Raw genomic sequence first — 60,948 nt, 5'->3', positions numbered from 1 at the left:
GGGTGGAGTCCTTATGATGGGATTAGTGACCTTATAAGAAGAGATATCAGAGAGATCGTGCTCTCTCTCTCTCCCTCTCTCTCCCCCTCTCCCCCCTCCCCCCTCCCCTCTCCCTCTCCCTCTGCCTCTCCCTCTCCCTTTTGCTCTCTCTCTGCCATGTGAAAACACACAGTGAGAAAGTGGCTGTCTGCAAGCCAGAAGAGAGCCTTTAACAGAATCCAATCATGCCGGCACCCTGATCTTGGATTTGCAGCCTCTAGAACTGTCAGAAAATAAATTGCTTTTGTTGAAGCCACCAAGTTTATGGCATTTTGTTATGGCAGCTCAAACTAACTAATGCACATGTTTGATGGATTAAATGAATAACTAAGTAAAAAAATCAATGACTGAATGATTATTTAACAGTGATAATTATCTTATGATCCTAGGCCACTTTGGTGTCTCAGTTGGCCTGGTATTTTTGAGCCTGTAGATGCTATATTTTCTTGCTTTTTTTTTTTTTATGGACATTTTCTTGGTCAACATGATATAATGGTCCTAAACTCCAGATCTTCTAGTACATAACAAGACTTTGGGTTTTATGTTAGAAAGGTATATTCCAAGCTCAATTTAAGAAGAACCATATATCTGGCTGTAGAAATATTGACACTATGAAATCCAAAATTGTTGACTATTTAATAACTACTGCTATGATCATATTAATTATATTGAAATAAATCTCCCAGCTAGAAAACAACTGATATGGAGAAATAAGAGGTATTTCATATATATGAAACAAAGACATGGAGAAAGTAAAGCATTTATACTACATACCACAAGAGGTAAATATATTTGCAGAATAGTAAATGGAGAAATATTTTTCTCTTTTTTTTTTTTTTGAGACGGAGTCTTGCTCTGTCGCCCAGGCTGGAGTGCAGTGACGGGATCTCGGCTCACTGCAAGCTCCGCCTCCCGGGTTCACGCCATTCTCCTGCCTCAGCCTCCCGAGTAGCTGGGACTACAGGCACCCGCCACCACGCACGGCTAATTTTTTTTGTATTTTTAGTAGAGACGGAGTTTCATCGTGTTAGCCAGGATGGTCTCGATCTCCTGACCTCGTGATCCGCCCGTCTCGGCCTCCCAAAGTGCTGAGATTACAGGCGTGAGCCACTGCGCCCTGCCGAGAAAGATTTTCTATTCCTGGTGGATCCGAGGAGACAGAAAGCTTTTCAAGGGCAAATGCCTGCCTTGTATAAATATGAATAACTTCTTAAAGAAGTTACCCTTCTTTAGTTAAGAACTCACTGTGATGTTATGTAAAAAGAATTTGTCTAACATTCAGAAGGTCTGAGTTTGGTTTACACAGTTAGTAAATGGTGGTCCACTAATTCTTTTTTTTCTTTCTTTCTGAGACGGAGTTTCGCTCTGTCTCCCAGGCTGCAGTGCGGTGGCGCGACCTCGGCTCACTGGAAACTCCGCCTCCCGGGTTCACGCCATTTTCCTGCCTCAGCCTCCTGAGTAGCTGGGACTACAGGCGCCCGCCACCACGCCCGGCTAATTTTTTGTATTTTTAGTAGAGACAGGGTTTTACCGTGTTCGCCAAGATGGTCTCGATCTCCTGACCTCTTCGTCCGCCCGCCTTGGCCTCCCAAAGCGCTGGGATTAGAGGCGTGAGCCACCGCGCCCGGCCGGTCCACTAATTCTTTTAAACTCTGTAAGGCATTTTTTTTTTTCCTGTTTAAATATATATCGACATTAGATAGCTTTGGCTGTGGCAAAGAGGACCTGCTATTGTAGGTCTGTGGGCTGGCAGTGACTGGGCTGGGCTCATCTGAGATTGGCGGGGCTCGGCTCTGTGCCTTGTACTGTCTCATTCCGGAACATGGACGGAAGGCGGGGTCGCTGTTGGGCATGCTGTTCTCAGGAGGGCAAGCAAAGCTCTGGGGCACTGCTTCTGAAAGCCTCTGCTCACAATCGGCAGCTGACACCTGCAGACAATCTCCACTGTTGCAAGTAAGTCATATCGTCAAACAGCAAGTCTGAGGTTGGTGATACACTGTGCTTTGCCTATTGGAAGGAAAGAAATTAATGGAAGCAATAGTTCAGTATACCACACTCCCTCATTGAGTTGTTGAGTGAATTAAATGTGTTTATTGTATTTTTTTCCTTAACACTAAAGATTTAAGCATAGGTATCAGCATGAGAAATAAAAGGGAGCTACTTTAGCCAGTGGGGCATTATTGTAGACATTAGTAATCAGTTACAGAAGGCTAAGAAGCAAGGGAATACTAGAAAGATATGATAATTAAACTCACTACATTTAAAATAAAAGATGGAAGAAATAACATAGCTTGCAGCAGTCTGGTGAAGAATTTCAGATACGAGGGAGAGATTTTATTATGAACATTTTCTAGTATGGCTTAGGCTTATTTTGCTAAAGTAATGCTTACTTGTAAATTATTTCTGTCCATTAAATATTTTGCAATATATTCTAACAGACAAAGTTTGTTCTACATATTCTAACAGCAAAAATTTTTTTGTTGTCAAAACTTTAGATGTGTTCTTATGTGTAATAATGTTTCTTTTTTAATAAGCAGGGAACAAGCATGTGTAAAATTGTGTGCTTAGTTGGTATTACAGTATAATCTTAGGTATTTATCTGATGCCAGCCTCTAGGAAAGTAGTAACTTTTACTAAACATATATGCTCTAGTGCAGGAGGCTCTGGAGCCTTGTACCATCAATTATCCACTTTCTCTTTATTCTAGTGGCTTCTTTATCAGGGAACATAGAAAGGGCCCTATTTCTAGTTTCTATTAATACTACTGATAAGGGAGGGGAAAACCCTCCTTCCAATCAGTGTTTCTTTCTACGTAGCACCATATTATTCTTCAATGATCTATTTGGGTCTTTGTCAGCTCAATTTTTTTACAATTTCCTCCATTCCTTCCTCAATCCATTGTAGTCTTTTTTTCCCCTCTGTCATTGATTTAAATTATTAGAATGTTGTTGATGATGTCCTAATATTAAACGCAATGGAAAATTTCCAATTCCTATATTACTTTGACTCCTCTGATACTTGACACACTATGAGACATTCTCCCGTGAATTCTCACTTTCTTTGGCCGATGTGACATCCAACCTTTGGTGCCCCATCCACCTGAAAGATCACTCCATCTTTTTCTTTACTGACAGTTCTCTGTCATCCTTCTATGATGTGGCGTTCTTCAAAGATTCATCTTCAGGTCTTTGGAAATGTTATGCACTGTCATCCCTATCCTGGGTCTAACCATTATCTTTCAGCTTATATATCCAGTCTAAATCAGTTTCTGAGCTCCAGACTCATTTCACTGTACTTCTCATTTTTACTTAGCCAACATGAACTTCAAGCTTGATGAGTCCAAATTGAAAACGATATTCTCAACACTCTTCTCTCTTCCTTTTTTCCTTCTATGTTTTATATCTCAGTTAATACTGATGTTTAGAAGGAGCTCAGACCTCTACATTAAATAAAAATAGTGTGTAATTTTGCTCTTAACATATAGTATGACTAAGATTAGTTTTATTCATCATATTTTAAAGCCAATGGAAGTAGAGTCAAATCAATATAGTTTTTGCTGAAAAAATGTGGCAAATTCTAGAGTATTAGTTTTTTATTTGGGACAATATATTTAAAACTTAAGAATTATTGGCTGGGCATGGTGGCTCACACCTGTAATCCCAGCACTTTGGGAGGGCCAAGGTGGGCGGATCATGGGTCAGGAGTTCGAGACCAGCCTGTCCAACATGGTGAAACCCAGTCTCTACTAAAATAAAAAAAATTAGTCTCTACCAAAAATGTAAAAATTAGCCAGGTGTGGCACCCATAATCCCAGCTTCTCTGGAAGCTGAGGTGGGAGAATCACTAGAAGCTGGGAGGCAGATGTTGCAGTGAGCCGAGATCGGGCCATTGGACTCCAGCCTGGGCAACAGAGTGAGACTCCATCCTAAAAAAAAAAAATGTCAGTGATGTCAACATGAGAATGGAAACTTTTTAAAAAATTTTGTGTTTTAGCACCTAATGCATTGCCAATTACAATGCCAGTAAAGAAATTGAAAATATCATTAAGATGTATTTATAGTAGTTTACATGGTATAAAATAACTTCAATCATGTGTGTTTTCTTAGACTTTAAACTATTTAACATATTTATACCTAAGAAATAAAAAGGACCACATAACATGATAAAAAAAGAAGAGAAAAGTTCAGCTTTCACGGTATTAGTGTGGCAAAGCAGACTTTCATGAATTCAATCAGAAAGGTATGTTAGTCTTGGCTATAGCTTATGACACTGAAATTCATGGTTTATGGAGGTGATGGATGAGGCTATTTGTCAATAAAATAATTTCATAAAATTAATGAGAATAAGAAGATAATTTTGATTAGAAATGGGCAAAGACAAGGAAAAGGAGGTTCACTAAAGTCTTTGAAAGACAGAAAAATATTATTTTAAAACTTCCTGGAGGCCAGGCTCCGTGGCTCACGCCTGTAATCCCAGCACTTTGAGAGGCTGAGGCAGGCAGATCACCTGAGGTCAGCAGTTCGAGACCAGCCTGGCCAACATGGTGAAACCCCATCTCCACAAAAATACGGAAAAAATTAGTCGAGCATGGTCATATTTGCGTGTAATCCAAGCTACTCAGGAGGCTGAGGCAGGAGAATTGCTTGAACCCAGGAGGTGGAGGTTGAAGTGAGCTGAGATTGTGCCACACATTTCTAAATGATGTTTATGCTGGGCTTTTCCCAATACCCATAGTTCTATTGGTCTCCATGAAATATTTCATATGAGTAGCAAAGTGTTATAGAAAATAAAGGCATATATTTTTAATTCTGATTTTTTATTAAGATGAATTTTTGATAATTAATATTACTTTATTCATATGCTTTTGCTGTTGTGTTATGAACTTTTTTCTTCCTTTAAAAAATAATTCACGATTCACTTTTAAACTACTTTAAAAGTAATTCATGCTTCATAAAGATATTTTGGAAAAATAAAAAAAAATGGTAACTCACCCAAATTATTGGGTGTTTCGGTAAATTTCATTTTAGTCTTTCTCTCTGCACACACACACACACACACACACTAACACACACATGACACATATTTACATCTACATCTATATAGATCAATAATGATTGACATATTATTAAAAAAATTTTTTTCTAAACATATATCATGTCCTGTATTTTTCACTTGATATTATAATACATTCTCTACATTTCATAAAGACATTCTGTACATTATATATAGAGAGAATGAAATGTCTAATATTCCTCTGAATGTAGATTCCTAACATTCCACTAAAGATTGAAAATCTAAATTATTTTCAGTTTTTCATAATCAGAGACTGTTCTCACAAATGAAAAATTCTATATCATAGTCTATAGATATTAAGACAACTAATAATATGTGATATTAAATTTTTACTCCTATCATCAATGTATGAGAGTAGCATTTTTGTTTTGCTGTTAGTACCATTTTAGTGTCTCCCCAAAAGTATTTGCTAATGAAAATGTTCAAAATAATATATTAATATTTCAAATTTATAATGCTGATATTACCAAAGAGAACACATACTTTCTACATTTTCAAATTTATTTATGAAGGTATTCCTGTTGTTCATTTACATATTGGAATCTTTGCATTTCTCTTAGTAGCTTGTACACTCTCTCTCTTCCTTCTTTTATAAAATATTAATCCTTTGAGCCAATGAATTGAACCCTTAAAAATTCTTTATGTGGTAATACTTTTTGATTTTCTCCAGTTACTGCAAATATATTCTTAATTGTCTTTACTCGTTTTAGCATAATTTGTATAATAAATAGCAAATAATTTTAGTTGTTTAAAACAGTGAAATATGTTAATCTAGTTATTTTTTAAAAATATTTTCCATTGCTTGGAAACTTAGACTTTACCTTCTTCACTAATTTGATCATTTTTTATATATATATAAAAAATTACATCTGTTACATTCATCATTCATTACATCTGTTTATGGTTTTATTTTCATGTTTATATATATGTATATTTTTGGTCTTATTTTCATATATTTTTATATATGAGAAATATAGACTAGTAAATATATATAAATTGATGAACTATATATATAAATATATAAATACATATGTAAATACATATACATTTATGAATTGATTTTCATGTATTTAACTTTTTAATTCATCTGAGATTCCTTTTTGCCTTTAGAGTAAGAAATACTTTGAATTCTTTTTCATTTTTTGTCTAAGTAATTGTCTCAACCTTTTGGTGCTGCATTTTAAATTTTATTTTATATATACTAGAATGAATTTTGTAAATTGTTCTTGAGATGAGCTATGATGAAAAATTGCCTGGGTTAAAATCTCTCCTTAATTTTCTGTTTGGAGACTAGTTTTTTAATAAGCTCTTTGTCTCAGCTTCCTCATCTGTAAAAAGGGGAGAACAGTAATAATAATGATAGCACCTATGGCAAATAGTTCTCTGAAGGATGGAGTTAATTTATATTTAACAATTATCCTATGACCAGGCCATTTTTATTATTTTACTTTGTTTTGATGAAATGTTTTTCTTGTTTTTTTTTTTGCTCAATAAAATATTGTAAGAATTTTTATGGTTGTGTAATATCTTCTACAGGATCTATATTTGGTTATAGATAATTCTTTCAGTAAAATTAAAATGTTTAAATTTAATGTTTTTTTGTTAAATATTTTAGTTACATAGTGCTAATCATGTAACAAATGATCAGCAAATATTTAGTTAAACAGAATTAACTAAAAATGCAAAAGTTTTAAAGATTTATTGCACACAGTTCACAGTCAGTACAAAGTAGAAAATCAGTCCTGAAAGAGAATACTAGGGAACAGAATCATAGGTAATTACTTGCTTCAACATCATCGCCTATCTACTCTAGTGACACAACTACTCTTTTTCCTAAGAAATACTATCGCCAACAAGAAAGAGACCCTTACAGACTCATTCTTCCATCTATCTATTCTTCCCTGGGTCTATCCATCTGGCCATCCTTCCCATCCTTCTGTCCATCCATCCATCCATCCATTCGTCCATCCACCTCTTTATCTATACTTCTTTGTAAACCTGCAACCCTGACCCCATCTGATTTAATAGGATTGTGTATTTTGCTCAAGCTGGGTCAAACATGCTTTCTGTTCTGGGACTTAGAATTTGGGCAGAACATTAGCCCTGGCTCTGAAGTGAGGGAAAGACAGAAAGGATTAATCAGTCCTGAAAGCTAATATGTATCAGTCGAGCACAGTAATGACAAAGAAAATAGCTCCCTGGTAATGACCCAACACAATTCTCTGAGCTGTCAAATTAAAGTACTGAAATGCTATCCTAGTTATGGACAGGGGAAAAGCACTCTAAACTTCAGGTAATTTCAATGCATGAAGAAAAGAGTGAGTTGTTTACATTTAATAATAAATTGTTTCATAACAAAACAATTTGGTTTTGTTGTAAAATAAATTTGGTTTATGTAAAATAAATAAAACTGAATGTAATTGTGTTTCGATAAAACTAAAACTTCCAAGTTGTCACTTCTTTGCTCTCTTAACCCTCAAATAAATGGTCCAATTATTAATTAACACATAAGAAAGGCTTATAAATAAAAATTGCAACCCTCAATGCAATGCTTAGGAAGATAACTGCCGGTAATCATTGTGGTGTGTATATCTATGGGGAAATTATTCAAATATATTTTTAAAACAATTTAAGGACAACTAATTGTAACAAGGAAGCTTGTAGAACATGTTTAAGACATTTCCTGGATTGTCCTCCTGAAGGTAGACTGCATGACCACTGTACTCAACAAGCTTACAGAGGGGCCAAATGGTGGCCCTTAAGGAAAACTGATGAAACTGATGTGTTTTAGAATATCTATACATGTGGATTCGAAGTCCCTTGTGATGAAGGATAGAGCCAGGGTAGGAAAAGAAGGGTGGGGATATGCAGATCCAGGGCCCAGGGGCTGGTGTGGCTGATTCTCCCTGTCCCAACATGTGGCAGATCATTAAACAGTTATGCTTATCAGGGGAGGAGGTTAGAACATAGTTTGTTTAATGAGTTTTTCAGACGTTTCAGCAATTTGAAGAATTGATTTATAAATTTTATGTATTTTGACATATGGTATGAGGGCTTTATTTGTATTGTCACAATCTCTGCAAATATTAGGGGTGGGTCTGATGGAATGCAATCAATTTTGTGGGCATATGTATGAATGCAATTTAGTGTAATTTTTTCTGATACAGGATTTCCAACAATGATCTCATAGAATGAAATGAATTTCACACCCAGGACTTGACTTTACTTACATGACTCTAACTATAGACCCCCTTACAAACGTATACTATGCCTTAAAATTAACAGTATTCTGGGGCTGTTATTTTTACAGGTTTAGAATATCAGATAGATTTGCACATTTAGCCTTAGTTTCTTGTTTTAGTATCTATCATAGATTTTAAAAAATCATCTCAAAATCACTTTTCCTTAATTAATAGAAAAATAAAATGTTCCCTCTCAAGAGGAAGAACTACCCTTTTGAAATACATTTTTCTGGAGCTTATAGGGTCAGAACTGTGGCTCTTTATTATATATCTCAAATAATATCTCAGCTATGTCAGCCTGGGTGCTTTAGAAAAAGAAGTAATTGCTTATCCTTTCAGATAACAATGGCCAACACTGAAACATAATCTTGCAGTTATTCATGCTTTAGTTAGACTTACTAAAGAACATTCCATCAAAAAAGTTTTAATATATGCATAATTATTTGTTTCTAAAACATATCATCTTTCCCCATGCACAAACTGGCAAGACTTCACCTAGCATCCCTATAGAACCAATTCTTCAAATACCATATCCCATGATTTAGATATAAAGAAAATGTAAAAACAAAAACAAAATTTTATTGAAACATATACTTTTGGGTTAAACATATACTTCTCATCTTCATGAAAAGCCATCTCTTTTAAACTAACCTAGCTGATAAAATTCTTAAGGGGAAGAGATATCCTGAAATGATACAAATCCATTTGCAGAGCCCAGATGTACATGGAACAAGGTATTTTGGTGCTCACTTTATTTTTAGATTTTTCATACTTTTTTTTTTAACCCAGTCCAAGCCCTAAGAGGTACACTTCTGCTCCCTTCTCACCTCCTTGCAAGAAAATAATTAAGGTTACTATATTCCTTAATAGATATAGGAGTTTGAATAATTTCTAGTAGCTTGGAAATAAAGTAATGGTTTCCTTTTAGGCATCCCAGTACCTACATTTATAATTGTTCATGCAATCTCATTACTTTGGGATCAAAACTTATTAAGCAGCACTCTGTTAACTGAAACAACAATAGACAACCCTCTTTGGTTTCCTTTTTGATGTCAGACTAATGATTGACTGCCAAGATGATTTATGGCTTCCTTTTTAAAATAAAAGATAAGATAAATGACAGAAATACTTTCTGGCAATAAACCAAAGTCCTCCTGACTGAAGAAATAGTTATTATTTTTCTTTCTCAGAAAAAATAAAAATGTCAAATATTTAAATGTGGTATTTTATGTTGGGGATATTCAGAATAATGTATATTTCTAGGTAAATTCAAAAATCAATGAATATTGAGTGTCTTACCTCAGACTTTACTAAAATTTTGGTTGGATTAAAAGTTCATGACTGGGTGCAGTGGCTTACACCTATAATCCCAGTACTTTGGGAGGCCAAGTTGAGAAGATCACCTGAGGTCAGGAGTTCGAGACCAGTTTGACCAACATGGTGAAATCCCGTCTCCACAAAAATACAAAAAAATAGCCAGGCGTGGTGGTGCATGCCTGTAATCCCAGCTACACAGGAGGCTGAGGCAGGAGAATTGCTTGAATCCTGGAGGTGGAAGTTTCAGTGAGCCAAGATTGTGGCACTGCACTCCATCCAGGGCAACAAAGCGAGACTCCACAGCAAAAAAAAAAAAAAAAAAAAGTTCAATACAGAAAAAAACAATTGAAAAATAAAGAAAATATAAATTAATATTTATTAAACCCTTTGATACAGGAAGGTTTTCTAGTTTAAAATTAGTCAAAGTGATCAGCAACATATCAATAAAGTAACTACGTAAAACACAATTTTACATAACAGAAAAAAAAATTGAACCGAAATTTTGAGTTAGTAAAATACATTTGGGAAAACAGCATTATTTATGCATCAGAAATGCAAATAACCTAAATTTCTGGATTATTCAATAAATAGAAGGTCCTTTAAGCACCACCTCAATGTTGCACCTGGAAACTTTGTTGTGGTATTTACAAAGCTAGTAGAGTAATATTAAATGGTAAAAGCAAAATGAAATTTCTAAAGGATAATTATAGCTATAAAGTACAGTTGGCCCCTTGTATTTGTGGGTTGCACAACAATGGATTCCACATCCATGGATTCAACCAACAGTGAATTGAAAATATTTGGGAAAAAATAAATGGATGGTTGTTCGTACTGAACATATGCAGACTATTTTTCCCCCATCATTTTCCCCTAAACAGTACAGTATAACAACTATTTACATATCACATTGTGTTAGGTATTATAAGTAACCTGAAGATGATTTAACTTATACGGGAGAATGTGTGTAGTTTATATACAAATACAATACCATTTTATAGAAGGGATCTAAGTATCCACGGATTTTGGTATCTGCAGGGGATTCTGCAACCAAAACCTGCCTCCACCCCCTTGGATACTGAAAGACAACTGTTTTATGATTTTTTTTTAAAAGAAAACAATTTACACCTACTTTTGTGCACCCAAGGTTATAAGAATCAGTGATTTTCTTTTCCATATTTTTCTATATGTTCTCAAATCTGAGTATTTATTATTTTTGTAATTGAAAATGAACTATTTTAAGAGAAGAGAGAAAACCAGTAAGAGCTCTAGTTAATATGATGGAGTGAAGGTATTTGTATTTTCACTCCAAAAAAACCTATTAAAATTATTGTGGAGGTTTTATAAATGTGTACGAATTATTTATTACTCCTCCCAATTGAGACATGGAGATCGATGTCTCCTCTCCTGAATCTGGGCTGATGTTAGTGATTCTCTTGTAACTAATGGAATGCACCAGGAGTCACGCTTAGTAATTCCTAGGCTAGGTCATAAAATCACAATGCAGATGCCTTTCTATGATCCACCTCACCTTCACATAACCCAGGTTTTCAATCGTTGAGTTGCTTCCAGTCACTGAGTCTTCCAGCTTAGCTCCCAGATATTTTAGAGCAGAGAAAAGCTAACCTTGCTGTCTTGTATGAATTTCAATCAAGGGACACAGAAAAAAGTTACTTCTCTAAGATAATAAATTTTGAGTTTTTTTTCATGCAACAATAGCAAAATGAAATAGAAAATCATTGGTATCTATGAGTCAGGTACTGCTACGGCAAAACTTCAGAAGTATGGCATTGGCTTTGGAACAAGGCGTGAGTGGAATTTGGAAGTGCCTTGAGGAAGGGCCTTGAGAATGCCCATGCAAATTCCCTGTGTTTTGGTTTCCCCTCAACAAATGCTAATTAATATCTGAAAGCAAAGGCATCCAATCAGTCCTACTATGAGCATTTTTTCTAAGAATGCATCTAATAGAACTAAGACATTCGTTGTCTAGACATCAACCCCTGAATAACAAGAGCAAGGAGAATTACATTTGCAGTAAATTATGTCATTGTTTCTTTCTCAGATTTTAAACATTTTTGCTAAATTGTGAATTATGAAGACATTTTATAGATGAAAGTTTCAGAAAGATGAGCAAAAACATATCCATAATATATCAACTATTATTATGAAAATTGGTAAATGAACAGAAAGACACTGTCGCTTTCTTCTACTTTCTTCTAGAAAGAGTTGACATCACACAGGTCTTATATCAGTAAGTTGGTTATTTGTCACCTCCCATTTATATTTTGACATTCATAGTATGAGATGCCTTCTCACCTGGTTTTGTTTTAAACTTCGAGGGATTCTGCTTTTGTTTTCTATTTTCTCTATCTGTATGTGAGGATTCACAGAAATTAAAAACCCACACTCAACTATGGATCCACTGCCATCTTCTCTGTAAGTAAATATTTATTTTATTGAACCATGTATCAGGCAGAAAAGTGTAAAATAATAACTGAGCATACTCAGATAACCACGAACTGACCAAAAGAAATCATATTGCAAATCATTCAGAAACATCCACCATCCCTCCCAGTCATTTTGCCGCCTTATGTGATCAGTGTTCTGACTTCTTTCACTACGGTGTATTTTTCACTTGTTTTTGTTCTATAGATAAGTGAAGTAATTTGGTATGTACTCTTTTGTGTTTTGTTTCTTAGTTTTTTAAATATGTATCTATGATTTTGTAAAGAGCAGTAATTTTTCAGTTTTCTTTGTTGTATGCTACTTCATTGTATGAGTATAGCAAAATATAATTTGTCTATTCTACATTGAATACATTAAATAACATTTTGGTTGTTTCCAATTTTTAACTATTACAAATAGTGCTTATATAAATATTCTTGTGCATGTCTTAAACATATATATGTATATATATATTTATTTTAGCTGCAGCTTTAAATTAGAATTATTGAGTCACAGGCTATGTGTACAATTACCTTTAGTTACAACCTCCATAACTTTATAAATTTATTCTGCAAATATTATTGTCTGCTTCATTGCTTGCCTTTGTACTCTTTTAATGACATTTTTTAATGAACAGAAATTCTGAATTTAAATGAAGTCTTTTATTTAACTGTTATTCTGTTAGTGGCTTTTATATTCATTTAAGACATTTTTACATTATAAGTCAAGAAGATGTTTTCTTACGTCATCTTCTGGAAACATTTTTAGATATACTATCATGTGGATTTGGTTTTTGAGTGTACTGTGAGGTAGAGATCAAGATTCATTTATTTTTGTCAGGTTTGAGATATTCAAATAACTCATTATACTATTCTCTCTTCTATTGTTAGTCTTTGAATAATTTATGATCGAATGTTTAAGATATGTGATTAACAATGCTATGTAGAGAGAGGAAAGAAAAAATTGAATGTGAAAAAAATAAACACATTAATTCAGTGTTATCTATGATATCTCCCCACTTCTGAAACATTGAATCAGTTCATCAAATTCTGTTAGGTAATATTTCCAGGTCTATCGGGCCCACTTTTTGTTACTTCAGTTGCCCATGTTTGCTTATTTAATCTTTTATCTGTATGATTCACTGCTTTTCAATCTTCTAAATATAATGATTGATTCATAAAATAATAAAACAATATTTCTTTCTAGCTACTGAATTATAACAGCTAGACACTAATATGCATTCAGGATTCTTGTTATGGTTCCAATCTATCTAACAAGAACTATTTGCCAAGGCTTTGTTGCTGGAATAAACATATACTTATTGCTACTTTCGTTAAATAACTTCTTGTAAGTGTTAAAAGCCTATCTTAGGTACAAGCTACAGTCCACTTGGTTTAGTTAGAGTCACTAACTAGTTATGAATAACAGTGGAACCCACAGTTTGATGAGGAAAGTGCAGGGCAATTTGATTTACAATTATACAAATTTTGCAAATAATATCTACTATTAAACAATTTAATACCAAGAAAACATCAATACTCTTAACAAAACACAACAATAAATGGTGAGCAGCCTAAATAAAATAAATATTTCATATATATCCACATTATTCAAGATTAACTGATCTACTATTTTCATCCCTTAAACACAGTTGTCACTTCCCTGACTAAATATTAATCCATCATCTGAATCCAATGGAGTGAGGCTGCCCCAGAGACCCCAGAATCTTGTGCTGCAAGCACAAGACTTCAACGTATGAGAGCTGCTGTGGGTGAGAGCTCACAGGTGTGATTGATGCCATTATAAAAGGTCAAGGCCAGTCCCCTCTTGCTCTCTCCTGCTCTTTCACCTTCTGTCATGAGGTAATGTAGCAAAAAGGCCCTAACCAGACACTGGACCCTTGATGTTGTACTTCCCAGTCTCCAGAACTGTCAGCTAATACATTGTTATTCTTTATAAGTTACCCAGTCTCAGCTATTTCATAGTAGCACAGAAGGGACTAAGGCACTAGGGAGCCTTTCTTTTTAGAATATTGGTAAAATTAAGGCATGCTTAATGATAATTAGAATAAGTAGAAGAACAGTGAGGAAAAGATAGCTTTTGGAGAGTCTTAAGGTTATCAATGCAAAAGTAAAACTGGGAGAGAAAAAGATGCTTGATATAGGGAGAAAATGTGCTTTCTAAGAAATTGGATGCAAGGATGCTAGGTGGGGAGGAATATAATGCTGTTCTAACTTGTTTATAGGTGATTTTGTTTATAATTAGAACTACTTGAAACTGATAGAATTTCAGCAAACTTCTTTCCATAGATGAAATACATTAGTACTTGTTGAAGGGTCAGGATGATCTGATTTTATATCCAAGTTCTACCATTTACAGGCAGCAATTTTTTATTCAACAAATATTTGCTAAACACTTGCTATAGGGTACTAGAGATACATATTGTACAAGACAGACAATGCTCCTGCCTTCTCAGGGTTTATTATTATAAGCCCTGAAATGCACAACATATAGCATCAAAGTATTAACATATGTGATACTTCAGGTAGTGAAAGCACTATGAAAAATTGAAAAATGCAATCAAAGTCAGTACCAGTGTTTGTGTATAATATAATCATGGGAAACCTTCCTGAAGAATGACATTTTAGCACACACCTATACGAAGTACAAGGACAAGCCGTACCAAAAATTTTGGAGAAGAGTAGTCCACACAAAGAAGCCAGTACATGTAAATACTCAAAATCAGAATAGTCTGTCATGTGTGTAGAAGAACTGAAGAAGTATGCAGGCGACAGTAGGTCATGCCACAATGTTGATTTCTAAGTTGATGTGAAACCAATGGGTTGTTTTAAATGATGTGTTCTGATTCATACTTGAGGTAGGTCACTCTATTTGGTGTGCAGAGAATAGACTTTAGTAAGCAAATTTGAAATCTGAGAGAAAAGGTAATATTCTTTCACAGTAGTCAAGGCAAGAGGTGATTACAGCTTGTTCTAAAAAAAGCTATTGAGATAATGAGAAATGATCACACTTGGGACATATTCTGAAGGCAGAGGTGGACATACTTTCAGATGGATTGGGTGTAGAACACAAGCAAAGGATAAAAATTAAGGAAAGTCCTTTGATTCTGTGCAAATTTCTGAACAATAGTACCACCTTTTAAAAAGACTGGGAAAAGAGCGAAACTGGATGAATAACAAAGAAGGGCATCTGAAGTTCCCTTTTGCACTTGTTCAGTTCATGGTACTTTGGGGGCTGTCAAGTAGAAATGTTGAGTGTGATTATTGACGTTACATATGAGACTGAATCTGAGAGAACAGACTGAAGTTACAAATACAAATTTGGGAGTCATTAGCCATATTAAGCCATGGGGTATGATGAACTAGAACATGAAATGAATATAGATGTAGAAAATGTAAAAGGGGAAAAAGAATTTATTTAACTTCTGTGGGTCTCATATTTTATCAATAAAATGGGAAATACAGATATGTTGGAAATATTAAATGTAGTATAAACTACATTGAACAGTTTGGCACATAATAAGAGGTCAACAGATGTGAAATATCATCAAAGCCAATCTAATTTGATTTTGAAATGACATAAGCCTTATAGTAGAAAAATATGACTTAAAATTATTGCTCTCTCTCTATATATATGGATTTAAAAAGCATTTCACAAAAGCCAACACTCAACGCATAATAAAAACTTTAGCAAACTTGAAACAGATGGAAACTTCTGCAATTTGATAAAGAACATTGACAAAATCCTACAAATAGCATCATACTTTATGATGAGATAATGGACACTTTCTCAATAAAATTATCAATAAGACAAGGATGTCCCCTCTCATGCCATTATGTTTAACATCATATCAAAAGTCCTAGATAGTCAATAATACAAAAAGGAAAATAAGAGGTACACAATTTAAAGTATACACATTGTAAGGAAGAAATACAGCTCTTTAGTTGTAGATGATATGACTGTCTATGTAAATGTCTATGTAAATGTCTATGTCTATGTAAAAAAAAAAAAAAATCCCAAAGAATTGACAGAAAAAAATCTAGAAACTGGTGACTATAGCAAAGTAGCAGGCCACAAAGTTAACAACACATCAAAGTCAACTGATTTCCTATATATCAGCACCAAACAATTGAAATTTGAAATTAAAAAAATTAAATAGCACCAAAGATGATATACTAATGTATAAATTGAGCAAAATATGAACAGATTATTTACAAAAAAGTATAGAACTCTGATGAAAGAAATTAAAGAAGATTGAAATAAATGGAGAGAGATTCTGTGTTCATGGATTGGAAGAATCCCTATCATTAAAATCGCAATTCGTCTTAACTTGATCTATAGTTTCAGTGCAACTTTTATGAAAACCCCAGCAAACCATTTTATAGGTATCAAAATACTGATTCTAAATTTATATAGGAAGGCAAAGTCCTAGAATAGCCAATAAAATACTGAAGATAAAGTAGAATGTGTCGCTTATCTGTTTTCAAGAATCACTGTCAAGTTACAATAATAAAGACAGTATGATAGTGGAACAGAATGAAGAGCCCCAAAATAGATACATACAAAATAGGTAACTGATTCTTGCCAAAGAAGAAACTACAATTCATGGATAAAGGACCGTCTTTGTATTTTGTTGGTATTGTATCAATAAAAGGGGAAATACAGATATGTTGGAAATATTAAATGTAGTATAAACAATTAATGAAACAATTATTTGTCCATATTTAAAAAATGAACTTACACTCAGACCTTACACATCTCACAAAACTTAACTCAAAATGGAACATGGACCTAACGATAGACCTAAATATAAGATGTTAAACAATAAAACTTCTAGAAGAAAACATAGTGGAAAACCCATTTGGCCTTGTGTTTGGTGACAAGTTTGTACAAAGCCAAAAGCACAATCCATGAGAAAAACTGATAAGGTGGACTTTATTGAAATGAAAAACTTCTGTGAGGAAAACTGTTAAAAGAATAAAAATATAAGCTACACACTGGGAGAAAATATTTGCAAAGCACATATCTGATATAGATTTTATATTGAAAAGATAGAAAAAATTGTTTAAAACTCATCCATAAGAAAACAAAGAACATAAGTAAAAAATGGGGAAAATATTTGAACAGACATCTCACCAAAGAAGACAGAGCAGTGTCAAAAACAAAACCTTACAAAAATATACTCAGTATTAATTTGTTATTGGGTAATTGCAAGTTAAAACAACAATGACATACCACTATATGCCCATTAATGTAGATAAAACCCCAAAAATGAACAATACAAATTGGTGGCAAGGATATGGAGCCACAGGAATTCTCATTCATTGCTGGTGGGAATGCAAAATGGTACAGTCACTTTGAAAACAGATTTCCAGTTTCTTACAAAGCTAAGTATAGTCTTATCATAGACCCCGGCAATCATGTTCCTTGGTATTTGCCCAACTAATTTGAAAATATGTATGTTCACACAAAAACCTGCACATGAATATTTATAGCAGTTTTATTCATAATTGCCAATAGCTGGAAGCAACCAATTTGTCCTCCATAGGTGAAGGGACAAACTGTACAGTGGAATACCCATAAAATATTAGGCTATTAAATGTAATATAAACTGGATAGAACATTTTGGCACATAATAAGAGGTCAATAAATGTAAAATATCATCAAAACCAATATAATTTAATTTTGAAATAATATAAACTTTATGGTGCAAAAACAGAAAACTTAAAATTATTGCTCAAAATATGTATGGATTGAAAAAGCATTTCACAAAATACAACACTCATGCATGATAAAAACTTCAGCAAACTTGATTTACTCATATCAAAACATGAAAGTCATGAAGGAAAACTTAAAGGCATATTGGTAAGTGAAAAAAGCCAGTCTAAAGACTATATAATGTGTTTTTCCTATTTTATCACCTTCTTAAAAAGGCAAAACTATAGAGATAGTGGAAAGATCTGTGGCTGCCAGGAACTTGGGAAGTAATTGAGATAATTAAATAGTTAAAATACAAGAGAATTTTTTTTACAGTGATCAAACTTCTGTATCGTACTATAATGACAGATGTGACATTATGCATTTGAAAAACCCACTGTGATGATTAATATTGAATGTCCACTTGATTGGATTGAAGGATGCAAAGTATTGTTCCTGGGTGTGTCTGTGAGGGTGTTGCCAAAGGAGATTAACATTTGAGTCACTGGAATGGGAGAGAGAAACAGACCCTCAATCTGGGTGAGCACCATCTAATCAGCTGTCAGTGCCGCTAGAATAAAGCAGTCAGGAGAAGATGGAAGAGCAGACTTGCTGAGTCTTCCAGCCTTCATCTTTCTCCTGTGCTGGATGCTTCCTTCCCTTGAACATTGGGCTCCCAAGTTCTTCAGCTTTTGGACTCTTAGACTTACACCAGTGGTTTGCCAGGGGCTCTCGGGACTTTGGCCCCTGACTGAAGCTGCACTGCCGGCTTCCCTACTTTTGAGGTTTTGGAACTCGGACTGGTCCACCACTAGCTTCTTTGTTCCTCAACTCGAAGATTGCCTATCATGGGACTTTATCTTGTGATCATGTGGCTCCATTCTCATTAAACATCCTTTCATATATACATATACCCTATTAGTTCTGTCCCTCTAAGGACCCTAATACAGATTTTAGTACCAAGACAAGTTACTCTATTAGTTCATTGTTATGCTGCTATAAAGAACTGCCCAACACTGGGTAGTTATAAAGGAAAGAGGTTTAATTGACTCACATCTCCACATGGTTAGGGAGGCCCCCAAAAACTTACAATCATGGCAGAAGGGGAAGCAAATATGTCCTTCATATGGCAGCAGGAAGGAAAAGAATGAGAGCCGAGCAAAAGGGAAAGCCCCTATAAAACCATCAGGTCTTGAGAACTTACTATCACAAGAATAGCATGGGGGAAACTGCCCCTAGGATTCAATTACCTCCCCCACAGTCCCTCCCACCACACATGGGGTTTATGGGAACTACAGTTCAAGATCCAATTTTGGTGGGGGCACAGCCAAAACATATACCCACAGAACTTTATAAAAAAAAGAGTAATCCTAAACATATATAAATTTATAAAATTCATTTGAAGGTTAGGGATGCCAGGATGGAATACAGAGTCTACAAAAGAATCTAACTATACTACAAATGTATGAAACAACATTTGTAGTATGTTGGGATGAAAAATTGCTGACCTCAATAACTTTGGAAATATCAGGACTTTTTAAGACTAAAGGCAGAGAAATTATACATAAATATTATACTCTAGTTGATAAACCTATTTTCTATAGGGGTACAGGTTAAAAATTCTGAGATTGCTATATATGTATACTAGAATTAAACAACTAAGTAAATGGTTGGAAGATGGTGGGAGCTCAATTTTACACTGTTGGGTTGGAAGGTTACACAAAAGCATTACGAAGAGGTTAAATGATCCATATGATACTAGATTGGAGTGGAAGATGTCAGTATGAACCCACGTTTGGTTTAATTTTGATACAAAAGATAAGGAAATTTACATATAGAAATTTATGTGTGTGCGTGTGTGTATTAATGGGTTATTGTGCCCACATACCATCCCGTTTTTTGTTAGCTGAGAGGGCCTAGAAGCAACAACACTCCAATAGCAGTGAGCATACCTAGTGCCAAACCTTTGTTTCCAGTATCATTCCCCAGTGAAAGAAACCCAGCTTCTTGGAAAAATGGCTCATTCTATAACTAGGGCTGGAAATATTCAAGATTATTCTGGAGCATGCCAGAGAGTAAGGAAGTGATAATAAAAACAGAAAAAAAAACAAAAACAGAATAATATCCCATATAGAGGAGGGTATGTCAAAGGGACTCAGGAGCCAATGTAAGTCCTCAGCGGCCTAAGCTGGAACATCTTGAACTGTAATGCAACATAATGAATAAGGTATCATTAGATTATAGTTTGAACTACAAATTAAATATCCATGAATTTGTACTTATAAAAATAAATAAACAGAGAAGGAAAGTTAAATCTCGCATGCAAAAATTTTCCAAATTACTGTGTAGATACTCTGTCCTCAAAAAGATGGAGAATAACTCCTGCTTTTTAAGCGCAGCCTGTGCATAGCATCTTTCTTCCAAAGAGCATGGGGCAGCATTGGTGCGGAAGTAACTTTATAGTGGAGAAACCTGGAAAACACTGTCTCAGTTAGTTGACTTCAGCAAGGTCAACATCAACAGTGGTAAGTCATGTTGGTAGTATGTACTCCTGATATGATGTAATGAAAACAACACTTTACCTCTATTATCTTCCTTTCTGAAACCCATAACCCAGTCTAATTATAAGAGAAATAGCAGATTGAGAGACACAATGGAAGAATATTATACAAAATACTTGTTCAGTACTCCTTAAAACTGTCTAGGTCCTTAAAGGCAAGGCAAGTCTGAGGGAAAGCCACAGCCAAGACAACCCCAGGGGGATATGACTACAAAGTATAATGTAGTCTTCTGGAACAGAAAAAGGATTTAGGTAAAAACAAAGGAAATCTGAATAACTTACGGCCTTTAGTTAATACTGTATTAAACTCTTTCATTAATTTTAATGACCGTAGCATATGTAAGATGTTATTTATAGGGGAAAGTGGGTGTGGGCATATGAAAGCTCTGCAATTTTTCAGAAATTCAAAAGTGTTCTAAAATTTTTAAAAAGTTTATTTAAAATTATCTATGTACTTTATGGCAAATCCTACAATACTAAAAATTAATATAAAACTCAATTACTATTTGCTTTCTGAAGGCTTGTATGAAGTTGCTGATATCCTGTACTCAGAGCCCACTTCACGTTAATGGAAACTAGAATAATTTTTAAAAACAACTTAAATGAAAGAACTGTAAGTTTTGATGTTATAAGTGCTTCTCTCAAGATGTTTTCAAGTCTTCTCTAAGGACAAGTAACAATACACTTCATCTACAAGAGTTTCCAATATTTTTAGTGTAACCAGTAACAGTGACAGCGACATAATGAAAACAATCATCTTGAAAAGAAGAACAGAAATTTGTAAAGAATATGTGTTTTCTTCTATTTAATTTTCCAGATTATTCTCTGAAGGACATACTTAAAACTAAAAGATGTTGGATCTCCAATATGAATTCGTGTAAGTTTGTCTTCTGAACATTTTTATTATCCTCACATAAACAATTTTTATAGCTCACGGAGCCTGACATATGTTAGTTCTCCTTTGCCTAAAAACACCAAGATCTGGAAAAATCAAAAATAGAGGTTTTTTTAAGTTATAGAATTCTATAAATTTCATAAGTAAAGTTTAATATAACTATTAGTATGAAGTGAACAACCACTAATTTTCTATCATAGAGAGGTAGTAAGAATTACTGGAATCTAAGAAAGTCCCAGAGTAAAATAAATGACTTTATTTTCACCCCTAGGAAACAGAGATATCAGATAATAAACTGTTTTTTTTTTCTGGAAAATAATTGACAATAAATTTAAAGATAATTTTATTAAAGAAAAGGTAAATAAACTATTTGCAAAACAAGATTCTAGGCAGAATAGCAATAGCAAAATCAGAGAAATAAAAAAAGGCAATAGCAAAATCAGAGAAATAGGAAAACTTAGGCTAAAAAAACACTTGATATTGATCTTAGCGTACCAGTATGAAAATAGGGAGGAGAATTGAAAGACTTTTTTATTCTGGGGTAATGTGTTTTTATTGCCTATTTAATAATGAATATCCATAAAGTTTGTGATCAAGGATAATTTTTGAAATAATAATATTTTGAAGAAGTATGAGAAAAACTGGAGTGAGAAAAAGATAGTGGGGAAATATTAGAAATATAGACAAGCCGGTTTTGTTGTTGTTGTTGTTGTTGTTGTTGTTAAAACTTTTCACTATTTTCCTGTTGGTTTAAAGTCCAAAATTTATTCATCCATCCACCTATCCATACATCAACCCATTCATTCATCCATTCAGTTATTCAACAAATATTTATGTAAGGACAAGTGATATGGAGAAACAGACAAAACAATCAAAAACATGTGGTCAGAGAAATAAGGAAAAAGGCAGGAGATTGACTGTCTTAGAATCCTGAAGCAGAGACAGTCTAAAGAAGGCATTAAACAGAATCCTTTCAGAGTCAGAGGACACTGAGAATAGGACATTGAGAATAGGACTTTCAATCTAGAGATTTTAAAGTCATATAAAGGCAATCTTGTAGAGATCACTGTTGTGAGAATGCTAATTATAAAGCCAAAAAAAAAAAAAAAAGAGTTAAGAGTCAGGAGGCAGCATGAAGATGGAAATAGTGGTACTATAAAACTGAAATAAAGTACAATTTTTCATGAAATGAAACTTTAAGTGGTTATAACAAAATTATCATCACATTTACTGTTTTAATACAGGTTAATCAATGTCCTCCACTCTATTTTACAATCAGCTCTTTGAGTGGGTGGGTCTAAAATAAGATTCATGCACAAGGTTTGTGTGCAAACCATGTGATCAGAAGTATTGTTATGGGATGAATTGTGTTCCCCCAGATTTATATGTTGAATTCCTAATTCTCAGAACTTCAGAATGTGACCTTATTTGGAAATAGGATCATTGCAGAGGTATTTCGTGAAGATCAGTTCATACTGGAGTGAGGTGGACCTGTAATCCAGTTGAATTTGTATCCTTATAAAAAGGGGATGTCTGGACACAGACAGATACACAGGAAGAACATCACATAAACAAGAAGACAGAGATTGGGGTAATGTTTCTACAAGTCAAGGATTAACAAAGATTGCCTGCAAACCACAGAAACCAGGAAAGAGGCCTCAAAGAGATTCTCACTCACACCCTCAGGAGGAACCAACCCTGCTGACCTTAATCTCGGACTTCTGGTCTCCCGAATTGTGAGAAAATAAATTTCTGTTGTTTCAGCAATTCAGTGTATGGTACTTTGTTACAGGAGCCCTAACACAGCATGAACGACTGAATCTGTAGAAATTTAATTCTGTTTTCGGATCTAAACACTGGAAAATTGAACAAAGGTAGAAGATTCAGAGGCCACAAAGGCAGTGGAACACTTTGAGTAAAGGAGCGTGGGCATCAAAATTGAATATTCCTTCTATTTTCTGGAAAAACAAAACAAAACAGGAACTGTAGGTCACACTTGTGTCCGTATGTTGGTAGTTTTAAGAAAAAGGGCTTGGGTAAAGAGTTTCTCTGAGATTTCTGACTTTTCCATTGATTATAACCATTTCCCATAGCTACTTATAAGTCATGGGCTCATATGCCTGACAAAATGTATTAAAATATTCAAAGTAAAAATAATCTAGATCTAGAGTCAGCCACACTTGGGATTTCGATTTGCTTGGGAATTTTGTATCTGCTGAAACCTGCCTGCCTTGACCTGTTTTTTCCTTCCCATGCTAAATTCCTACATTCTCTATCTTTCATTTCACCCACTTAGGCAGAACTGAAATTGCATAAGCTCCATTTCAAGGCCCTAAGGTCAAGACCCCTGGCTGTTCTTGACCTGCAGCAGCCCTTAACCCTTAGCTCCTGCATCTCCAGCCTGACCATCCGCCAGCTGCTTTTGAGCAGCTTTGTTCATCTGCTCTTCATGCATTCAGTATTAAAGTGAGATTTTATATTTATGCTCATATCAAAACACTAGAAATGATTCACTATTTTTTTATTCGGGGTGAAAAATCTTCAAGGCTCCTTCTTTCAGTATACAACTTTATATTATCGTGCAGCATAACTGCAGTAGCACAGTTTGTTCATTGTCTGATGGCTGAGTCCTCAAAGGCATGTATGTTACATGGTTAGTAATCACATTTATTTTTCATAAAAATAGTAGATAAAGGAGCATAGATTTTAATGACTATGTAAACTCATCTTTTATCAGAAACATGGAAGGGATGTGATGCTATTTTAAAGTAGTATACATTTTTTTGACATTTTAAGATTTCTTTGTTGTCTTAAGGCTACTTAAATGATTTCTTATTATTTGCAACTTTTGCTAATAAAATGTTACAAAGCTACAGCTTTTCTGTGTCTGAAGTTTTGCACTAGTTGCAGGTGCTCTGCCTTAATAGTGAAGCACTACATTTTCTGAAATATTCCATTACGGTTAACATGAAAAACCCTCATTATTTTTGATACACATTTTTTATATTTTTGGCTGTTGTACCCAAGACAGGTGGTTGGAGGCAGGATCTTTCTCTCAGTGTTTATGCAGCTTTTGTTTTCAAGTAATCTCCCTGTGGCTCTTCTTACACTTCTACCCTCCGTGACAATTCAGTTCACATTAATATGTAATGGAATCCCTTTGCTTTCAGTAAACTATAGGTGATTTTGCTTTCTCCTAATTTTGTTTCAATTGAGGCATATTTCATCGGGATTTCCTTCTCTCTTAAGTACCTTAGCATCTTTTCTTACAGAACAGATTTATCTTTGAATAGTTAATTAGTAATGAAATTTATATTGTAAATGTAGTAGAACATGAATGAGAGAGAAGGGAATATAAGAAGAGTAAGAAAAAAGCAAAGGAGATAAAATGGAATTCTTCTATACCCATTTGGGAAAGAAAACTAGCAAGGGAGGTGGAAGGAATAATGACGTTGGGGGATAACTCTTCCTCCCACTCCTTAGTGTCCCATGGGGAAGGACTTTCTAGGGTGATCCTGACTTCTTCCCTGTTCCCTTTTGGTGCCCAGCCTATTAGATAAAATCATATGTGATAGGTGAATATGAGAAAAGGAATTGATTATTCTTGCCCATTCCCATTGGGTTTTCTTTGCCTCTCTATGTCATAAGTGTTAGAGGCACAGCCTTTTTGGAGAAACCCTAGAATTTTCAGCATAGTCGGTGGCAAGATGGATAAATTTAATTCTGAGTACACCATTAAGAAGCCCACTGTTGCCATAGATCTAACCATGCTTCCCAAACAGTCTGACCTGCTATTTTGATCTCCATTTGTGTGATTCTTGGCCCTCACCCTGTGATTTCTGTATTTGTCAAGAAAATAGGGAAGTTATTTATTGACCTCCTACAATGCCAAAAGTAAACAGTGGAATGTTTTATGGGGAGTAGTTGGGTTCCCTCCAAATTTTCCTTGGTTAGATAGTAGAGCTATCAATGGGGACTGTCCACTCTCCACCCCCATTAAGTGAACGGATCCATTCAGCCTTGTTCAAGAGACATTGATTTCTGTTGCCATGTGTTGTATCAAATAATCTAACTCCTTGACAAGAAACAACTAGACTAGGTTAATTTACATTTTGTCAGGTTTGGGAATTTTCCCTGGCATGGGTAGCAGTGTCTGTCTTAGGATATCTATAAAAGGACTTCACTACTTTACACCATGCTATTACAGAACAAAAAATAAAGGCAAATACTCTCCTAGGTTTGTAATATCTATTGTTTTCTCGTTACACAACGAAGTTGTCAAAAGATATAATCCTCTAGCAATTCCAAAGATTATATAAAGACATCAGTCTTCATGATTCATAGATTTTTTGGGGAATTATATTAGCAACTAATAAATATTGTTAATAGTATGTGTTAATGGTGCTTTATGATAGAAATATTTCTTTCCAAAATATTGTTTGCTTGTTTTTGTAAAGATACATTGTGAATTTACACTTCTTTCCTCTTTAATGCAATTATACCATATGTCACTTTTTCAACTTTATAAGCTCCTAGAATTCTGGATGTGTTTCCAACAGAGAAATGGTATTTGGCAGTAATCACTGTTGCTGCTGAACAGTGCTAATCTATCTATAGTAGAGATGTTCAGTTTTCATATGTAGTAAAACAGAAACTGAAACTGTAGTGTTAGGAAACATAATTTATAATTTCAAGAGTGAAGGAAAACTCCAAAAGAAAGATAGCTAATAATGAATCCAATCACCAATTACTTGTACAACAATTGATACAGGTCAGTCTTATGCCACCAGCTGGAGACAGACTTATGAACATGATAGAAGAGGATACTACTATTTTTCATTCTAGTGGTGGAATGCAGAAAATAAATACCTAAATTATTTTTTAAAGCATCATCATTTACATATACATATATATAGACATATACATATATATATATATATATATAGAGAGAGAGAGAGAGAGAGAGAGAGAGAGAGAGACTGGGCATAGAAATTAACTTGCTTGACCAGGCGCAGTGGCTCCCGCCTGTAATCCCAGCACTTTGGGAGGCCGAGGTGGGCGGATCACGAAGTCAGGAGATCGAGACCATCCTGGCTAACACGGTGAAACCCCGTCTCTACTAAAAATACAAAAAATTAGCCGGGCGTGGTAGCGGGCGCCTGTAGTCCCAGCCACTTGGGAGGCTGAGGCAGGAGAATGGCATGAACCCGGGAAGCGAGCTTGCAGTGAGCCGAGATAGCGCCACTGCAGTCCAGCCTGGGCAAAAGAGTGAGACTCCGTCTCAAAAAAAAAAAAAAAAAAAAAAAAGGAAAGAAAGAAAGAAATTAACTTGCTTACTACCGAGTTCTTCAGGATAATTAATTCAAAAGAATGTTTAGTTAGGTCTCAAAACCTCAACTATTTGTCTTCATGTTCAAAACTCAGTGTTTAGATGGTAGCTCTGCCAGAGAGAGAGCAGTGTCTATTAAAATGGACGTGTATTGTCTGACTTTCCTTCTTAAGGGCCTCACCTTCTGTCATCCCATTTACCTTTCTTATCACTGATTTAGTTACCCAGGACTCTCTTGCCATCCTACTCACTAGACTTTCTGTTCTCTCTTTGATGTCTAATGTTTAACTTGGGTTCTGCACCTCTCTTCTGCTGTGGCCATATCTATATCTATTTGTTGCTGATTTAGTACTGATCTCATGTACCCTTGACTTCCGGCCTGCTGTGTGCACCTAGAAGCTTTTAAATGATAATTACTGTGGAAAAGATTTTGATATAATCAATATGTTGCCTTTGTTTCAACCCACTTCTCAGATTCCTCACCCCTTTATTAAGAAAGTAAAAACCTTACTTGTTTGGAGCAACATAATATGAAAGCTATTTAATCGTTTAATGATACTTTATTGATATTGTAGTCTTATGTAAATTTTAGGAAAATTATTCGTATATTCGAGCTGCAAGATCCTTCTGCTAACACAAAGCCCTCTTGTCAAACTGAAGTTAGAGTATAAAACAGTATATATATTGAATTTTTGTTTGTTTGTTTGTTTGAAGAATGGCTTCAGTGGCAATGGAATCCAATTCACTAAGCATCTATAGACTGTACAAGGTTTACTGTAGAAAATTGAATTTGGGAACTAAATGTTGTTGAATTCATTTGAGTGATTTGCTGCTTTAGCTATACCTCTGCCCCAATTTGGATCATTTAGAGTTTTTATTTCTCCTATTAATTTTTTTCAGTTAAATTCCTCAGCTATTCTTTCCAAAAAGTAATGTTGTCAATGCAATAGCTAGTTGGACTAAAGAGAAAACAGTATGTCTTTTCCAAAAAAAAAAAGGTTGTCACAAAACTTGACATCCTGAAAAATCGAGCCTTTTGTAAGTGCTGCTTATGAGATTTTGTACTTTGGGCCAAAAAGTCAGATGTTAGTAAATGAGCCAGCTTGTCCCCAGTGCCCAAGTCACTGTGAAAGCTCCGTGCAGCCAGCTGGGTTCAGCCAGCCTTGATGAGTGCTGGAGTCTCCCATGGTAACACGGAGCAGTGAATTCAGAACAAAGTGAAAGGTTGGCTTCAGGCTTACAAGACAAATCTCCTCCCTTCATACACTGTCACTGAAGAGGAAAAGTATGAATAGTCTTATTGCTCTTGACCAGCTATATTTATAATTCCACATAAACCAAACCACAAAAAGGCTGCTTAAATTAGACAACTAAATGCATTTTTAAAAAGAATTTAAAATTTGAAAGGAGGAAAAAAAAGCTAAAGGTTATCAAAATCTAAAAAAAGGGTAAGATTAAAATTCTCCGGTCTCCATATTAAAAATCTGAAAGGCAAAAGTTAGCACATCTAAATTGAATAAAGAAACATAAAATATATTTTTTCAGACCAAGTATAAACTAGAACTACTTTAACCTTTTCATTGACTTTCTTTTCTATAAAATGTAAGTTAAATATTTTTTATTTTGGTGAAGAATTCTGGTGAGATAATTGATTAAACAAGTGTTTGTGAACACATGTGTCCATTGAAGTATATCAAATGCGTAATTTGGCACCCCCAAAGTATCCTAAATACCATTCATTTCGTACAATTTATTCTCTGGCAAGATGAAATTCACATAGAAGAACTGTTTTCTTCCTGTTTAAAAAAAAAAAAAAAGGAATGTATGCTCTTAGCAGCCAATCTGAGAAGGAGAGAAGTGGTGAGTAGCAGAATGAAATTGGAAATCTTTAGACGTTTCAAAGTGAAGCTAATACAACACAATTCTGAGCTCAGCACATAGACATGCTTGAAGTTTCTGCTTTGCACAACCAGTAATTCTTTAAGAAGAGGCAAGCAACAACAGTCTTGCATCTTTTTCTCAAGTTGTTCACAAAGTGATGACTGTAGCTGTTTGCTTGATAAAACCGAACGATGCCTTTTGATTTCACAGTTTACCTGAAGGCTTGCAGCCAGTAGCTCTTCTTTCTTGGACCCTGCTCTGATGGTAACACAGCACTTTTAAATTTTAAATGTATTGCTCTCTGGTGATGGAGAGATAGCACTACATTATCTTAAGTCTATTTCTAGCCTGACATTCTCCCTTACCTCCACACCACAGGCCACCTCAGGGAAATTCTGCAAAATTAAATTTCATACATTAAAGCTATGTAGATGTAGCATAAATATTTAATAGAAAATAAAGTGACCAAACGTCTAGCAGACTGTACTTTTAAATGTTGTTTCCTAGTTTTAATCAACAGCCTTTATTAGATACCAACTGACTTAGAAGACTTTGTAAAACAGAAGACCTCTTTAGAGATTAAACTTTGATAATAAAATTAAAGACATTTTCCACCATAAAAGAGTTTACTTTCTAACATGGCAATGGAATAAAAAGCATTAAAAGGTAAACACAGAAACATTTTTCTCTTTGGGGTTATTTAGTGTCTGTTAAGTTCCTTCCCAGCCAACATTTTAATTACTCTTCTTCAAGAGGGGACAAAAAGAGAATGAGTAAATAAAAAATGTGAGCCACATTAATGAAATATTTCAGAGTAGCTGTGGCCGAGAGTAGCTTTTTTTCTCTTATCTTGAAATAATATGACAGAAAAATGACATTGATAACTACTGAAAAAAAGTCAGGTGAATATTACATTGTCTTATTATACAGTAACAAAGTCATGAGGCTTTCTATTTATCTCTCTCACCTCATAAAAATAATAACCTTTTCTTCAGTGAAATTTTCAAGCATCCTTTTAATCTATGGTAATTACAAATGATGAGTGTGAAATATATTTTAAAAGATTTGCAACAATTCTGGCTTGTAATAATTTGTACATTTATTTTTTAAGGAGAGTTAATCTTTGAAAATGTAACAAGGTAGTTCTAAGGTCACAGAGTTGATAATACAGGAATTTTGTTTTTTTTTTAAACTGTTATATACCAGATATTTTACCTATTTTTTGAAAAATACAATTATCTACAATGCTCTTTAATTCAGTTTTTAAATTTTTTTGTATATTTTTAAAATTTTTGCAGTTACATAGTTAAGTGTATATATTTATGGAGTACATGAGATGTTTTGATACAGGCATGCAATGTGAAATAAGTAGATTGCAAGGAATAGGGTATCCATCTCCCAAGCATTTATCCTTTGAGTTACGAACAATGCAATTACACACTTTAAGTTATTTAAAAATGTACAATTAAGTTATTAATGACTATAGTTACCCTATTGTGCTATCAAATAGTAGGTCTTATTCATTCTTTCTATTTTTTTTTTTTTTTTTTTTTTTGAGATGGAGTCTCACTCTGTCGCCCAGGCTGGAGTGCAATGGCAGGCTCACTGCAACCTCCGCCTCCTGGGTTCAAGGGATTCTCCGGACTCAACCTCCCTAGTAGCTGGGACTACAGAAGAGCACCACCACTCCTGGCTAACTTTTGTATTTTTAGCAGAGACGCTGTTTCTGCATGTTGGCCAGGCTGATCTCGAGCTCCTGACTTCAGGTGATCCACCCGCCTCGGCCTTCGAAGTGCTGGGATTACGGGCGTGAGCCACGGTGCCTGGCTGTTTCTGTTTTTCATACCTATTAACCATCCCCACCTCCTCCTGAGCCTGCCACTACCCTTCCCAGCCTCTGTTAACCATCCTTCTACACTCTGTGTCCAAGAATTCAATTGTTTGTTGTTGTTGTTGTCGTCATTGTTGTTGTTTTGATGGAATCTCGCTCTGTCGCCCAGGCTGAAGTGCAGTGGCCCAATCTGGGCTTACTGCAAGCTCCGCCTGCCAGGTTCACACCATTCTCCTGCCTCAGCCTCCCGAGTAGCTGGGACTACAGGCGACTGCCACCACACCCGGCTAATTTTTGTATTTACAGTAGAGACGGGGTTTCACCATGTTAGCCAGGGTGGTCTCAATCTCCTGACCTTGTGATCTGCCTGCCTCGACCTCCCAAAGTGCTGGGATTACAAGCATGAGCCACCATGCCCGGCCATGAAATTCTTGTAGTGTGTTTTTCAGCTCTATCAGGTAGTTTACATTCATCTCTATACTGGCTATTTTGTCTGTCAACTCCTGCATTGTTTCCTCTTGTTTTTATTTTCATAGTCTCTTCTCAGGCTAATTTAATTCCCAAGCCTCAGTCATTATTATTATACTAATTATTGGTAAGTGAAATGTCTGGCATAGACATCTGTAATGAATTCAATACACTAGATTTTTCCAAGAGACTTCAAACACATGGTATCCAATACGTCCAATTTCAAGCTATTCTTCTATACCTGATTTTCTAGCTGTTTACTTAGCAAATTACACCATCCTCCAAGTAAATATTGTATGTAAAAATTCCACCCCCCTTACCATCTTCTCTCACTATTTACAATGCACACCATGTTCAATTAGCATTACCTTTTAAATATTTCTCATATTGTTCCACTATGCTAAATCTCCTTTGTCACAAGTCTAGTACCAGCTATCACCATCTTTCAACTTGATTGCTATAAAACCTAATTTACTGCCCATTACTTATTCTGATCCACTTCCAATCTAATCAACACACCGAAACTAGAAAGGCATTCTTGATGCATGCATCAGATCACATGCCATGTAAGCTAAAACCTTTCAGTGGCTGGCCACTGCTTATAAGGTAAGGATTAAACTCTTTAATATAGCCTACAAATTCCTCGATTGCCTGTCCATTAGGAGTACACATTACTACCCTATCTAAGTGAGGTGTGTAACTTGAGGTACAGGAGAGATTTGTGGGTGGTGTACAGTTCTTTTCATCAGGTATGACATCCTACTCTGACAACTAATAGACAAAAGACAATGATCTACTCTCCAGTGATCAATTATGGGAGACTCGCAAACTGCACTGAAAGTCTCATTGGGAAAAGGATGTATTGCAGAGTCCATAGCAATAAGAAAATCCTATGAAATTGGCTTTGTAAAATTCTCTAACCTGGTAGTAGAGAAACTTACCTGAGTAGACCCTGACTCTTCTATCAGGGAACAAATCTTTTCTCCAATTTTTTTCTCCTGAGGTCCATTGCCTCATTTGAAATGAACATTAGGGAATATGTCCTCCTTGGAGAATGTCCTCCTCCTGACATTCTGTAGCCACATTCTGCAAGTGGAAGATTGAGAGTATTTTTAGGCCAGGATGTGGTTTAGTTTGCTTCACATTTCTTGCACAAATCAATCTAAGCAACTCATTCAGTACCACATATCTGTAACTATACTAAAATTCTTTGCTAACGGTAAATATCTAGCATGATTTATTTGTTACGATCTTGGCTCCTTGTCTTTTTCTTTCTCCCTCTGAAATTAACAACAGCCATCTTGAGGCTCAGGGATTTTAACTCTGTCAATGTGTCTCCTTGCTCTTCAACCCCTCTCTGCTCAGGGCTAAGTCCTTATTCAACTATAAGATCTTAGTGGGCCTTTTTGAGTTTGGGATTTAAAAGCAGTTGGCTTTTCTAACCCTGCAAGACCCAGGTTTTTGAATTCTCCAGATATAAATTCACTGTGCTCTCAAAATAGCTAATGCTTCCGAGTTCATCTCTTTCTTGTAACACCTTGCTATAAGCTTGACTTTATGAACAGCATACATCACTAATATTCTGCTATTTAGCTTTTTTCTTCTGTGATTATCCGGATTTTCAAAGAAAATAATTTCACAAAATATATACAATACTGTAAAATATTGAACAATATGCATTTCCATCTTTCCATCCTTGACTTCCACCTGATAACTAACCCAACTGAGGATGTTAACTTGTTTTTATTTTTATAAGGTATAATTTACATGTAGAGAAATAAACAGATCTTCTTCCATAGTTTAATATATTTTAACAAATATGTAAACTCATGTAACTAACACTTTAATCAAGATTTAGAATTGTTTTGTCATCCTGGAAACTTCTCATACCTCTTTCCAGTCAATGTCCCCACACCAAGAGGCATCTGGTGTTTTGACTTTTATTGCCACAGATTTGTCTTGTCCTTTGTTGAAATTCATATAAAGCAAATCATGTGGATGTACTCATTTGCATATGCTTCTTTTGTTCTATGTAATATTTTTGAAATTCATTAATTTTGTTGTATATATCAGTTGTCAATTTTAATTGTTGAGTAGTATTGCATTTACAAATATACCAAAACAGCCAGGTGCGGTGGTTCATGCCTGTAATCCCAGCACTTTGGGAGGCTGAGGTGGGTGAATGACCTGAGGTCAGGAGTCTGAGACCAGCTTGGCCAACAGGATGAAATGCCATCTCTACTATAAATAGAAAAATTAGCCAGGGATGGTGGCATGTGCCTGTAGTCCCAGCTGCTCAGGAGGCTGGGGCAGGAGAATTGCTCGAACCCAGGAGGTAGAGGTTGCAGTGAGCCAAGATCATGCCACTGCACTCCAGCCTGAGCAACAGAGCAAGACTCAAAAAAAATACGTATATATACACACACATATATATTTGGTATTTGGCATATATACATATACATATACATATATATATAAACAAAAAATTTTAAATCATCTATTGATAGACACTTGGGATATTTCCAGGTAGAGGTAATGTAAATAAATCTACTATGAACATTCTTGTACTAGTCTTTTTGTGAATATATGTTTTTATTTCTTTTTAATAAATAAATGGAAACAGAATTGATGGGTCATAGAAAAGTGATGTGGAACTTTATAAGAAACTGCCAAATAGGTTTCCAAATTGGTACAGTTTATTATTTCTACTGTCAATGAGCCACAGTTCTGCTTGCTTCACATCCTCACCTATATTCATGTTTTCAGTTATCATTATTATTTTTTAACTTTAATTATGTTAGTTGGTATGTAGTGGTTTCAAATAGCTTATTCATTTCCTCTGATGACAAATAGTTTGAACGTAGTTTTATTTACTTACTATTAATTTGTATGCCTTTATTAATAAAATATCCAAATCAGGCTGGGTGTGGTGGCTCATGCCTGTAATCCCAGCACATTGGGAGGCTGAGGCAGGAAGATTGCTTGAGTCCAGGAGTTCAAGACCAGCCTCAACAACATAGTGAGAGCCCATCTCTCAAAAAGTTCAAACAATTCACTGGAAAAAAAATATTAGCAGGGAGTCGTGGCACACACCTGTAGTCCCAGCTACTCTGGGGCTGAGGTGGGAGGATTGGTTGAGCCTGGGAGGTCGAGGCTGCAGTGAGCTATGATAATGCCACTGCCCTCCAGCTTGGGCGACAAAGTGAGACCCTGTCTCAACCAAATAGTTAAAAATAATTTTTAAAAATGTAAATCTTTTTCTGATTGCTTAATTGGGTGATTTAATTTTTAATATTGAGTTTTGGTTCTTAACATGTATGTATGTCTTTTGTCCAACATGTATTGTAAATATTTTATGTAATCTGTAGCTTATGTGTTTTGCAATAGTGACTTTTTTGGTTTACTCTTATTTTTAGCTTTTTAAAAAATAATTCCTACTTTTAATTTAGATTCAGTGCATGTGCAGGTTTTTTACATGGTCATATGGAATGAGGTTTGAGATAGTAATGATCCCATTGCTAAGGTAGTAAGCATAGTGGCTTTTGATGAAGATAAATCTTTTCATTTTGAAAAAAAACAGTTCAACAATTTGTAATGACTATACGTTTGCATGTCTGTGTGTGTGTGTGCGTGTGTATATGTGCTGTCAAAGGTATTTTTGCAAACCACAGGATCACAAAGATTTTCATATATATATATATATATTTATGAAACACCTTCATTGAGATATGCTACATACCGTAAAATTTACCTTTTTGAATTGTAAAATGTGTTAGATTTTAGTATAATTACAGGCATGTACAGTCACTGTAATGTAATTTTAGAAGGTTTTATTACTCTCAAAGAACCCTGCACCCATTAATGCTCACTTCCCACTCTGCCTTCCTCAATTCCCAGCTGTTGCTATTAGGAATCAGCCAGTAGAAGGGAAGAAACTGATTCATAGACATAACAAGTGAGGACTCCTGGGGAAGTTTTACAATCTAACAGGTAGGCAGGAAGATATGGTACTGGATTCAGGCACTTGGTTGACTCTCTTCTTAGTGGAGTGGGAAGCATAAGCATCCTCGTAAGAATGAGAATAGATGAAGAGGAAGGAAGTGTTGGAGTTCTAATGGTAGAGATGAAAGTATAAAAACATTGTCCAGACAAGTAGATGTGACTGAACTGAAGAAGCATAGCTGATTGTTGGGTAGCATGAAGAGCCCATTTAAGGTTTGTGGTCATATATTTCAATTTTGGCCAGATAGTATGATTGGGCATAATTTGCCAGCAATGTTTTGAGTGAAGGGAAGTATGGAATAGGCAGAGAGTTGGGATTAACTGTGGTTGGGATTTTATCAGCGGAGAATGGCAAAGCCAAAAATGGCAAGGACATTAGAGACTTACGTGAAAAAGTGTTGCTTTTGATGGGCCAAGGAATTTAAGCTGAATAGGGTAGAAATTTTTGACAAGATTAGTACATTGGGCAGTGAAAATATGGTAGAGACAACAGATTATAACTCTGGATGTGGTTGAATAATTAATTATTGCAGTCAAGGTATCAGAAGGTATTTCTTTACATTTTATTTTGATCCTGCAAGTACCATGCTGCAGCAAGTGTGGCTGTTTTTTGGAGTCCATTATTTTTTCAATTAAACTACATTCAGACTCATTTTGGTCCCAATTTTAAAATTCTTTCTTTCTCCTTTTTACCACCAGCAAACACACTAAGTAAACATTGAGTTAGCAAATGATTGAAAATAGATAGTACTGATACTTCCAAGTAAATTTCCTCATGCTACTTGGTTTTACTCCTGAATCCAAGAACTGAAACTTATTCAATGTAAGTTAAATACATTTAGAAAATGGGAATATTTATAATAATAAAGCTTAAAGAAAGTAAATGTAGTAAAGTCAGGTATCATGAAATCAGTGTCTAGAAATCTATTAGTTCATTCTCACACTGCTAATAAAGACATACCTGAGACTGGGTAATTTATTAAGGAAAGAGGTTTAATGGACTCACAGTTCAGCATGGCTGAGGAGGTCTCACAATCATGGTGGAAGACAAAGAAGCAGCAAACGCACATCTTACATGGTGGTAGGCAAAAGAGAGCTTGTGCAGGAGAACTCCCATTTGTGAAACCATCAAATCTTGTGAGACTTATTCACTATCAGAAGAACAGTATGAGAAATACTGCCCCCATGACTCAACAATCTCCACCTGGCCCCACCTTTGACACCTGGGGATTATTACAATTCAAGGTGAGATTTGGGTAGGAAGACAGCCAAACCATATCATTCCAGCCCTGTCTTCTCCCAAATCTCTTGTCTTCACATTTCAAATCCAGTCATGCCTTTGCCACAGTCCCCAAAGTCTTAACTCATATCAGCATTAATTCGAAAGCCCACAATCCAAAGTCTCATCTAAGACAAGGAAAGTCCCTTCCACCTATGAGCCTATAAAATCAAAAGCAAGTTAATATACTTCCTAGATACAATAAGGGGTACAAGCATTGGATAAATACACCAATTCCAAATGGGAGAAACTGGACAAAACAAAAGGTCTACAGGCCTCATGCAAGTCTGAAATCCAGCAGGGCAGTCAAATCTTAAAGCTTCAAAATGATCTCCTTTGACTCAATGTCTCACATCCAGATCACGCTGATCAAGAGGTGGATTCTCATGGTCTTGGGCAGCTCTGCCCTGTGGCTTTGCAGGATACAGTCTCCCTCCCAGCTGCTTTCACAGGCTGGATTGTCTGTCCGGCTTTTCCAGGCACACAGTGCAAACTATCAGTGGTTCTACCATTCTAGGATCTGAAGGACAGTGGTCCTTATCTCACAGCTCCACTAGGAAGTGCTCCAGGACTCTGTGTGGGGCTCCAACCCCAGATTTCCCTTTCATATTGCCCTAGCAGAGGTTCTCCATGAGAGCTCCACCCCTGCCACAGACCTCTGCCTGGACATCCAGGCATTTCCATACATCTTCTGAAATCTAGGTGGAGATTCCCAAACCTCAATTCTTGACTTCTGTGCACCTGCAGGTTCAACACCAAGTGGAAGCTGCCAAAGCTTGGGGCTTGCACCCTCTGAAGCCATGGCCTGAACTGTACCTTGGCCCCTTTTAGCCATGGCTAGGACACAGGGCACCAAGTCTTGAGATTGCACAAAGTACAAAGGCCCTCGGCCTGGCCCAGGAAACAATTTTTTCCTCCTAGGCCTCCAGGCCTGTGATGGGAGGAGCTTCCATGAAGACTTCTGACATGCCCTGGAGATATTTTCTCTATTGTCTTGGCAATTAACGTTTGACTCCTCATTACTTATGCAAATTTGCTCAGTTGGCTTGAATTTCTCCTGAGAAAATGTGTTTTTCTTTTCTACCTTATCATTAGGCTGCAAATTTTCTTTTCTTTTCTTTTCTTTTTTCTTTTTTTTTTTTGAGATGGAGTCTTGCTCTGTCTCCCAGGCTGGAGTGCAGTGGCCCATTCTCAACTCACTGCAAGCTCCGCCTCCCAGATTCATGCCATTCTCCTGCCTCAGCCTCCCGAGTAGCTGGGACTACAGGCGCCCGCCACCTCTCCCGGCTAATTTTTTGTATTTTCTAGTAGTGATGGGGTTTCACCATGGTCTCGGTCTCCTGACCTTGTGCTTCGCCTGCCTCGGCCTCCCAAAATGCTGGGATTACAGGCATGAGCCACCGCGCCTGGCTAAATTTTCTTAACTTTTATGTTCTGCTTCCCTTTTAAACTTAAGTTCCAATTCCAAACCATATCTTTGTGAATACATAAGATTGAATGTTTTTAACAGCATCCAAGTCAACCCTTGAACACTTCACTGCTTAGAAATTTCTTCCACCAGATACCCTAAATCATCCCTCTCAAGTTCAAATTTCCACAAACCTCTAGGGCAGGAGCAAAATGCAGCCAGTCTCTTTGCCAAAACATAGCAAGAGTCACTTTTATTCCAGTTCTGAACAAGTTCCTTATCTCTATCTGTAATGAGCTGCATTTTGTCAAAGCCATTCACAAAGCCTCTAGGAAGTTCTAAACTTTCCCACATCTCCCTGTATTCTTCTGAGCCTTCCAAACTGTTCCAACCTCGGCCTGTCACCTAGTTCTGAGGTCGCTTCCACATTTTCGGGTATCTTTAGAGCAGTGCCCCAGTATTCGGTACCAATTTACAGTATTAGTTCATTCTCATGCTGCTAATAAAGACATACTGGAGACTGAGTAATTTATAAAGGAAAGAGGTTTAGTGGATTCACAGTTCAGCATGGCTGAGAAGGCCTCACAATCATGGCAGAAGGCAAAGGCACATCTTATGTGGTGGCAGGCAAAAGAGAACTTGTGCTGGGGAACTCCCACCTGTAAAATTATCAGATCTTGTGATACTTATTCACTACCTTGAGAACAGTATGGGGCAAACTGCCCTCATGATTCAGTTATTTCCACCTGGCCCCACCCTTGACATGTGGGGATTATTACAATTCAAGGTGAGATTTGAGTGGGGACACAGCCAAGCTATATGAAGAAGGATAGGGATTAAAATTATGTTCTCCAACTTTAAGGCTAGAGTTATCTAGCCTATCTCATCTAAGTTAAGATTCTCTTCTCTCTGGGCTGGACTATACAACATACAGTTGCACTTTCAAGGCTGCCACTTCCAGGACTCCAAGTTTCTATAGTTGTAGGACCCCTGACCATTTGACTAGCTTGTGTGTGTGGTTATTTAAGTGTGATAAGAACCTGATTGGCTAAATTTACTCTTCAGATTTGTTCAGATATACACTACCAGCCCAATCAGCTGTGTCCAGAGCTGGGCAGTGGAGGTTGTATGTCCATCCCTTCAGCAGTTCAATTAAGATATATTGATTGGGCAAAATACCTCCAATAATTTGGTTATTTAACTCACATTCATTAGCATCTAAAACTGAATTAGTTAACGTCTTCTCCAAATAAGCTACTTATTGTTTTTTTACATGTACACCACTTTCGCAGTTACCAAAGTAAACCTTTCACATTATTCTTCAGCGCTTTGTTACCTTTGCCTGTTTTATCTAGTTATTTGTTTGTTCATAATTGATCCCTTTTATTCCCTTCCAGTTATCACCAATTTAATTAGGCTCTGTGATTATCATTTTTCAAGTAGGCTAAGCTGTAGCACCTAGCTACTCAAATGCTAATGTAAGGGGGTGTTGTGCAGTTATTTTGTGAAGTGATTAATATCTACAGTTAGTTGACATTAAGTAAATGAGATCATCCAATTAGTTGAAAGGCTGATCTTTAAGAGCAAAATTGAGGTTTTCCCAAGGAAAAAAGAAACTCCACTGGTAGATTGCAGAGTCACCTTCTGCCCTAGAATTTCCAGCCTGCCAAATCTCTCTCTTGATGTATACTGTGACAATACTGGAGATACACACACACAGAGACACACACACATATACAGACACACACATATCCTACAGGTTCTGATACAATCCCTTATAGCAGAGTCAAATGGAGAAATCGTTTTAAAAAAAGGTGCTCTATTTTTTTGTTTATATTTCTGTATATATGACTGTACCTGTTACCTGCATGAAAGAGTAGGGACAGGCAGCCAGGCGCGGTGGCTCATGCTTGTAATTCCAGCACTTTGGGAGGCCAAGGTGAGCGGATCACCTGAGGTCGGGAGTTCGAGACCAGCCTGACCAACATGGAGAAACCCCATGTCTACTAAAAATACAAAAATTAGCTCAGTGTGGTGGTTCATGCCTGTAATCCCAGGTACTCGGGAGGCTGGGTCAGGAGAATCATTTGAACCTGGGAGGCGGACTTTGCGGTGAGTCGAGATCACACCATTGCACTCTATCCTGGGAAATAAGAGTGAAACTCGGTCTCAAAAAAAAAAAAAAAAAAAAAGTAGGGACAGGCATATATTTATTAGAATAATCAAGTAATAAAAATATATATAGCTAATATTAAACATCCAACAACCAAAATAAGATTGTACATCAAAATACCAGGCTTTATTATTAGATTTGGACAGCGAACAAACTTTGCGAATTTCTCTAAAATAATATGAACCAAGTCTAAAGACCTAGATTATAGAATTTCTTCTGTAGTTCTAGAGAAGATATCCCTTTTACCAATGACAGTTACAAGGTTTTCTGTTTAAGAGTAGTAAGAATATATGATAGAAGAAGAAAAACATTTAAATTTGCCTTTTTAGGCATGAACTTCAAAAGCACTGCTGCTTGGTAATTGATCAATTTTGGGGAAATATGCGCTGAGAGATGGAGTAGCTCAGAACATTGGACTTGTGTCATGCTTCTCTTGGGATACTAGCAAGGGGCTATAAGCTTGTAGGGAGGTCTGAAAGGAACCACTTCTAAAATGGTATAGACTCATTGGTAGGAGGGATCCAAACACGTGGGCCTGGAACAGAGGTCCTGGCTATCAACTATTATGTAGTGTGCAGGAACCCCAAAAGATTCTATCTGCCCTGAGGGCATAGGTATGACCAGTATGATAGGTACTAGTATGTCATCTCTAACCACCCACAATCTTAATCCAAAGAGTCAGGGAGAACAAATTGCAGCCTATCAATCGCTGATTCAGTTTTTAGACAAGACAAACACCTCAAATATCATAATTTGTTTGGTTCCCGAAGATCCTCGCACTATGAGTTCCCGTTTTTGTATTAAATCTCCAAAGTCATTTAAACATTGCTTCCTCTACCACACAGTCAGATGCCATTTTACAGAGGAGCAGGATGAGGAAGGGGAAATCTGAAGGAACTTTCACAAAGGGTCTGAATGTTTACATTGGTAGATCTTTTATATTATTACATTGGGCCATATTTATTAGATTGGGTTAAAGTCAGTTCACAACAGCTTTATTTCTACCTTTATTAAGGCTCTCATCATACTCTACTTGGTTTGGATTGTTTATACCTATGTGTTTATCCCACAAGACATGAGAATATAAATGACAACCATGACATCTTCATTTTTATATCCCCTAAAGTACCCACTAACATTACTGGTACATAGCCATCTTTTAATTTGAAGTCTCAAGAGGAAAAGTAGGTCAAAAAATCAACACAGTAGCTTATCCTGGGTATGGATACTGATGTCAGTACAGGAGTTGTCTGTGCTCTGTTCAGGTATTAGGTAGCCTGGAATGGTCAGTTAAAGGCAAGTTGAGATGAGATGGCCCCAGGAGGAAATCAAGTTTTATGGTAGTCTGCTATTGAAGCAAAGGAGTGGGCTGCAAAATACTCAAAATTTTAATTCTATCCTCCAATGCCTAGCTAAAATGCTGTGAAGTATAAATGGATAACAGAAATATTATCTGCACTATCCATTGGACAGTTTTATAATATCTAATAACCTTTGAACTCACATTACATTCCAATTTAACTCACTGTTATTAACTGATTTTTCATTTGACTGAGCATTTTCTTCTCATCTAAATTATGAGTTCTTTGAGAACAAAATATTAGCATCTTTTTGTATTCCCTGAGGGCCTTCTTATAGTAGACATTTAACAATATTGGTTGGTTAATGAATAGCTTAATTTATGTCCTGGTGGCAGGAAGATAACTAACTATGCAACTGTCTTGAAACAATGCCCTAGAAAAAGCATATCTAGATTTTGTCTTGAAATTTTCATAAGCAACAACCAGGAATTGCCTCTTGCAATTTATCATATTACAAGAGGAAAAAGAGAAAAATCAAATAGGAAGACACAGCACAAACGTGGTTTTGATATATGAAAACATATGAATATTATACTTCCAATGGTTCTGAAGAATATGATTTTATGATTAATCCACATACTTAGAATTTCAATGAAGGAACGCCAACACAATACCCTATTACAGATTTTAAAAAATCAATGTTAATGGCATATTCTATCTTTGGAAGTTCAGCCAAACTCATCATATGCTGACTAGAAAAGACAAATAGGCAGAAGCTGAGTTGATTAGGAGATACAGTTCAATGCTAACACAACTCATGATTCTAGTCATGAAGAGAGGCAGTGGAGACACACAAAGAAATGGAAAGATTATGAGTTAGATAAAAGAGAATAAAAAATTAGAGCTTTGCACCTGTATGTTACTGGTTCACAATATCACTGAGCAAATCTGAAGACCATGGACTCTACTTTGAATTACACTTGAGATTTAAACTTGACAACATATTATTAACTGTAAAAGACTTAGGAAACTATTACCTGGTATGATTTTTATAGGCACTTCCTGGATTAATTCACTAATTGTTGAGGTAGCATGGTGAAATTACTAATTGGATATGACATTTATATGAAATGCTATTAAAAATACTGCAGTGCCTATTGCCAGGTGAATTGGGTATGTACTTCCTACTATGTCAAGTGACAAATTTAAAGATGACTAAAAAAACTGTCAATGAATTCAAAATTCCCTGAGCAGGACTATTTCTCTGACGAAGTAAAATAGGTAAGGCATTGGAACTTATTCAAGTACTCTATAATCATAAACTTGCATCAGCACTTATATCTGTATTCTAATAAAAAAGAATGCTTCTTAAGAGTGAATATGCAGGAAAATGTGTTTAACCTGAGAGAGAGAAAGATGGCTGCTTTTCCAAAAGGATGTTTTTTACTACGTATTAACTTTCCTGAAATTATATTATTATTAGAGCCATTCATTTGCATTAGGAAATTGGTTCCAGAAGGCAGCTCTGAAAACACGCTATGTTATCTTAAATTATGAGTCCTATGCTCTCATATAAGCAAGCAAATTTTGGATTTGGAAGAAAGAAAATCAACTTCCAATAAGTTCCTTGGTAGGTCAGCCCCTATACATGGCATTCTAAAGCATAAGAAAGAATGTTATGGGCCGGGTGCAGTGGCTCACGCCTGTAATCCCAGCACTTTGGGAGGCCGAGGTGGGCGGATCACGAGGTCAGGAGATCGAGACCATGCTGGCAAACACGGTGAAACCCTGTCTCCACTAAAAATACAAAAATTAGCCGGGTGTGGTGGCGGGCGCCTGTAGTCCCAGCTACTCAGGAGGCTGAAGCAGGAGAATGGCATGAACCCGGGGGGCGGAGCTTGCAGTGAGCGGACATCGCGCCACTGCACTCCAGCCTGGGCGACAGAGCGAGACTGTCTCAAAAAAAAAAAAAAAAATGTTATGAAGAGCATAGCTGTGCCTTCCTCATCCTCAATACCTTGACACCAATGTGCTGATCCATGTAGGTAGGCAATGAGCAGGAAATAGTTACTGAATGAGAAATTTTATTTAGTCTCACCACAACCATAAAAGGGAAGTATTTTTATCTTTTTGAGCATCCCCCTATTTAGTAGAAATAATATAAGCTGTTCAAGGTCATACATCTCATAATTGGCTAGAGCCAGGGTGACAAAAGACCAATGCACACCACCATAGTGCTGCTGCATGAGAAAAGTGGAAATGTCTTACTTCTCTCACTTTGGCAATATAAAAGTTAATGACCGCAAGTGTTAAGTGACCTGTGCAATGGCCCAAGAACACAGTGGTTTACAAAGTGGGCTGATTCTAGTAAAATCCCTCTTTACCATAAGCAGTCAACTAAGGTGCAGATCGTTCATGTTACGGGCTCATAGATTTCTATTTCTGGAATATACCTTATAGATTGTTTACCCAGAGGTTTTCAATTTCTCTCATTTATCCCCACCTAATTCATTAGGAATCCAACTCCAAAAGAGCATATCACATATTCACTTGTTTATCATTTCATACTATGCTACTGCACTAATTCAGGCTATCCAGGTTAGAATACTGCTTCTAGACTCCTAATTAGTCTCCATGTTTCTTCCTCCCTGACTTCACCTCTTTCCCATGTCTTTTTAGCTAGCAGCAGGAATAATAATTTTAAAATGCAAACCAGATTATATTACTATCTCACCCAAACTCCCCCAGTGGCATCTCATGGTCTACAGTGGCCCTGCATGATCTGGCTTTGGTTACTTATCACACCTCAGGTGTCCTACAGTCTTCCCCTTGGTCACTCTTCTCTAGTCATACCAGCTTTCTTGCATTTAAAAAACATGCCAAGCATGTTCCTGTCTCAAGGAATGTTCTATTATTTCCCCTGTCTGAGGACTGCTGTTTCCACAGACCTTCATTCTCTGTTCATTCAGGTCTTTGCTTAAAGGTTAACTCTTCAGAGCAGCCTTCCCTGACCACCTTATCCAAGTCACTCCACCCACCCAACCTTATGCCCATTTACACTCCTTACTTTGCTTTATTTCTCTTCAGAGCTCATCTCCACCTAAAATTAAGATACATACATATTCATTTATTTGTTATACTATTTTTATAATGCCCATGGAAATAGTGACTTCATCTATCTTGTGTACTCTTGTACCCTCACGGCCAAGAACAGTGCATGCACAATGATGAAATATTTGGTGAATGAATGAGCAGCCTTTGTGGTGAATGAATCTCACTAACCCTTCAAAGCCTTAGTGAGAATTCTAGAAAAGGGGGGCTTCTTCAGTTGTCACTCCCACAAAATGAAAAATATAATTAACATAAGCGACATGGCCAAATAAACTGAGACGGAAATGAGGTCCAATTTCATTTTTAAATCGTACAACTAGGCCCCAGAGATGTGCATTAGTTATTTTTAGTTATTTCCTTCCTTCCTTCTCCTCCTCTTCTTTCTTTCTTCCTTCCCCTTTCTTTCTTTCTCTTTCTTTCTTTCTTTTTCTTTCTTTCTTTCTCCTCCTCCTTCCCCTCCTCCTCCTTCCCTTCTTCTTCTTCCTCCTCCTCCTCCCCTTCCCCTTCTCCTTCCCCTTCCCCTTCTCCTTTCTTCTTCCTTCTCCTCTCTCTCTCTCTCTCCCCCCCACCACTTTTCTTTCTTTTTTTGACACAGGGTCTCACTGTTGCCCAGATTTAGTGCAGTGGCATGATCATGGCTCATGGCAGCCTTGACTTCCTGGGTTCAAGCAATCCTCCCACCTCAGCCTCTTAGAGTACTTGGCAGGACAGGCATATGCCGCCACACTTGGCTAATTTCTTTTCTTATTTTTTATAGTGACAGGGTCTCCACTGTGTTGCCCAGGCTTGTCTTGAACTCCTGGATTCAAGTGATCCTCCTTCCTTAGCATCCCAAAGTGCTGGAATTACAGACGTGAACCATCTTGCCCAGATCACTAATTTTCTTAGTATAATACAACTGATCAATGGTAGGGCCAAGAGCAGAGCTCAGATATTCAGTGTTCTTCCCTCTACCCTATATAGAGTTTAAATAGTCTCAGATTTTAGAATAAAGATTAAATATTTCTGGGATAATCTCTTATTAGAAGAAAATGCTACTTTTTAACATTTTATTAATGTAGAATTTGGAATTGCTTATAAATATTAGTGGAGAGGAGGGAAATATCTGTAGCTAGAAAGAGTTGGCTGGTGTCAGTCTACACCTTCCACATTTAAAGCAACTCATTGTTAGGGCATTCATTCCTCTCATCCTTAGTAGGCTTGGTTTCACACTATCCTTGAAATGTCCTTACAAAGCCAGGAATTTTCTATAAAATCAAACATGATGTTTAATATAAATCAGTCTTCTGGATCCTCTTTCTGATTGGCCCAGGGCTGATTATGCAAGGTTATTGCTTGAATACTGGAGTGACTGAGTCCTCAGTGCCACACACTCCAGTTGCCAGAAACAGACTTTTATTTAGCCTCACCACATAATAAAAGGGAAGTTTATTATTATTATTATTAGTATTAGTATTATACTTTAAGTCCTGAGATACTTGTGCAGAATGTGCAGGTTTGTCACATAGGTATATACGTGCCATCGTGATTTGCTGCACCCATCAACCCATCATCTGTTTTAAGCCCTGCATGCATTAGGTATTTGTCCTAATGCTCCCCATCCCCGTGCCCTCCATCCACTGACAGGCCCTGGTGTGTGATGTTCCCCTCCCTGTGTCCATGTGTTCTCATTGTTAAACTCAAAAGGGAAGTATTTTTATCTCTACAAAAGTATTTTGTAATGTCGAATTTGGAATTGATTATGAGCATTAGTGGCGAGGAGGGAATTGTCTGTAGCTAGGAAGGGTTAGCCAGTGGCTAACCCTTGATTTGCTCTTGCAAGTTCCTTTCCAAGGCCAGGTGGCTTGCTCGTCCCAGTGTCTGAGACTCTAGGCACAGGCCTCCAAGATGACAGCCAATTCTCTGACACTGTTCTCTGTCTACTCTACCTATAGTGACAAACTACCACAATTTATAAGATAAACCTAAATTATAGGCTCCAGTCCACTGAACTGTTTGCGTGTACAGATTCTAAATGTTTCCCAGCACCTGTTCAGCCCTATTCAGGGGGATAGAGAGCTAGCACCTAACTGGTTCCTTCCTTCCTTCCCTGAGCCACATTTTTCCCAGTTCATCTGGGTTGCCTTACTGAGTTCTCTGCCATATGCCTGCGAATTGAGAAAAAAATACCCTGAATTATATATGTAGCAATACCAACCCCAATTATTTAAAATGATAAAAGTTAGTGTTTATTGAATGCTAAGTATATGGCAAAGTGCTTAGCTTTTCACTTGCATTATCTCATTTTGTCCAGATAAGATTTTATGTTATTGTTAAAATAATCATCCCTTATTTTCAGATGAATAATAGGCATAGAAAGATCTAGTGTATGAATAAAGGCTTATTTGAAATAAATTGTCTCTTTAAATGTCAGAACTGGGAAATGAAAGCTGATTTGTAATGTTATAGAAAAGAGTTACAAAGGCGTTAGAAATATGCTGATAATAAAAGTGATATGATGATTACAGTTGGAACAGAATAGAAATAAAGAGGTTACTAGACCTCTTTATTTATGACAAAATTAGTTTTGAGGAGATCATGGAATGAGAGAGAGTTTAACTCCACAACCACTCCCATCTCCCAGTCTAGCATTCTGCCTATATATACATATATATGTATAATTTTTTTTTTTTTTGAGATGGAGTCTTGCTCTGTCCCCAGGCTGGAGGGCAGTGGTGCAATCTTGGCTCACTGCAACCTCTGCCTCCAAGTTCAAGTGATTCTCTTGCCTTGGCCTCCCAAGTAGGTGGGATTACAGGTGCCCACCACCACACCCGGCTAATTTTGTATTTTTAGTAGAGACAGGGTTTCACCCTATTGGCCAGGCTGGTCTCCAAACTCCTGACCTCAGGTGATCCACCTGCTATGGCCTCGGAAAGTGCTGGGATTACAGGTGTGAGCCACAGCACCTAGCTACTGTTATATATTATAGTGCTTTGTAATCAACCTATTCTAGTCAGTTAGTATTTTTTAAAATTGTGAATAAATAGATTTTTTTATCTCCCATTTCCTCCGGTGAATCCAGATGCTGTCTCAGGAATCCTCCCAGGCTTCTTCCAGCCAACACTTCTAACACTCCCACCTGCCCTCTACTGGTTCCAAGAGCTAGGATGGACCCACCCAGGCTACAGAGTTATCTTGCAGAAGATTTTTTAAAATTAATATCTGCATCATGAAACACTTCTAAACTGTACAGCATTGGTACATTCTATGATTTCCTTGGGAAACCAATTTCCCCACATACCATCTATGCATGCAAAACAGTTATGTGGCCTAAAGCCACAGTCACTGGCCAAGACTTACCTTTTACATTGTGGTAGTTTGTCACTACAGGTAAACAGAGAGCAGTGCTACAGAATCAGCTGCTATCTGGGAGGCCTGTCTTAGACAGTTTTTGAGAAAGAATATTGCACCCAGTTCACTGTTATATGAAGAGCACACTTTTAACATTGTGGAACCAGTTACTAGATGTTACGGGTTGGATTGTGTCCCCTGACACTTCAAATTCATGTCTTCATTACATAGTATTCTGTTTGTATGGATATTTCAGAATAAATGATTCTGCTCAACTTAGTAAACAATTTTTTCAATATAGGTGTTAATTCTTGGCTTCATTCTATTGGCCATCTTATTTCATAGGACAACAGAATAGTTAACAATTTATAATTTGGAGTCATACGGACCTGAGTACAAACCTTTCCTCTTCCATTTACTAACTTTGTGAACCTGAAAAAAAATTATTTAACTTTTTAAGACATATTTTTGGTCACCTGTATACAAGTTATTTATTTATTTATTTCACAAATATCTATTAAAAGCCTATGATTTTACTAGATTTCTATGAAGATTAATAATAGAATGAAAGTCAAGTGATTAGTTGGTACTTAGCCCTTGATAAACATTTCCTATTATTGTTATTGCTTTCAACTCTCTATCTTAGAACAAAAACAAAATTGAACATGAGACAATTTTGTGCTGTCAGTCTTTCTTCACTTTGTGGTGTATTGCTGCTGAAAAGCAAACTGTAAATGTTTAAAAATTTTTCAAAGTTGTGACATTTATATTCAGAATGTAACTGTATTTGAGGATAGGCCCTTTATAGAAGTAATTAAAGCTACATGAGGTCAACCTTGCTGACATCCTGATCTGAATCTTCGAGCCTCCAGAACTAGGAGGAAATAAATTTCTGTTGTTTAAGCTGCAGTCTGTGGTACTTTGTTTTGGCAGTCCTAGTAACATACCAGGTAATTTTGGTGGGGCTGATCTCTGTGTCATGGGCTGATCTCTGTGTCATGCTACCTTGTAGGCATTTAAAGAGGGAATTCCTGAAGTACTGGTGGGCAAAGGGCCATAGGGTTCCCTCTCTTAGTCAGTACATTTTGGAATGTGAGAGGTCATTTGGGGACTTGGGGGGAAGAGTGGAAGGGGAGTGAGGGATAAAAGACAGCAAATATGGTGCAGTGCATACTGTTCAGGTGGTGGGTGCACCAGGCTCTCACAAATCTCCACCAAAGAACTTACTCATATAACCAAATATCACCTGTACCCCAACAAGTTATGGAAAAATAAAATAAAATAATTAAAATTAAAATTAAAGGATTTAATTTCAGAGAGCACCACAGTGAGCAAACGCATTATAAAAGGTGGGCCAGTATTATTTTTAAAAATTCTATGTTTTCCCCAGCTCTTCAGGCAAATGTTTTTGTTTGCATTGGAAATATAACTTTATTCCTTATTGCCAAGTGAGTATTGACAGTATTTATCTGGAAAAGAAGGATCAGAGCCCCCTCTGTGAAGGTGTGCACGCAGCATGTCAGTCAGGAGACCAGCAGGAAAAAGGCAGCCTGAGGCCATAAGGCAGATGAACCTGGAGTTCCAGCTCACAGAACACAGAGTCCCAAGATAAAAACGCAAAGCCCAATTGCATAATCCTGCCCTTCCTTTTTGGTTAATGTAGAAAGCTATGCATGGCTGTTGTGTATTAATTTCAGGAAAGTGGCCTTGAGAGACACAATAGAAGATTTTTTAGGGATTAAATCATTTCATGCATTTTTAAGGATTCAATTTAAATATTTGCCCTGAAAGGATTTTTAAAGGACATGGAAGAGTTCATGCACAATTTTCCTGCATGGTGTCCACATTTATTCTTAGTTGATATTGCTGTAATATCAATATGTTTTCTGACCAATATGAATGTCAGAACTGAAATTATTTTAAACATTAATAGTTTGCTTTTCAACAGCAATGCACCACATAGTGAAGAATGATTGACAGCACAAAATTGTCTCCTGTTCAGTTATTTTTTGTTCTGAAATAAAGATAGTTGAAAACAGTAATAGTAACAGGAAATGTTTATCAAGGGCTAAGTACCAACTTGACTTTTATTCTTTTATAAATCTTCATAGAAATCTAATAAAGTCATAGACATTTAATAGATATTTGTGAAATAAATAAATAAATGAACTGTATACAGGTGACCAAAAATATATCTTAAAAAGTTAAATAATATTTTTCTAGTTCACAAAGTTAGTAAATAGCAGAGGAAAGATTTGAACCCAGGTCTTTATGACTCCAAAGTATAAACTGTTAACTACTCTGCTGTGCCATGAAATAAGATGATCAATAGAATGAAGCTAAGAACTAACACTTATACCAAAACAATTATTTACTAATTTGAGCAGAATCATTTATTTGAAGAGATCCATACAAACAGAAAACTTACCATGTAATGAACTATGTTTTTGATTCAGCAATCTCAAAGATTTTCTGTCAACATAATTTTGGATGGATGTTGCATGGTGGCCTTATTGCTTCACATAAGAGGTGAAAATTTAAGCATTATAAATTATTATTTTAAACCTAATATAGGCTGTTGGACTGAATCTATATATTTAACTCTTTTACCTCCACAAAGCTCTTTAGAGAGTAAAAAAGCAGGCATAATAAAATGTTTATAAAAGGACTAGCACTGGTGAACTGAGATAAAGGTGGGAGATGACCAACAGTACACCTTAGATTTTCATAAATTGTTAGAATATGCAAGGCAATGAAATTATATGAATTCCTAAGCCTGATTGGGGCACAGAACATACACAGAAAAGAAGTGGCAAACAAGTTGTAAATCTTCCTAAGAATAAAATATCAGGAAGCTTCTGGGCTCTGATTATGCAGATACAGAGCCAAGATCTGGGGTGGAGCATTTGATTGAAACAGTATCTGTTGAAGAGTAGCATGAATAAGGCTTCCCCCTTTTCATTATATCATCCAGGTGCAGTGTAGTTGCCTTCTGGAGGAAGTCAGGAAAATATTTTCCAAGAAATTAAACATCCTCTTGGGATGGTTTAAGGCTCCAAGAGCGAGGACTGGTATTACAAATCTGATCTTTACTAAAATTTTCACTCTCCCCACTCACACATACAAAATAAACACTACTAGCTAACTTGACTAGCCTAGATGCAGAGATCTGGCAATCAGCCACATCATTCAGGAGGGGAGCTTGCTAATGAAAGAAAAATGCAAGTAATCCAGAAAGTCCATGAAATCTACTCATGTCAATCTGCTTTGATCTTCACTCAAAAATAAACAACCAAACTTACCAGATATTTAGGGTAGTTCAGCAACATAAAGAGAAGTTCTAATATTAAAACATATAGTGATTAATTCTAGAAGAATCAAAGTTAATTTAGAGATAAGAAATAAGTTTAAAAATTATTTTTAGTGTCCTTAGAGAGCTTGAGAGGATATATTGCATCCGTAAAAACAAAAAGTAATATTCCCTAAGTATCTATTAAATGTGCCATGCCATGTTGAGGATTATATAGAGTATTTCACTTTAACTTTACAACCATTATTACCTTCAGTTACAGATGGGACAACTGATACATAGAGAAATTAAATGATTTGCCCAAATTTGTGCCTAATTAGCTATATAGATGACAAAAGAAAAAAGTATTTAGAATATTTCAACAAAATTAACTAATGAAAAATGTAACAAAAACTAAGATAAAGAGGAGGAGTCAGAAAATTATGACCTCTGCTTCATTTTTTATGGCTTAAGATAAATTTTTTTCTTCCATTTTTAGAGAATTGTCAGAAGAAGAAGAAGAGAAGGAATAGGAGAAAGAGAAAAATGAAGTGAAGGAGGAGGAGAGGGAGTGAAAGGGAAAGAGAGGAAGAGAAGAGCTAGAAACTTTACATGACACCTCCTCAAGCCTAAAATATTTACTTTCTCATCCTTAACGAAAAAAATTGCTGACACTTGATATAGAAGATCAATGCAGGAGGGACGTTATCCAGCTAATAGAGATTATGATAATAGGAAACAGAAAAATAGAGATGAGGAATAATCAATAAAATCATAAAAGACAAATTTCCATAACTTGAAAGGATTCACTGAAGAACTAGCAGGAAGAATAAACAATACACACACACACACCCCACACACGTGTACACCCCTTACAATTAAATGTACTGTAATAAACTATTTGAATGTCAAGGATAAGAGAACATGCCAAAAATTTCTACAAAGAAAAAAGAGAGAGAGAGAGCTCACTAAAACAAACAAACAAAAAATAATATTGGCATCAGAATTCTCATTTGCATCGCTTGCTGCTAGATGTTTTGAGGTCAGCACTGTATCATCATTATATAAAACACTTGCCACATAGCAAGTCTAAAATAAAAAATTGTCAAATGAATTAAATAAAAACTATCAGGCTCAGCAAGAAATGAGTGACAGGTAGTGATACACCTGTTCTGAGTCTTAGGTGCCTGAATGCCTGCTGAATCTGTGTTGACCCTGTGCGGTGACTGCCTGCTTAGAACAAAGGGATTGTGTTATGACTCTTTTCTGTTTTTTCCACTGTTCCTTTTTTACAATTGTAAGGTTTTTTTTTTTTTTTTGAATGAATACTTTCAAGAAATCTTCTAATTATAGGCACTTTTGATCAGATTTATTTTATCAATGAGATGTGGACAAATGAAGAGTAAAACATGGTAAGATTTAGACAATTGTTTTTAAATTTAATTTTATTAAACAATGATTCTGAGTGATTAAATAAGATCAAATTTAAATAGCCATTGAATTCATTGAATTCAATGTATTCACCTGAAGCTCTGTAGTTGTTCATTTATTTCTTTTATTTTTTTAATAATTAATTTTTGGGGTACATAGTGGGTGAATGTATTTATGGGGTGTATGAGATATTTTGATACAGGTAAAAAATACATAATGATCACTTCAAGGTAAATGGGGTATGCATCATCTCAAGCATTTATCATTTCTTTGTGTTATAAACATTTCAATAATCTTTTAGTTACTTTAAAATGTGCAATAAATTATTGACTGTAGTCACTTTGTTGTGTTATCAAAAACACGATCTTATTCATTCTAACTATATTTTTGTAATGATTAACCAACTCTATTTCCCCACCACCCACTACCCTTCTCAGTCTCTGGTAACCATCATTCTACTGTATCTTCATGAATTCAATTGTTTTAATTTTTAGATCCCACAAATGAGTGAGAACACGTGAAGTTTCCCCTTCTGTGCCTGACTTTTTTCCTTTAACACCCCCAGTTCAATCCGTGCTGTTGCAAATGACAGGATCTCATTCTTTTTTATGTCTGATTAGTACCCCATTATGTATATGTACCACATTTTCTTTATTTATTAGTCTATTGATGAATACTTAGGTTGATTCCAAACCTTGGCTATTGTGAATAGTGCTACAATAAACATGAGGGTGCAGATATCACTTCAACATACTGATTTCATTTTCTTTTATAAAAACCCAGTAATGGAATTGCTAGATCATATGGTAGCTCTGTGTTTAGTTTTTTGAGGAACCTCCAAACTGTTTTCTTTAGTGACTGTACTAATTTACATTCTTACCAATAGTGAATGAGGGTTCCCTTTTCCTCACATCCTCAACAGCATTCACTATTGCCTGTCTTTTAGATAGAAACCATTTTTACTGGGTAAAGTGATATCTCATTGTAGTTTTGATTTGCATTTCTCTGATGATCAGTGGTGCAGAGCACCTTTTTATACACCTGTTGCCATTTGTTTATCTTCTTTTGAGAAATGTCTATTCAAATATTTTGGCCATTTTTAAATTGGATTATTTTATTTCTTCCTAATGAGTTGTTTGACCTCCTCATGTATTCTGGTTATTTATCCTTCATCAAATGAATACTTTGCAAATATTTTCTCCCATTCTATGGGTTGTCTCTTCACTTTGTTGATTGTTTCCTTTGCTGTGTGCAGAAGCTTTTTAACTTGATTTGTTACCATTTGTCCATTTTTGCTTTGTTTGCCTGTGCCTGGCAGGTATATTACTCAAGAAATCTTTGCCCACACCAATGCCCTGGAGAGTTTCCCGATGTTTTCTTGTGGTAGTTGCATAGGCTGAAGTTTTAGATTTAGGTCTTTACTCAATTTTGATTTGATTTTTGTATTTAGCAAGAGACAGAGGTCTAGTTTCACTCATCTACATATAGATACCCAATTTTCCCAGGACCATTTATTGAAAAGAGTGTCATTTCCTTATTGTATGTTCTTGGTACATTTGTTGAAAATGAATTTACTGTAGGTGTATGGTTTTGTATCTGGGTGCTATTCTGTTTCATTGTTCTAAGTGTTTTTATGCCAGTACCATTAAACATTTTTTTTCAAGTCACTATAGCTCTGTAGTATATTTTGAAGTCAGGTAATGTGATTCCTCCAGTTTTGTTATATTTGCTCAGGATGGCTTAGGCTACTCTGGATCTTTTGTTGTTCCATATACATTTTAGGATCATTTTTTCTATTTCTGTGAAGAATGTCATTGCTTTTGGATAGGGATTGCATTGAATCTGTAGATTCCTTTGGATAGTATGAACATTTTGACAATATTGATTCTTCCAATCCATGAACATAAAATATCTTTCCATCTTTTATGTCCTCTTCTATTTCTTTTATAAATATTTTAAAGTTTTCATTGTAGAGCTCTTTTACTTCTTTGGTTCAGCTTATTCCTAGGTATCTAACATTATTTGTACCTAATATAAATTGGATTACTTTCCTGATTTTATTTCAGATTGTTTGCTGTTGGAATGTAGAAATACTACTGACTTGCATGTTGATTTTGTATCCTTCAACTTTTTTTTATTATTATTATACTTTAAGTTTTAGGGTACATGTGCACAATGTGCAGGTTAGTTACATATGTATACATGTGCCATGCTGGTGTGCTGCACCCATTAACTTGTCATTTAGCATTAGGTATATCTCCTAATGCTATCCCTCCCCCCTCCCCCCACCCCACAACGGTCCCCTTCCTGTGTCCATGTGTTCTCATTGTTCAATTCCCATCTATGAGTGAGAACGTGCGGTGTTTGGTTTTTTGTCCTTGTGATAGTTTGCTGAGAATGATGATTTCCAATTTCATCCATGTCCCTACAAAGGACATGAACTCATCATTTTTTATGGCTGCATAGTATTCCATGGTGGATATGTGCCACATTTTCTTAATCCAGTCTATCATTGTTGGACATTTGGGTTGGTTCCAAGTCTTTGCTATTGCGAATAGTGCTGCAATAAACATACATGCGCATGTGTCTTTATAGCAGCATGATTTATAGTCCTTTGGGTATATACCCAGTAATTGGATGGCTGGGTCAAATGGTATTTCTAGTTCTAGATCCCTGAGGAATCGCCACACTGACTTCCACAATGGTTGAACTAGTTTACAGTCCCACCAACAGTGTAAAAGTGTTCCTATTTCTCCACATCCTCTCCAGCACCTGTTGTTTCCTGACTTTTTAATGATCGCCATTCTAACTGGTGTGAGATGGTATCTCATTGTGGTTTTCATTTGCATTTCTCTGATGGCCAGTGATGATGAGCATTTTTTCATGTGTCTTTTGGCTGCATAAATGTCTTTTGAGAAGTGTCTGTTCATATCCTTTGCCCAGTTTTTGATGGGGTTGTTTGTTTTTTTCTTGTAAATTTGTTTGAGTTCATTGTAGATTCTGGATATTAGCCCTTTGTCAGATGAGTAGGTTGCAAAAATTTTCTCCCATTTTGTAGGTTGCCTGTTCACTCTGATGGTAGTTTCTTTTGCTGTGCAGAAGCTCTTTAGTTAACTCTTTCAACTTTACTGAATTTGTTTTTTCAGTTCTAATAATTTTTTTTGGTGGAGTCTTTAGGTTTTTCCAAGTAAAAGATCGTGTCATCTTCAAATACGGGTAATTTGACTTCTTCCTTACCAACTTGGATGCCCATTATTTCTTTCTCGTGTCTGATTGCTGTGGGTAGGAGTTGCAGCACTGTTTCATAACGATGAAAATGGACAGCCTTGTTGTGTTCCTGATCTTAGAGGAAAGACCTTTAGTTTTCCCCTATTTAGTATGATACTAGCTCTTTATCTGTCATATATGGCTTTCATTGTGTTGAGGTATGTTTCTTAAACACCCAGATTTTTTTAGGGTTTTTATCTTGAAGGGATATTGAATATTATTAAGTGCATTTTCTGTATCAAATGAAATAATCCTATGTTTTTATCCTTCATTCTGTTGATATGATATGTCACATTGATTGATTTACATATGATGAAACATCCTTGCACCCCAGAGGTAAATCCCACTTGATCAAGCTGAATGAACTTTTTAAATGTGTTACTGAATTTGGTTTGTTAATAATTTTTGCATCAGTATTTATTAAGGTCATTGGCCTGTAGTTTTCTTTTTATTATGTGTCTTGGTGTGGGTTTGTTATCAGTGTAATACTTGCTTCATAGAATGAGTTTGGAATTATTCCCTCCTACTCTATTTTTCAGAATAATTTAAGTAGGATTGGCATTATTTCTTCTTTAAATGTTTGGTAAAATTCAGCAGTGAAGCAATTGGATACCTGACTTTTCTTTGCCAGTAGACTTTTTGTTACTTTTTCAAGCTCTTTATTTGTTATTGTTCTATTCAGATTTTGGATTTCTTTGTGGTTCCTTCTTGGCAGGTTTTATGTGTTTAGAAATTTATCCACTTCCAGGTTTTCTGGTTTATTGACATATAGATGCTCTTACTAACCACTAGTGATCCTTTGAATTTCTGTGGTACTGGTTGTAATATCTTGTTTTTTATTTCTTTTGACTGAATAGTTTAGTCCATTTACATTCAATGTTATTATGAAGAAGGCAAGACTTACTTTTGCCATTTTGTCATTAGTTTTCTGGTTGCTTTGTAACCCTTTCTTCCTTCCCTCTTTCTTTCCTGTCTTCTTTTTTGTGAAGGTAGTTTTTCTGGTGATACGTTTTAATTTCTTTCTTTTTCATTTTTTGTGTATCCGTTGTAGGTTTATTTATTTCAGTCTTCTCTCTTTTTCTATAGTCTTGTTACAACTTTCTTGGTTTTGTTTACTTTTTCAAAAAACCAACTTCTGATTTTTTAGTTTCTTTGTTTCAATTTTATTTACTTCTGATCTTCTTATTTTGTGTTTGATTTTCTCTTGCATTTCTAATTCTTTCAGATGCATCATTTGGTTGTTTATTTGAAGTTTTTCTACTTTGTTGATATAGGTGCTTATTGTTATAAACTTTCCTCTTAGTACTGCTTTCACTGTATTCCATAGGATTTGGTATGTTGTGTTTCTATAGTCATTTGTTTCAAAAAATTTTAAACTTTATTCTTAATTGCTTCATTGACTCACTTGTCAATTGGTAGCATATTGTTTAATTTCTCTCTGTTTGTACAGTTTCCAAAGTTTCTCTTGTTATAGATTTCTAATTTTATTTCCTTTCAGTTAGAAAAGATATTTGATATAATTTCATTTTTAAAAATTTCTTGAGACTTTTTTGTAGCTAACATACAGTCTACCCTTGATAATGACCCATGTTCTGATGAGAAGAATGTATATTCTACAGCTATGGGATGAAATGTTCTGTAAATATCTGTTAGGTTCATTTGGTTTGTAGTACAGATTAAGTCTGATGTTTCTTGGCTGATTTTCTGTTTGGATGATGTCTAATGCTGAAATAAGGGGTTGAAGTCTTAAGCTATTAGTATATTAGGGTCTATCTCTCTCTTTAGCTCTAGTAATATTTGTTTTATATATCTGTGTGCTCTAGTGTTGGGTGCATATATACTTACAATTGTTATATCCTCTTGCTGAGTTGACCCCTTTATCATTATTTAATTACCTTCCTTGTTTCTTTTTATATGTTTTTGTCTTGAAAGCTATTTTGTCTGAAATAAGTATATCTACTTCTGCTAATTTTTAGTTTGCATTGGCATGAACTATCTTTTTCCATTTCTTTATTCTCAATCTATGCGTGTCTTTATAGGTGAAGTGTGTTTCTTATAGGTAATAGATCATTAGGTCTTGTTTTTATTCATTCAGCCACTCTATATCTTTTGTTTGGAGTGTTTAGTCCATTTGTATTCAATGTTATAATGGATAAGTAAAGACTTACTTTTGCCATTTTGCCATTTTGTTATCAGTTTTCTGGTTGTTTTGTAATCTTTTCTTCCTTCCTTCTTTTTTTCTTGTCCTCCTTTTTGTGAAGGTACTTTTCTCTGGTGGTATGTTTTAATTTTTTTCTTTTAAATTTTTTTGTGTATCCACTATAAGTTTTTTGATTTGAGGTTACCATGAGGCTTGCCTGTAACATCTTATAACCAATTATTTTAAACTGATGATAACACTGATTGCAAAATCAAACAAATTAACAAATAAGGAAAGAGAGAACTAATAAAATCTCTACACTTTGCATCTTTCACTTCTAAACTTTTTGTTGTTTCTATTTATATCTCCTTATATGCCTATGTCTTTAAAAATTGTTGTAGTTATTATTTTTGAAAGGTTCATCTTTTAGTATTTCTACTCAAGATATGAGTAGTTTTCACACCACAGTTACAATGTTATAATAGTCTATGTTTATCTGTGTACTTACTATTACTAGTGAGTTTTGTACCTTTAGATGTTTCTTATTGCTTGTTAACATCCTTTTCTTTCAGACTGAAGAACTCCCTTTAGAATTTCATGAAGGACCAGTTTGTTGTTGTTGAAATCCCTCAACTTTTGTTTGTCTAGTAAAATTTTTATTTCTCCTTCATGTTTGAAGGATATTTTCACTGGACGTACTATTCTAGGATAAAAACTTATTTCCCTCAACACGTTAAATATGTCATGTCACTCTCTCTTAGCCTGTAAATTTTCCACTGGGAAGTCTGGTGCAAGACATATTGGAGCTCCTTTGTATGTTATTTATTTCTTCTCTCTTGCTTCTTTTATCCTTGACACTTGGGAGTTTAATTATTAAATGCCTTGAGGAAATCTTCTTTGGGTTAAATCTGCTTTGTGTTCTATAACCCTCCTGTACTTGAATATTGATATTTTTCTCTAGGGTTGGAACATTTTCTGTTGTATTCCCTCTGAATAAACTTTCCCCAGATCTCTCTCATGCCCTCCTCTTTAAGGCCAATAAGGTGTAAATGTGCCCTTTTGAGACTATTTTCTAGATCTTGTAGGCTGCTTCATTTTTTTGTATATACTTTTTTTTTTTAGTTTTCTTTGGCTGTTTATTTTCAAATAGCCTGTCTTCATGTTCACTATTTTTTTTTCCTCTGCTTGATCAATTCTGCTGTTGAGAAACCGTGATGCATTCTTCATTGTGTCAGTTGGATTTCTGTGACTCTTGTAGGCTCATAAGGATACTATCTTGGTGATCTTGGGTAAGATCTGGGAGAATTTCTTAGATTACTAAGCAGAGACTTTTGTTCCTTTCTTTTACTTTCCCCCAAATAAACAGGATGTCCCTCTTCATGGAGAGCTGCCTGAAGCTGAGAGGGGTGCGATGGACCTGAAGGCTGCACAGCGCTGGGTCTTACCCAAGGCTCAAGGTGACCGCTGCCTAGTTTCTGCTGGTGTTTCTTCAAAGCCCAAGGGCTCTCCAGTCAGCAAGTGGTGAATCTAGTCAGACATATGTCCTACGCTTCAGGGCAATGAGCTTCTCCTCAGCCTAAGGTGAGTCTATGATTGCCCTCTGGGAGTCAGGGCTGAAGTCAGAAAACTCTGGAATGTATTTGGTGCTCTGTTCTACTGTGGCCGAGTTGTTAACCACGCTGCAAATCAACGTTCCTTCCACTCTTCCCTCTCCTTTCCTCATGCAAAGGAAGTTGTCTCTTGTGGCCACCACTGCTCCAGACCTGTGACAATTACTGCTTGGCTATTGCCGATGTTCACTCAAGGCCCAAGGGCTCTTCAGCCAGCTGGGTTGAATGTTGCCAGGCCTAGCTCTCTCCCTTCAGGACAATAGGCTTCTCTCTGGCCCCAGGCAGGTCCAGAAATGATGTTCAAAAGCTAATGCCTAGAACTGGGGACCCCGGGAGGCTGCTTGGTGCTTTACCCCTCTGTGGTCGAGCTGGTACCTAAGATGCAAGACAAAGTCACCTTTACTCTTTCATCTCCTTTTAAAAGCAGGAGTATCTTCTCATGTCCACCAGAGCTGGGAATGGAGTGGTAACATTTAAAGCCAGCACAACCCTGGGTCTCACCCAAGGCCCACAGTGAAAACTTCCTGGGTACCATTAATTCTTATTCACGGCCCAAGTTCTCTTAGTTAGTAGGTGATGAATCTTGCCATGACTGGGTTATTCCATTCAAGGCAGCATGTTCCATTCTGGCCCAGTGTGTGTCTAGAAATGTCAACTGGGAGCTGGGGCCTGGAACAGGGGCCCCAGGACTCTGCCTGGTGCCCTATTACACTATGGCTGAATTGGTATCCTACTTGCAAAACAAAGTTCTCTTTTTTCCCTTCTCCTTCTGAGCTGTGAGCTGTGCTGTCTGGGGTAAGGGGCATGGGAGAAACAAGCACTCCCTAGGCGTCTCCAGCTGGTACCTCACTAGGTCATGTGCACTCAAAATCCACTGGTTCAAGCCCAGCACGACAAAAAAAAAAACTTGCTCAGGAATTGCAGTTGTTGTGGCATAGTCTCTGCCTTTCAAGTTTATTTATGACCCTAGAACACTTTATCCTGCAGTGGTGGTGCTAACCAGAACTCAGGTTCTGACCATGGGGTTAGGTGACTCCCTTCTGGCTGGGGCTAGTCTAAATTCTACCTCTGGGGGCGCTGGCTGAATTCTCTCTCACGTTGCTTTCCATTTGACAGGGCAGCACTGAGTTCCAACATAAAAAGTTCCTCAATCACTGCTGTATGTATCCTGCATACACACAAATTCTCTTTCTGTACCACATGGCCACCTCCAGGGGAATAGGGGACAGGTTGTGTCATCCATTCAAGACTATCTTTCCTACACTCTCTTCAGTGCTTCTTTCTTTGCTATGATGTTAAAACCAGATAATATGATTGCTCACTTCATGTTTGGTTCTTATCAAGGTTCTTTCTTGTGTGGAGAGTTGTTCAATTTGGTGTTCCTGCAGGGTGGATGTCACTGGAGGCTTGTAGTCGGCCGTCTTGCTTTGCCTCCTCCTGTTTATTTACTTCTGGAAAGAACTCCTCCATCATATCTCTTTCACCTCATACATAATAAAATAGTTTTAGGATTACAATAAATTATTATATAAATATTCAGTAGGCTCTAAAAAATACAGATGGAGTCTCACTATGGTACTCAAGCTGGTTTTGAACTCCTGGCCTCAAGCAATTCTATTGTCTTAGCTGCCTGAGTAACTAGACTTACAAGCACGAGCCACCGTGCCAGGCTATTTTTCATTATTGCTTAAAAATCTTTATTGTATTCTTTGAACTAAAGTATAATTTTGAACACACACAAAATTTATATATTTGACGATACATACATCCAGGTGTATTTGATATAATTTTAAATGACTTTTAGAAGCA

At 36.1% G+C, this 60,948-nt stretch overlaps 1 long non-coding RNA gene across 1 annotated transcript; it reads left to right on the top strand.

Annotated features, from left to right (window-relative positions):
* Positions 1 to 1,444: 1,444 nt before the first annotated feature.
* On the top strand, positions 1,445 to 24,158 carry LOC107967201 (uncharacterized). Its single transcript, XR_001707526.4, has 3 exons — positions 1,445 to 1,992; positions 21,209 to 21,268; positions 22,694 to 24,158. It is a non-coding gene; the product is annotated as an uncharacterized LOC107967201 (long non-coding RNA).
* Positions 24,159 to 60,948: the final 36,790 nt, after the last annotated feature.

This window comes from Pan troglodytes, chromosome 9 (genome assembly GCF_028858775.2).
Source record: "Pan troglodytes isolate AG18354 chromosome 9, NHGRI_mPanTro3-v2.0_pri, whole genome shotgun sequence".
Lineage (NCBI taxonomy): Eukaryota > Metazoa > Chordata > Mammalia > Primates > Hominidae > Pan > Pan troglodytes.
The sequence above is the reverse complement of the archived record's forward strand: the minus strand, read 5'-3'. Positions and strand labels throughout refer to the sequence as shown.